The 72,089-nt window shown below is 37.0% G+C and overlaps 1 long non-coding RNA gene across 1 annotated transcript; it reads right to left on the bottom strand.

The window, feature by feature from the left end:
- Window positions 1-18,112: 18,112 nt before the first annotated feature.
- Window positions 18,113-48,317, bottom strand: LOC122230146. The gene is made up of 3 exons (XR_006207301.1): window positions 48,199-48,317; window positions 31,530-31,568; window positions 18,113-18,364 (listed from the first exon to the last, which is right to left on the bottom strand). It is a non-coding gene; the product is annotated as an uncharacterized LOC122230146 (long non-coding RNA).
- Window positions 48,318-72,089: the final 23,772 nt, after the last annotated feature.

The following is a 72,089-nucleotide window of genomic DNA, read 5'->3' as shown; positions in this document are numbered from 1 at the left end:
CCAATAGTTTATTTTTGCTTTTGTTTCCCTTGCCTCCAGAGACTTAACAACGGAGTCTACTGCCTGTCTAAGCTAGACATAGGCAAGCATATAATAGCATTCTATTTTTTGTAAAATTACATATATAATTGTATATGCATGTATGTAATTGTGTGTATATATAATATTAGAGACCAAAATTATGCACAACTTTGAAATGTTGGCTTTGAAGAATGGAGAGAGGTTGTGTTAGTAAAAATAGGAGACGATTGAGCAGAGAGAAGTAAGCCAAAAAAACCCAAAACAAGACAAAAAAACAAGAAACTACATTTAAACAGGGTATATATAATAAAAAGCAGCTAGTTTGATATGATCCTATCCATATAACATTCTATAGTAGAGTGTGAGGTGTCAGTATTTTTGTACGTATATATATACCCAAAAATATACCCAATATATGTACATCAACACAGAAATGCATGAAACAATCTTTACCAAAATAGTCATTTTAGTTGTAATAATTAGTTTTACTTTCCCCTTTATATTGTTTTCCAAAATGTTGCATAAGGAAGCTTTTTTGTGTTTTTAATAACAGGATTATTACTGTTAATAACTAGAGTTCAAAACAGCCCCACTCCTTAAATGTGGTCTATGCATAGTGATCTTCTTCTAATGAATACAGTGTAGGATGGGAGAAAAAATAATACCTGCCGGAAACCTGACACTTTCTGATAATCACACCTGGTGACCAAGTGTAATAGGAATAGTGATGAGTCCTATTAATATTATGTACCCTTCATATGATGTGGTGAGAAGCAAACTTTGGTCAGTCTTGTTTAAAACATAGCACTACAGCTTAATCAGGAGAAAGAAACACAAGACAACTCCCAATTGAGAGATATTATACAAAACACTGTATCAATCTGCCTCAAAATTAAGATCATCAAAACCAAAGAAAGTCTGAGAAATTATATAGCCAAAAGGATTCTAAAAAGAGATGACTACTAAATTTAATGCAGTATACATATGGGATTGTAGAAGAGAAAAAAAATTAGGAAAAATACTTAGAGAATCTGAATGAAATATAGACCTTAGGTAATAATAATGCATCGACATTCATTCATTACTTGTAACAAATGTATTATACTAATGTAAGATGTTAATAATAAGAAACTGGATGTGAGGTATACAGAAACCCTCTGTATTATCCTTTTCAAGAATTCTATAAGTCTATGCAACTATATATAATGGTTCTGTACAACTATCCAGAAAAGCAAATAAAACCACAAAGCAAAGCAAATACATGACAGGCATTCTTTTAGATGCTGTAGTTACCACAGGGTACAAACAGACCAATTCCTGCTAGGATCTTAAATACTAAAATAATAGATGATCAATGGCTCTATCCTTCATCTCAACAAAAAAAGAAACTTATTTTAGTTACAAGCCCACAAGCTCTGCTACGTCATCCACATTTTTGTTGAGCAATTTAGTTTAACCTTGTTTTGAAACCCAACAAAATTAGTTTTTTTCTTTTGTTTCTATCGTAGTCAATGCTTATTTATATTTACTAAACTAACTTATTTATTTGTTCACTGTTGCTTTTCTTATATAATTCCTTATTCAAGGCTCAATTTCCCTTTTGCTAAAATTAAACCTCTCAGTGATAGTTTATGAGTAGGTTATACTCTTATTCTTTGAAAATATTTTTATCTTGTACTCATGATTTTATGATATATTTTGTGGATATAGAATTCTAGATGGACAGTTATTTCCTTCAGAAATTTGAAGCTATTATTATATCAATGTCTGGATTCTAGAAAATTACATTTTCTCACATTCTTCAACAAGTTCTTTTTATCTTTGATATTCCACAGAGATCAAGAAAAAGAGTGTCATGAGACACACACAGTGAAATCAGCAGGTGCCAGATCTTGCAAGGTGTTATAGGTCAAACTAGGGATTTGGACAACTGTCTTAAAGGTACTGAAAAATTTTTACAAGATGTCATGTTCTAGATTCAAGTTTTAAATGAAGACACTTAACACTTGGCGAGGAATTCATTAAAGAATGGCAAGCTTTTGAGTTTTTCCTTAACACTCTCAGTATAAGATGTGCCAAATTAATTTTTCTAAATCAAATAAAATCTTGGGTATAAAATCACTTTCCAAGGTTGGTGATAAGTATAATGTTGGTTACCTTCTCTTACCTGAGATTGTATGTGGCCCCTGGGGTTCTGTGCCTGTAAAATAGCTCTAGCTTGTACCTGGATGTTTTGCAGAACATCTTCTCCCATGCTCCCCTTGCTACTATTTCACCAGAAGCAGGATCCAACTTCTGGACCTGAACTCCTACTTCTGTCGGCACAGGCCATTAAAATTTGTGTTGGCCCATTGGAAATTCCATTTCTTTGCCAATCTTGTCCTTAGGAGTTCTCTAACCAATGTCAAAGCTAGGACTAATCCTCAGAAGCATGTATGCAGCTCTCAGATTATCCAGCTAAATTTGGGGTCTTTTTTTGTTTTTGTTTTGTTTTTTGTTTTCATTTTTTCTTTTCAATTGAACTGGACCTTAGAAAACAAAGGTTTGTTTCAGATATGCCTTTAAGGAGCTCTTGGGTGGCTCAGTCCACAAGCATCCAACTCTTGATTTCAGCTCAGGTCATGATCTCACGGTTCATGAGATGGAGCCCCGTGTCAGGCGCTGTGCTGACTGTGTGGAGCCTGCTTGAGACTCTCTCTCTGCCTTTCTCTCCCACCCTCTCTATCTCAAAGATAAATTTTTAAACATTTTAAAAATTAAAAAAAATAAGATATGTCTTTAAGATATCACTTCTCAACTTTTCCTTTGGGACCTAAAATATTAAACAGTATTACCTTTCAGATACCAGTGTGAATGAAACAAGAACACACAGTTTATGTATTAAGGGCAAACTACTTTGTTGGAAAGAGTTGGGGAAAAGTACTTTCTAAGAACTACATAGGAAGGTTTTCGATGTGTATTCAGGTTGTGCTTATTGCAAATGTTTTCTTCCCAGCCTGTAACTTGTCTTTTAATTTGCCTAATGATGTCTTTCAAAGAGCAGACATTTTAAATTTTGATGAAGTCCAATTTATCATTTTTATTCTTTTATGGTTTACCATTTTGTGTGATCTATAAGAAATCTTTGTTTTCCCAAGGTTATGAAGGTGTTTAGTTACATTTTCTTTTACAGGTTTCATAGCTTTAGTTTTTGTATTTAGGACTATGATTCATTTCAAGTTACTTTTTGTGTAAGGTGTAAGGTAAACATCATGGTTTATTTTTTCCATACGCTAAGCAATTATTTCATTAACATTTGTTGAAAAAGCTGTCCTTTACAAAAGGTAGTATGGTACCTTTGTTAAAAAGCAATTGGTCATATAGGTGTGGGTTCATGTCAAGACTATCTCTTTTCCATTGATGTACATATTTATTTTTATGCTGATACTACACTTTCTTAATTACTGTGGTTTTATGGGAGTCTTATAAACAGGTAATATAAGTCCTTGAAATTGTTTTTTTCTGTTCAAAAATTATTTTGGCTATTCTAGGTCATTGTATTTCCTTTTTTTCCCCAAGATTTTATTTAAATTCAAGTTAGCTAACATATAATATAGTATTGGTTTCAGATATAGAATTTAGTGATTTATCACTTAATATAACACTCAGTGCTCAGGTTGATATATTTCCAAACAGCTATTAGAAATATTTGGTTAATTTCTTTAAAAAATGCTTTCTGGGAATTTATTGGAATTACAATAAATGTAGACATCAATTTGAAAAGAATTGATATCTTAACAATATTTAGTCTTCTGACCCACGGATGTGATAAATCTCTCCACCTCTTAAGGTCTTTAATTTCTTTCAGCAAGGCAGCTTATATTTACACGTCCTGAATGTATTTTACTAAATTTGTCCCAATGTACTTCATGTTTTGGATGTGATCACAAGTGGTCATTTTAAATTTAATTCGCTGATTATTTGTGGCTGTTATGTCGGAAACAGCTGATTTCTGTGAAATGACTTCATTTTTTGTAGTTTTGCCTCACTTAATAGTTAGTATTAACAGCTCTTTAAAAAAAAATCTTTCGTGTTTTCTACATGCATGATTATGTCACCTGTGAATAAAGACAATTTTATTTCTTTCTTCTCCAACTTTATGACTTGCATGTTTGTTTTCTTGTTTCATTTTACTGATGGGGAGCTCCAGTTTGATATTGAATAGAGATGGTGAGTAAGGTAATGATTGTGAAAATGCTATTCTATAAAAATGTTATTATTGTCTACTATTCCCTTTACATGTCAGCAGAAATGGTAGCAGTTAATAAATATAGGAGGGCTCCTCATGGTATAGCAGACATGCATTCCTGAAGACAACATACTTCAGTTATTATTTTAAAAATCATTTCTAATTTGCCCAAGCCACTCCTTAGTTTCATAGTTTTGAGCGACTTATTAATACTTCCAATTAAATGAAGAAAACTGTACTTGCCTCATAACTTGTTCTAGCCATGACTCTTTTGGAAGCAAGTTACAAAAAGTCCAACTCAGCTAGTTCAGGTTAAAAACAATAAATGAAATTTATTTGCTTTTGAAAAATTTGTGGCACATTTGGCTTCCAGCCATGTCTCAGATGTGCTCAGCAGATTCTCTACATGTGGTAGTCCCATGGACTCCAGGCTAACATATTCCTTAAAGAAAAAGAGAGCGCCTCTTTCCTGACAATTCTAGTAAAAGTTCCAAGAAGTGATTTCACGTATCCAGGAGATGTCATGTCATGGTCGACCATGTCTTCGTCATGGAACCAGAAGGCAAACTGAGTCCCACTTGAACTACTCTCTCTCTAAGAGAGAGAGAGGGTTGTTCACCAAGAGAAGATGAAGTTATTATTATCAAAAGAAAGGAGACAGGGTTGTAAGAAAGCAAGTAAACAAAATCAAGAAAAATAGATCACTACTAAACAAATTTAGTCAGTGGTAGCAGGGTATCACCAACTATCACCATAGCATATCTCTGATTCTTCGCATGTGTAGAAGGATTTGTAATACTTATTTATAATACCTCTATTTCTCTCATATGTTCCATGCAATGTGGCATAATGTATACTCTTCACAAGGACTATATTTAGCTTTTTGGAGAAGAACCTTGGGTTCAAAATTTCTTGTCTTTATCTTTCACATCTGCATCACATTCTGATGATCTCTAAATATTTGACATTTCTCTTGAATGCCCTCTGCCTCTAAGGAACACTTTTTCCATCTCTCCATAACCCAATCTATGTAGGCTTGCCACAAAAAAAACAGTGATGGGACCAAGCAATTCTTTGAGCTGCTACTACCATGGGGGTGACAAATGATGCTTATGATTATATATTGTGGCATAGTTTTAGATCACTGACTCTAAGAAGAGGGACTTTTCCTCCAAAACAGGTACAAAACATGAATTTTATCACCACAGATCGCAAAAAAATACCACATATGGCAAAAGAGAGCATAAATTCAAAATTTTCAATATTCATAGCAAAAGGGAGCATTTATCTCACATTCATTTTTTTGCAGAGCATGTTGAAGTAAAGCAAAGCCTTCTGTAAAATAATTTAATAAATAGTCCTCAAATTTTACTTACTTCTAAAGTTTATTTATTTATTTTAAGAGAGAGACAGTGTGAGTTGGGGAGAGGCAGAAAGAGAGGGGGAGAGAGAGAATCCCAAGCAGACTCCATGCTGCCAGCACAGAACCTGACATGCGGCTCAATACCACCACTGTGAGATCATGACCTGAGCCGAAATCAAGAGTCAGATGCTTAATCTACTGAGCCACCCAGGTGCCCCTCAAATTTTACTTTTTAAGGATTGAAGAGATAAGTGGTAATTGGGGATCAGGATTAAGGAATGGACTGCTGCAGGCTGTCACACTAGGGAGCGTTCTGGCTGGACCATGCTGTTTCCTCAACTACACCATTTAAGGGCCATTCTCAGTTTCTTAATGTAGGGAATGAAAACAATTTCAGAAAGCATTCTATACTCCTACCCTCCATGTATGTGAGGAATGTTATAGTTCTCATTTCAGATTATGGGGTTAGGCATTTTCAGCAAATCTCTTCTTGTCTCCAAATATCTGCGTTAAAAAAAAAGCACTCTTACTGTTTTTGTATATAAATATCGGGACCATATTTGATATTCAGAGAAGATATTCTAGTGTTATGAATAGGCAAAACCAGAAAAACTGCATTATTTTCAGCATTCCTTCATGTCTTATTTCTTCCAAGTTACTTTTGAGATTCCATCTATATTTCTCTACAGCAGCAATAGTGGATATGGTAGGATGTACTCTAGTGCTTTGTTTTCAGAATTTTCTTCACATTATGGTCAATTTTCCTTCTTTATGAGATATTGTATATGCAACAGAATGAAAAATAAAAAGTAAAAATAAGGGTGGCATGACAACTTATGCTCAGAAAAGTTGGGTCAATGCAAATCTGGAGTTCTTCTGTGGATAGATGATCTCATTACTAAGAGTTGTTTATATGAGCCATCAGTTTTAACCCTGAAGATGTGTCTTAATGTCGAAACCCAACTAAGACAGGTTAGTTATATATCACCTTCCGAACATCCCTACTTCCATGTCAGAGTTTGAAGAAGAAAAAGGAAGCAAACCTTTATCTAATTGCCTATGACCCTGATTGAGAAATAGTTTGAAGAAGAGTTGGTTGATTTTCATTAGAATTAACATGAGCATTTTTTCCTAGGGGCCTACAATTTCATGATCTCTTTTAAAATTATCTGGCCTATCAGGGTACCCCATGCTCTCTTCCCTCTTTTCTTTTACACTAACGTTCCAAAGGCTTGACTTTCTCATCAACATGAACAAGAGCTTCAGGGATTTAAATGTTCTCACCGTGAGGATATACTGAGTCATGGACTGTGAAATAATTTTCCTTCTTCAATAAGGCTTTAGGTCATTTATGGAACAAATTTTTTTCTTTTACCCCTTAATTTAATTTATTTCATTTTTACCCAGTCATTTCTACAAGCATTTTAAGATTGCATTTTTTTTTAATAGGTAATATTTAAAAAGTCTGAAGTCACTTGACAATTTTGAGTCTAAGTTTTCCTAGTATGTAAAATTAAGATACAGGAGCATCTGACTTACTAACAAGGTGGTATAGTAAATGCAAGGTAGACCATTTGCTTGGAGCTTGGGATGCCTTTTCTTTATGTCATAGCGGTGCTTACGTTCCAAAACAAGTATACAAAATTGTATTTAAGGGATGCCTGGGTGGCTCAGTTAGTTAAGCATCCAACTCTTGGTTTTGGCTCAGGTTATGATCTCACAGTTTGTGAGTTTGAGCCCTCCAGCGGTCTCCTTGCTGACAGTGCAGAGCCTGCTTGAGAGCCTCTCTCTTTCCCTCTCTCTGCCCCTCACCCACTTGTACATGCGCACTCTCTCTCTCTCAAAAAAAAATAACCTTAGAAAAATTATAAAAAGCAAAATCATATTTAACCTTTGATTTATCTGAAATATAACTATAGAACTAAACTTTATATATAAAATGTTTTCAGAGAAAAAAAACCCTGGGTTCTATTTTAAGATGGCAGGGACACTTCTCATCCATAAGGCAGTGGAAATGACTCACTTCTTTTTCCTAATCATCTATTTAATGGGTAGGATAATAAGAGTCCACCAAGAAGAAATTTTATGAGTTTGTGAGTTGTATTTATGATTGTAGTAAGTGAACAAACAGAATGAAAATCAACAACTTTCTCTGGGAAGCTCTGCAAGTTGCTTCCCAAAAACAGATTCACTTGAGTCTGGCTCTTTTTTATAAATGCCTCACTGGTGGGGGTGGGTGGGGCAAGGAGCTTTGTGCTTAGTCCACTGGTAGTATTTATAACCATAGTGTTTGTTTATTTATCTCTCCTAGTATGTTGAACGTTTTAGAGCAAGACTATATTTAGTTTACAATGGTATCTACAGTTCCAACAGAATCTGGCATGTAGAAATGCAAAGTAAGTGTTAGTTAATCAATGTACTGGAAATGGAGAGGAACATATAAGTAGGATGGTGAGCATGGGAGTTGAAGAATTTCAGTGACAAAAGCTCATGAAACTTAGGAACTATAAAGGCATGGGGGCTCATGGGAAACTTATTTATCCTTAACTATCTGCCTGATTGTCTCCTCTCCCTTCTGTGACCACCCTTGCTCATCTTTATAACATGTAAGTTTCCTTCCAGGCAGAATAGAGTGACACAGTTACCATTCAAGTTTCTATGCCTGAAGCTATCACAGACATTTTGAGAGAGCTTTTTTTGTATGTGTTTATTCTTTAGTATTTTTATTTAGATTATGAAGGGCAAAACCATTCTGTACCTCCAGGCTGAATCTCTCCATACACTAAAGATGGATAGAAGAATTATTTGCATTTCAGTGGGAAACTGAAGACCAGCCTTTCTGAGCATTTCTTGCAGAAACTAGACTAGGGATGGTGGTTCAAGAGTGAAAGAAAGTAGAATCTAGAGGAAAATAAGGAGTAAGGTTAGGACCCAGATACAAATAAAATAGTGTTCCCTAGTTCAAGTGGCTGTGTGTGTGTGTGTGTGTGTGTGTGTGTGTGTGTGTTTAGGCACAGACTGTGGAAGATGAGAGGAATGATTACATCATTAGAAAATATCCCAAGTAGAACCAATGTATAAAGAAGAGAAATAGCATGGCCGGTATAAGTAGAGCAGACTATTGCTACTGGAATATAATTTTGGAGGGAAGAACTCATGAGAAAAGAAATCACGATAGGCAGAGATCAGCTCATGGGGTGTCTTTTATGTCCCAATGAGTAGCTTGAATATTATATTGTAGGTATTTTAAGGAAGGGTAAATGGATCAGTTGGGTGGCAGATGGACCTGACGGGAAAATGAATAGCAGTCAGGAGAGGTGTTTAGTAATTAACGTTACAGCAGTGATAGCAAAGATGAAGATGGTAGGAGTTGGATTGGTGTGCTATTTAGAGATAAAATCTGTATACTTTAATGACTGGGTTTGGTGAGCCAAGGGAGGAGTTGTCTAAAGAGAACTTCATGCAGTAGTGACTGACAACGTATATTAGGAGAGAGGAGATAACTTCCTTTCAGATCCTTAGAAGGAATGTCATTGTTATCACCGATTGAGATTCAGGTCCTTTATTTATTTATTTTTTTTAATGGAGAAAAGTTAGCAACTGCCCTTGTTAAAATATGTTTTCAGTGGTGGTTTTTGGAGTCTGCCCAGAGCAAAATCGTGTACTTGATATATTGGCCAGTATTTAACATAGAATACATCAATATTTCCAATCACAATAAATATGCTATAAAGACAAGCTCAATGCTTATCTTAATTGGCTAACAGATAATCAGGTTCATGGTGCTGTTTAATCCATTAGCATTAACAAGGTAGAGGTAGGTTTTATCAATACTGGCACTTGTTCAGATCTGTAGGCCCAGGGAAATAAGAATTTACAATCACAACTAATACTTCTTCGCTAATAGCAGTGTTAACCCTAATTGTTTCAAACTCTAAAATTTTGTTGCATCATACTGTAAAATTTACTGCCCATACTTCACTATGTTAATTCCCTGTAAGATGTAATGTAAAGATTCTATGTAAATTCCCTGTAAGATGTCCTTTATCTGCATCCCACAAGTTTTTGTATGTTATAATTTCATTATTATTTAGTTGGGACTATTCTCTAATTTGGGCATAATTTATTCTTTGGGCCCTATATTATTTAGATGTGTGTCATTCAATTTCTGATGTGATTTCCCTAGACAGAATCTTACAGCTATTGATCTCTAATTTAATATTGTTATAGTACTGGAACATACTCTATATATTATTGGCTCATGTAAATTTATAGAGACTTGTGTTGTGGCTCAGGATATGATCTAGCTTGATAAATGTACCATGTTAACTTAAAAAGAATGTGTATTTTGGAGTTAATTACATTGTATAAATATAAATTCAATCAAAATGATTGATAGTATTTCTTTGATCTTCTATGTACTGACTGATATTTGTCTAGTATTCCATGAGTTGGTGAGATAAGATGCTAAAATCTTCACTTATGATTGTGGAATTAACTAGTCTTCTTTCAATTCTGTCACTTTTTGATTTATGTAATTTGAAGTTGTTATAAGGTGTATCTGTGTTCCTGATTATTGTCTTCCTGATGGGAATTAGTTCTTTAATAATTACTCTTTTCTGACTCTGGTAATAATTTTAAAGTCTATTTTATCTTACTCCAGCCTGCTTGTAATTGTAGTTTGTATACTATATATATTTCCCATTCCATTTTCTTTCAACCTATCTGTGCATTATTTTTAAAGTTTATCTCTTTAGACAGCATATAGTTAGGTTTGTTTCTTGTCAATTATAATCATTTCTGCCTTCTGATTAAAGTGTTTCGCCCAGTAACATTTAATGTGATTAATGATTTTTTGTGTGTGTGATACCGTTTTTTGTTTTTTTCATCATGGTAAGTATATTCTTTAATCCTCATCACCTGTTTCACCCATCCCCCCACACACCACCCCTCTGGTAACCATCAGTTTGTTCTCTATAGTTAAGAGTCTGTTTCTTGGTTTGTCTTTCTCTATCTCTTTTTCCTTTGCTCATTTGTTTTATTTCTTAAATTCCACATATGAGTGAAATCGTATGGTATGTGTCTTTCTTTGACTAACTTACTTTGCTACATTTTACTCATCAGCTCTATCCATGTTGTTGCAAATGGCAAGATTTCATTCTTTTTTATGGCTAAATAATATTCCATTGTGTGTATGTACCACATCTTCTTTGTTCATTTATCTATTGATGAACACTTGGGCTGCTTCCATAATTTGGCTATTGTAGATAATGCTGCTATATTCATCAAGGTGCATGTATCCCTTTGAATTAGTGTTTTTGAATTTGGGGGGTAAATACCCAACAGCGCAATTCCTGAATCATAGGGTAGTTCTATTTTTAAGTTTTTGAGGAACCTCCATACTGTTTTCCACAGTGGCTGCACTGGTTTGCATTCTCACCAACAAAGCGAGAAGTTTCCTTTTGCTCCACGTCCTCATCAACATTTGTTGTTTCTTGTGTTTTTGATTTGTCACCATTCTGACAGGTGTGAGGTGATAGCTCACTGTGGTTTTGATTTGCACTTCTCTGATGATGAGTGATGTTGAGCATCTTTTATGTGTCTGTTGGCCATCTGGATGTCTTCTTTGGAGAAATGTCTGTTTATGTCTTCTGCATATTTTTAATTGGATTATTTGTTTTTCAGATATTGAGTTGTATCAGTTCTTTATATTTCTTGGATACTAACCATTTATCAGATATGTCATTTGCAAATATCTTCTCCCAATGATTTTTGTTTATTTATTTTTTAGTTTGTTAGTTTTCATTTTTGAAAGACAGAGAGAGACAGAGCATGAGTGGGGGAACGGCAGAAAGAGAGGGAGACACAAAATTCCAAGCAGGCTTCAGTCTCTGAGCTGTCAGTACAGAGCCCAACATGGGTCTCGAACACATGAACCCTGAGATGATGACCTGAGCCGAAGTTGGATGTTTAACTGACTGAGCCACCCAGACACCCCTCTTTTAGATTATTTAAATAAATCTTTATAATTTCATTTTAATTTAGCTATTGGCTTTTTAGCTATACTTCTGAATATTTTCTAGCAGTTGCTCTGTGGATACATATTTAACTTTTGATAGTCTACTGTATATTATATTGCACTACTTCGTATAAAATGTAGACACCCTGGGACTCTTTATTTACCCCATCCCCCAACCCTTTCTGCCTATCATACATATTATATCTATGTACATTATAAAGTGTACAACAAAATCATAAGTTTTTCTCTAGTCATATGTGTTTTAAACAAATTAGGAGGAAAAAATTTTTTAATGTTTATACATAATTACCATTTTACCATTTCCAATGCTCTTCACCCCTTCTTGAATATCTGAGGTTTTTTTTGGAACCATTCTCATTCAGCTTGAACAATTTCGCAAAGCATTTTTTTGTAATGAGTGTTTGACAAATTCTCTTGTTTTTCCATTATTTGAAATTGTGGTACATTGATCTTTTTTCCAGCACGTTTAAAGACCTAATCCCGTTGTCTCTAGCCTCCCTAATTTCTGATAAGTTAACAGTTATGTAAATTGTTCTCCTACTGAATAAAATATGCCATATTCCCCTGCTGTTTTCAAAATGTTCTCTTTATCTTTGGTCTCAACAGGTTAGCTACATGCCTAAGTACAGTTTTTTATTCATATTTATCTGACTTGAAGCTTCATAAGCTTCTTCAAACTACAAATGTATATCTTGTATCAAATATTTTTTTTGCCTGTTATTCATTTCCTCTTACATTTTATTTAACCTATTTATTCAATTTATTGATCTATTTTCAACTTCAGTGACTTTTTCCTTTTAATTTTTAGTCTGTTCTTAAGTCCAACCAGTGACTTTTCCATTCAGAAACTGCATTTTTCAGTTCTGGAACTTCCTTTTTCATATTTTCCATTTGTCTCCAGGGGTTTCTCTTTTTTTTCATTCATTATGAGCATAGTCTCCTATCTCTCATTGAGTATAGTTATGAGAGCTGCTTTGAAGTCCTTGATTACTATCTGTAACATTTTGATTATTTTTTTTAATGTTTACTTATTTATTTGGAGAGAGAGACAGAGGACACAAGTGGGAGAGGGGCAGAGAGAGAGGGAGAGAAAATGCCACGGAGGCTCCTCAGGGTCAGCATGGAGCCTGATGTAGGGCTCACTCCATCCCACTAACCATGAGATCATGACCTGAACTGAAATCAAGAGTAAGACACTCAACAGACTAAGCCACCCAGGCGCCCCACATTTTGGTTATCTTAACATTGCCCTTTAGTGGTTATTTTTTCCATTTTAAAAGAGGTTGCTTTTTTTTTCCTTTTTTCTTTTTTCTTTTTTTTTTTTGGGGGGGGGGGCTTTGTTATATTTCAAGTAATTTTGGATTATATCCTGGATATTGTGAATGTCATATTATGGTGACTTGGATTCAGATATATAACTGAAAAGGGTATGCATATTTTTGTTTTTGCAGATAGTTAGCTTGGTTCACCTCATACTGATAACTCTGACTCTTAGATGGAAACTCAAATCTCAGTTTTTCTTTGTTGCTTTGTTTTCTGCATTAGCTGGGTTGCTTACAGCCTGTAGTGTCTCCTACACGTGTATAATTCAGCACTCAGCCAGAGATCTGCTAAGAGTTTATACACAAAATATGACCCCAGGATTCTCTGTTTTTTTGTGGCTCCTGCCTCCCCCCACATACCTCATGTTCCGGCAGCTGGTGTTGCCCCAGACTCTGTTCTCTCTTTCTTCAGGCCAGAAATGTTGTGGCTTAGATATTCCATAGCTGTTCTACATGAGGATGTGAGTATTGTCTGCACTGAGGCTAAAAGCCAAAATAAATAAAACTAACCCTGTGGTGATCCCTTCTGCCAAGTTTTAATTCCTCTCCAGAATCTGTGTCCTAATTTTTACTCTCCAAACCATTAGATAACTGTTTTTGTATTTTGTTCTGTGTTTGTAATTGTTTTCTCTGGGACAGTTAATATGGTTAGGAGTTTATTGGTCCTACCAGATATAGTATAGGAAACTGGTTTAGAGTTAGGTTCCTGAAATTCAGGCTCCCCCTAAGACCAATTAAATGAGAATCTTCATTTTAGCGTAATCCCTCCATGAGTTGCATATGTGTTTGTACCAGTTGTCCATTTATTGCCTTTTGGATAAAAATTCACCTTTATTTTTTTTTTTTCTCTTTTTTTTTTCCCCCTAAGTGCTTTTATTTTTTTATTTTATTTTTTTTTTAAATCATGTTTATTTTTTTTTTCTTTTTTTTTTATTTTTTAATATATGAAATTTACTGTCAAATTGGTTTCCATACAACACCCAGTGCTCATCCCAAAAGGTGCCCTCCTCAATACCCATCACCCACCCTGCCCTCCCTCCCACCCTGCCCTCCCTCCCACCCCCCATCAACCCTCAGTTTGTTCTCAGTTTTTAACAGTCTCTTATGCTTTGGCTCTCTCCCACTCTAACCTCTTTTTTTTTTTTTTTCCTTCCCCTCCCCCATGGGTTTCTGTTATGTTTCTCAGGTTCCACATAAGAGTGAAACCATATGGTATCTGTCTTTCTCTGTATGGCTTATTTCACTTAGCATCACACTCTCCAGTTCCATCCATGTTGCTACAAAAGGCCATATTTCATTTTTTCTCATTGCCACGTAGTATTCCATTGTGTATATAAACCACAATTTCTTTATCCATTCATCAGTTGATGGACATTTAGGCTCTTTCCATAATTTGGCTATTGTTGAGAGTGCCGCTACAAACATTGGGGTACAGGTGCCCCTATGCATCAGTACTCCTGTATCCCTTGGATAAATTCCTAGCAGTGCTATTGCTGGGTCATAGGGTAGGTCTATTTTTAATTTTCTGAGGAACCTCCACACTGCTTTCCAGAGCGGCTGCACCAATTTGCATTCCCACCAACAGTGCAAGAGGGTTCCTGTTTCTCCACATCCTCTCCAGCATCTATAGTCTCCTGATTTCTTCATTTTGGCCACTCTGACTGGCGTGAGGTGGTATCTGAGTGTGGTTTTGATTTGTATTTCCCTGATAAGGAGCGACGTTGAACATCTTTTCATGTGCCTGTTGGCCATCCGGATGTCTTCTTTAGAGAAGTGTCTATTCATGTTTTCTGCCCATTTCTTCACTGGGTTATTTGTTTTTCGGGTGTGGAGTTTGATGAGCTCTTTATAGATTTTGGATACTAGCCCTTTGTCCGATGTGTCATTTGCAAATATCTTTTCCCATTCCGTTGGTTGCCTTTTAGTTTTGTTGGTTGTTTCCTTTGCTGTGCAGAAGCTTTTTATCTTCATAAGGTCCCAGTAATTCACTTTTGCTTTTAATTCCCTTGCCTTTGGGGATGTGCCGAGTAAGAGATTGCTACGGCTGAGGTCAGAGAGGTCTTTTCCTGCTTTCTCCTCTAAGGTTTTGATGGATTCCTGTCTCACATTCAGGTCCTTTATCCATTTTGAGTTTATTTTTGTGAATGGTGTGAGAAAGTGGTCTAGTTTCAACCTTCTGCATGTTGCTGTCCAGTTCTCCCAGCACCATTTGTTAAAGAGACTGTCTTTTTTCCATTGGATGTTCTTTCCTGCTTTGTCAAAGATGAGTTGGCCATACGTTTGTGGGTCTAGTTCTGGGGTTTCTATTCTATTCCATTGGTCTATGTGTCTGTTTTTATGCCAATACCATGCTGTCTTGATGATGACAGCTTTGTAGTAGAGGCTAAAGTCTGGGATTGTGATGCCTCCTGCTTTGGTCTTCTTCTTCAAAATTACTTTGGCTATTCGGGGCCTTTTGTGGTTCCATATGAATTTTAGGATTGCTTGTTCTAGTTTTGAGAAGAATGCTGGTGCAATTTTGATTGGGATTGCATTGAATGTGTAGATAGCTTTGGGTAGTATTGACATTTTGACAATATTTATTCTTCCAATCCATGAGCAGGGAATGTCTTTCCATTTCTTTATATCTTCTTCAATTACCTGCATAAGCTTTCTATAGTTTTCAGCATACAGATCTTTTACATCTTTGGTTAGATTTATTCCTAGGTATTTTATGCTTCTTGGTGCAATTGTGAATGGGATCAGTTTCTTCATTTGTCTTTCTGTTGCTTCATTGTTAGTGTATAAGAATGCAACTGATTTCTGCACATTGATTTTGTATCCTGCAACTTTGCTGAATTCATGTATCAGTTCTAGCAGACTTTTGGTGGAGTCTATCGGAAAAAATTCACCTTTAATAATATGCTTTGTAATAATGGAGATTGATCCTCTACATGTATCTCCTATGAGGAGACCAAGATGTCAAACTTTGAGAGTAGTGGGTGCTAGAGGGACATTGCAAGAGAAAGAACATTATCTTTCTCATTCCAGGGTGTTTCTGTCTTTGTTTCTTCTTGCTCCTACTGAATTACTCCCAGGGTGCATGTAGGTAGGGACATCCAGTGCCACTCTGCCCAAATCATGTGCTCAGAGTACACAGTGCCTTGGGGAACTGGTAGCACTGACCCAGGCCTAGTGATCTTCTCACTGTGGCTTTCCTGAAAAAGACACTGTGTCTTAGGCCTTTTACTACTATCCTTGCAAGTGGGTTTCTATAGTCTTGACTCCCTCTGAGCATCTACCCACCAGCCTCACTGTACATGCAGCCCAGAAGAGTGTTTCCTACTTGCCTGGCAATGGTAGACCAGCTTGATGGAGGCAACCAAATAAAGTTCTCTACAATACAGTCAAATGCAATTTCACTTTCTGCAACCAGGTCTGAGTCGTAGCTGTGAGGGAGAGGCCTGGTTTCCAAATTTCTCTTTTGAACACTGTTGCCTCAAATATAGGCTATTCTATACAGTTCTCTTCATAGTTATTTTATGTTATGGTTAACAATTCTTTAATCTTCCTGTGTTCAGATTTCAGTGATATTTATGTGCTTGGATTACACCTTGAATGATAAAAGGTATATATCATGAGTGTTTCTAGAAAATAGACTTGCAAAGATGGGAGTGAGGATTGTTTGGTTGTGTCCTTGGGCTTGAGCAGTGCTGAACTTGTAGGAAATAGATGATAGTAATCCATGACAATAAAAGGAAGTCAATTCAATGAAAAAGACAGATATATAATGGAGAAAAACTTTTAAAGACAAAAGTTGAAATTAATAAAATTAATAATATCCAGTCAATACTAACTAAGTAAAAAATCTAGACAAAATACAAATTAGTTTTAATTACTTATATCTGTCTGGGATGTTTTCTGGTGCTAATCAATTCCCTGATCTTCTGTGGAAACCAACTCAATGTCCAAAATTCAATTCTGACTACCTAGATTTAGCATGAGACTCCATGGCATAGTCTCAAAAGACTCTCCTCATTCCAGATGCCAGTTGAAAATATTGGCTCTCCCATATTCCTGATTGACCACCCATAAATTAGGGGTTCCCATGACTTTCTCTTCAGGTGCAGTAATTTGCTAGAACAGGTCACAGAACTCAGAAAGCCACTTTACTATGTTTACCAGTATATTATAAAGAATACAAATGAATAGCCAGATGAAGAGGTACATTGGGAAAGATTTAGAAGGGTCCCTGGTACAGGAGCTTCTGTCACTGTGGAGTTGGGGTGTTCTACCCTCCTTTCATGTGGATATGTTCACTAAGTCAGAATCTCTCCACAGTTTCGCTTTTAAGAGTTTTTATAGAGCTCAGTCTCCAGCACCCCACCTCGTCTCCCTAGAAGTTGAGGCATGGAGCTAAAAGTTCCAACTCTCTGGGACACCTGGGTTGCTCAGTCAGTTAAGCATCTGACTTCAGCTCAGGTAAGCATATGACTTCAGCTCAGGTCATAATCTTGTGATTTGTGGGTTTGGGCCCTGCATCAGGCTCTTGCTGACAGCTGGGAGCCTGGAGCCTGCTTCAGATTCTGTGTCTCCCTCTCTCTCTCTGTCCCTCCTCCACTCATGCTCTCTGTCTCTCTCTAAATAAATAAATAAACATTTAAAAAAATGTCCCAACTGTCTAATCATTTGGTCTTTCTGAAGACCAGGCACACCCTAAAGCATTCTAGGGAATCCCACTCTAAGTCATGTCATTGACATAAACACAGGTTTGATGTAAGGGGCTCATAATGAATAACAAAAGACACTCAGGAAATTCCAAGACTTTTAAGAGCTCTGTGCCAGAAACTGGGGAAATAGACCAAATATATTTTTGTATTATATCACAATCTGAAATTAAAGAGGTTATACAAGTTGATATATATTAATTACCCACATATATAAATTTCCCACAAAAATTTAATGGAAATAAATAGGATATCTTTGTGGCAGAAGAAAAGTGATATCATGGTCAAAATCTGGATCTACAGAAAGGAATAAAAGCATCAGCAATGAGAAATGTTTGAATAAGTACAAAAGACTTCTTTTTTATTTTTTTTTCAATTTCTATAAAATATAATTAAGTATCTGAAGTATACAAATGACAGTGTATCATGGTGTGGTAGCAAATGTAAAAGTAAAATGATAGAAGAAGGAGTACAAAGGTCCAGAGATGTACAGAAGTATCCAGTTTTACGATGCCTAGATCCTCCCTCCCAAGACTCCCAGGTGTCTTATTTTATTGTCCAATCAGCTCTGAGTTCAGAATCTTGTCACTTAATTCAGGTCCAGATTTGGATACTGCTTCGTGGATATAGTTTCTTAACTGTTGTTCCTGGAATACTGTTCTTGTCAGTCTATGTAACGAAGACCTATGTAATGAAGACAAAAACTTGACTGCCTCACAAAAACCAGTATATATAGGGGAACAGGCATAGAATAACTGCTAAGCCATACCTGTTTAAAAATTAAAATACAGGAGGAAGGAAGTTATTTTGCTTGTGAGAGGAGAGTAAAAATTTTGGTTAGAGGTTGGACTGTGATTGTTTTAAAAATAGGTCCACAGAGTGTTTTATACTCCTCCCTTTAAGAGGCAGAGCCTTATTCCCTTGATAGTGAGCATGGGATAGACTTAGTGAATAGAATATAGTAGACTATGGTATGTCATGTCATGTATGAGATTAGATTGTGAAAAGATTGCAGCTTCCACCTGGCATGGACTTTCTCACTTTCAGATCACTTGCTCTGGGGAAAGCCAGAAGCCTTGTCATAAGTTCACTCATGCAGACTAGGGAGAGTATCACATGGTGAGGAGCAGACAGCCAGCAAAGAATTAAAGCCTGTCAATAACCACATGAGAGAGCTTGGAGATGTGTTCTCTCTGAGTTGAGCCTTCAAGTGAGACTACAGATCAAACTCTTTCATGGAAGACCTTGACACAAGGCCACCTAGAGAGAGCACTCATGTGTTCCTAACCCACAGATACTGAGATAATAAATGTTTGTTGTTTTCAAGCTACTGTGTTTTTTGGTAATTTGTTACACAGTATTAGAGATATAGTATAAATCTCATATTAGAAAAGTGGAAAAGTCTCAGATAAATAGTGTATGCCTCCATCTTTAGAAACTGGAAAGTGATGGAAAATTAACACAAAATAAGAAGAATACAGTAAATAATAAAGAGTATAAGTTAAAGTATATTCAGAAAGATAATAAAGAAATAAGTGGAGTCAAAAGTTGATTCTTTGATATCAAAGAATCTTTTCAATAAAAGCAAAGGAAAACTCTAGCAAGACTGATTATAAGATAAAAGGAAAGGAGACATTCCAATGACAAGAATGAAGGAGGTGACATTCTTGGCATATTGTTCATAGGTGACATTCTTGGCATATTGTACAATTGACCCTTAAACATCACAGGGGTTAAAAGTGCCTATCTTCTGTGCTGTTGAAATCCAGGATCAACATTTGACTCCCCAAAACCTTAACTACTAATAGTCTACTGTGACTGGAAGCCTCACAGATAATAAAGTCAATTGACACAGAGATTGCATATTATATGTATTATGTAATTTATTCATACAATAATCTATGTAAAATAAAATTTTATTAAGAAAATCTTAAAGATAAAACATTTATTTTATTTTTTTAATGTCTATTTATTTATTTTGAGAGAGAGAAAGAGAGAACATGTGCACATGAGCAAAGGAGGGACACAGAAAGAGGGAGAGAGAGAATTCCAAGCAGGCTTTATGCTCAGCATGGAGCCCGATGCAGGGCTCGATCCCATGACCATGAGGTCATGACCTGAGTTGAAATCAGGAGTTGGACACTTAACCAACTGAGCCAACCATGCGCCCTGAGAAAATACATTTATAGTACTTTACTGTATTTATCAGAAAGACAAATTTAAATATAAGTTAACTCCTGCATTTCAAAGCCATGCTGCTCAAAGGTCAACTGTAGTCCCTTTAAATCCTTTTTTTCTTTAAGTTTTTATTTAAATTCCATTTAGTAAGCATACAGTGTAATATTAGTTTCAGGTGTACAGTATAGTGATTCAACAATTTTGTACGTCACCCAGTGCTCATCACAAGTGCACTCCTTAATCCCCATCACTTAATTAACCCATCCCCCCATCCACCACCCTTCTGGTAATGATCAGTTTGTTCTCTATAGTTTATCATTTGTTTCTTGGTTTCTCTCTCTCTCTCTCTCTGTCTTTTTCCCTTTGCTCATTTGTTTCTTAAATTCTACATATGAGTGAAATCATATGGTATTTTTTCTTTCCCTATTTCACTTAGCTTAATACTCTAATTCCATCCACATCATTACAAATGACGCAATTTAGTTCTTTTTATGGCTGAGTAATATTCCATTGTATTTATACATATCACATCTCCTTTCTCCATTCATCAGTTGGTGGACACTTAGGCTATTTCCATATCCTTTTTAATTTCTGTAATGTTGGTAATGATTTCCACTGTTTTATTCTTGATTTTAATAATTTGAATATTCTATTTTCTGAAGTCTTGTCCTATTTGGAGTTTATAGAACATCTTGAATGTATAAATTAATGTTTTTCATCAAGTTTGGGAAGTTTTTAGATATTATTATTTTAAATATTATTTCTACCCCTTTCTTTTCTCTGAAACATTCATTCATTATGCATTTATTAGTACAACTTGATGGTATCTAAGTGGTACTATTAATTTTTCTTAGTTATTTTTTTGTTCTATATTCTAGATCATATCAATTATTATGATTCGCTCTTCAAGTTGGCTGATAATTTCTTCTGCCAATTTGCATCTACTCTAAAGGCCCTGTAGTGATTTTCTTCATTTTAGTTATTGTGTTTGTCAATTCCAGAACTTCTTATTTCATCCTATTTTACTAATTTCTCTTTATTGATGTTCTGTCTTATTGATGACGGGAATCATTGTCATACCTTTAATTCTTCAGACAAGCTTTCCTCTAGTTCTTTGAACACACTTTTACTACCTGATTTAAGTCTATGTCTAGTAATTCTAAAATCTGGGTTTCCTCATGGATAGTTTTTACTGATTTAACTTCTTCCTGTATATGGGCAATAATTTCATGTTTCTTATATTTTGTCATCGTCATTGCAAACTTAATTTTTGGGATAACACCATATGACAACTCCGGAAATTTTATTGTCCTTCTCCCTTAGGTTTGTTACTGTTGTTTTTGCTATTTTTCTAGTGACTTTTCTTGACTAATTCTCTGACGTCTATATTCCCTAGAGTGTGCTACCACTGAAATTACTGCTTGATTACCTTAGTGGTCAACATTGATTGGTCAGATATTTCTTTAAATGCCTTGAACCAGTGAATCTTTCATCTTTTACAAAGGGATTCTGTATGTGGGTTAGAACATGCCTTTAGTGTAGAGGCTGTTCACAACCCTGCCTTATCCTTCACTTCCTATTTGTATGGTATTTGAAATTCAGCCACATCTGAGGGATTGGAGCCCTCTCAGGTCTTTTTTGAACATGTTCATAGCCTTGCACATGCACACAGACTTCCACAGCTACAGAAGTATGTGAGATTTACAAAGCTTCCTCTGGACATTTGTTCCTCAAATCTCCCTTGTAACTATGTGTCAGGCTCTTATTTACCTCAATTGACTTAAGAGTATGAAATAATAAACCTCAATTGACTTAAGAGTATGAAATAATAAACAATTGCCATTCTTTTTCAACAAAGTCCATGAGGCTAGAGACTTTATAATGCAATGAGCTCTGAGCAGGTAATGACTATGTCTTATAAATCAGGCTTTTCTAGATAGCTGTGATACAAATCTAATGGTGACAATATCCTGGCAAAAGAACTTTTTGAAAAAATGAAATCCTTGTCTCCTCTTTCTGGTTGTTCTAAGACTCCTGGTTTTCATTGCTTTCGTGGTTATGAGGCTATTTGTTTTCAAAGTAGCCATGAAGTCTTTAAATTAGATTTATAATGAATATCTGTGGAGAGTGGGATGGGAATAGGCCAAGCATAAAAGTCAAAACCCTACTTTTTTACAAAGTTATAGCAGTTTTTATTTTGTTTTCTTATCAAGCACTCCTCTCATTGTCACCAAGCTGTGGTTAATTTTCAGAGTCCTGACAAAAATTTTTTCTAGAATTTTTATTGGTTTTATGCAGGAAAAGATTCACAAAGTTTCTCAGTGTGTCATTTGGGAAGCCCTCTTCCTCCATCTAAATTTTTAAAATAGAAATGAGAAAATTGATTTTAAAGTTCATTTAGAAATGCAAAGGACATTGACTAGCCAAAAAAATTGAGAAAGAACAACAGAACTAGAGGATTAACAATGCCTGAATGTGCAATTTATAATAAAACAATAGTGATGAAGGTTTTGTGGGATTGAAACAGACACATAGATTAATGAAACAGAATGGAGAGTTAAGAAATAAGCCCATACACATATGGACATCTGACTTTTGGCAAGGTTGCAAAGGCAGTTCAGTACAGAAAGGATAGTCTTTCAACATTGGCTATTCATGTGCGATACAAACAAACAACTTTGATCTATATCTCACCCCTTGTTTAAAAAAAAAAAACTAACACATAAAAGATCTTGAACTTAAATGTGAAATCTAAAACTTCTAAAAAAAAATCTGGGAAAAACTTTTGTGATTTGGGTTTAGAGAAGGATTTTGTGTGTGTGTGTGTGTGTGTGTGTGTGTGTGTGTGTGTTGATACCAAAAGCAAATGTATAAGAGATTGGAAAATTGAGCTTCATAACAATTAGGAACTTTGTTGTTGAACCATGCTGTTAAAGTAATGGAAAGATAAGACACAGACTGGAAGAAAATATTTGAAATCATATGTATGTATATATTTATATATAAACTTTTATATACATAAACGTGTGCATATGTTTATACATATATATAATACATACATATAATGTAATACCACCACATTATTTGAATGGCTTAAAAAAAAAAAGACCAACCATACCGTTTATTGGCAAGTATTTGGAGAAATGAAGAAATTGGAATGCTCACACACTGCTGGTCAGAATGTAAGAGTACCACTACTTTGGAAAATAGTTCAGCAGGTTTTGTTTTTGTTTTTTTTCATTTAAACATACACCTATCATATGATCTAGTCATTTCACTCCAAGATATTTAATCAAGGGTAATGGAAGAATATGTCTTTACATAGACTTGTACATGAATATTCATTGCAGCTTTATTTATAATAGCCTAAAATTGGAAATAATTAAGTTTCTATTAGCAGGTTAATGGATATAATGTAATAGCATCCAGTAATAAAAAGAAACTATTGATACATAGTACCAAATGTATGACTATCTAAAAAATTACATTTAATGAAAGAAGCTAGATCAAAAACAAGATTGCATACTATATGGTTCTATTAATACTAAATTCTAGAAAATTCAAACACATATATATGGAAGGAAAGCAGATCAATGCTTCTATAGGACAGTGTGGAGGAAAAGTCAGTGAGAGAAGCAGAAGGATGGATTACAAAAGGACATAAGAAAAATTGTGGGAGTGATGTATGGTGTCATTACCTTGACTGGGGTGACTATTACATTGGAGTACATGTCAACACTTCTCAATTTGTATACTTTAAATTTGTACAATTTGTTATGTGTCAATTACACTCCCAGTAAAGTTGTTAAAAAATAATTGCAGTCATTTTGATAAATGAAATTATATTTTTTTAGGTAACTAATAAAACAATATCTTTGGATTAAAAAAAAAAGTGGACAGTATCATTAGCCATCCTGAAAATGAAATTTTAAGCCACGATTATGGCGGGGGCGGGGGGCAAGTCCTGGGCTCTGGGAATTACAGCCTACAAGTTCTACAGATGCTCTCCTCAGTGAAGCTGAGGAGGAATTACGGTGAAAGAATAACTGGGAAATAGCTTTAAAAAATAACTTAAAGTCTCTAGGAATTGTTCTAAGGGCACAGAACAAATGAAGAAGTATTTATTCAAGAAAATCTACTAAATATCAGTAAGCAGAGCAAAACTCTGTGGCATTTAGATACAAACTGCTCCCCACACCACCACCACCACCACCACCACCACCCCCTGCCCCCGTCAGCTAAGCACCAGGAGAGCTCCACTTAAGAGGGTTTGGCCTGCAGTCAGAACGCCATCTTTCTCCAGCTCCCAGGCAAGGGCCATGGTATCTCCCCATGAAGGAAAGGTCATCAGCATTTCTCATCTATACCAGCTCTGTGTTGCAGAACTAAATTGTAGGCAAAAGTAACCTAGAAAGCAGCTATGAGCTCCCTTCCTCCACTCAGCCCCCATTCTTAGGACAGAGATTCTACTCCAGAGTACTGGGCCCTCAACAGCCTTTGACCAAGCTTGCTTCTCAGGTGGAGGTTTCATGACCAAAGAAGCAAGCCGTAAAGACCAGAGGCCTTTGCCCTCCTCCAACACCGTGTTTGTAAAATAGGAATGTTACTCAGAGAAATGGGCCAGCTGCACATCCCAGCTCTGGAGCAGTGGCCCAAAGATTTTACCTCGGGAGAGAGATCGTACCTAAGAGAGCTCTGAAAATCCTCCAATAGAAATATCTTTATGTGGAACAGAGTGCAGGGATGTTTAAGCATAAGGTACTCTCAAAAACAGTGAAGGTTTTTTTAGTAAACAATCTAGAGGAGGCTGGTAACTCCATGAGAGCCACAACTAAATGGTATGACAGCTGCTTTACTAGAGAGAATTATAGAAAGACACAGCTAAAAGTGTCCCTCCTAGGGTCAGAACTAACCTCAAAGAATTGCCTCAAAAATTATCCCCATAAAGGAGCTCAGATTTAATTGGGTCAGATGGTAGAGCATTTTATGCCCCAGGGCATTATTGAAAACAATAGCACAATCAGCTGGCAAGTAGTGGAGACTAACAGCTGGGCACCATACCATCAGAGGCAAACAGTTTAAGAGATCAGGAAAAAGACAGTCGAAGAGAACTCTGTCAAAACCCTGCCGTCATCCCAGGTTGTGCATATGTCCAAGCCTGCTTCCTCTCAAGAGTCACATCAGAGGCTCCACAGTACAGGACAAATAGACTTAAATCTAGCCAAGTCACTAAACATATAAAAATCAAACAACAAACCATGGGAGTTTGTTGTATCCAGAATTACCATAACATACTATTTAAAATGTCCAGTTTTCAACAAGAAATTCTGAGATATGGTAATAAAGAGGAAAAATGATAATCAAGAAAATAAAAATAGGTGAAAAATCTGCCTATGAAAGAGCCCAGATGTCGAACTTCTCAGGAAAAACTTTAAAGCAGCCATTTTAAATATGTTTAAAGAACTAAGGAAATTGTGTTTGAAGAAGTAAAAGAGAACGTATAATGGCAGTGTCTCATTAATAGTAGGTATCAATAAAGAGATAGAAACTACACACAAGAAAGTATTACAAATGAAAATTCTGGAGTTGAAAAGTATAATAAATCGTGATAGAAAGAATTCACTAGAGGAGATCCACAGACTTAAAATGGAAGAAGAAAGCAGGGAAGTTTGAAGATAGATCAGTAGAAATTACATAATCCAAGAAACAGAGAAGAAGTAGTGATCAAACATTAACAGAGCCTCAGAAAATTGTGGAACACCATTAAGTACACAGACATATGTGCAGATAGAGTACCAGAAGAGGAGAAAAGAAAAAAGAGCAGAAAAAAATATTTGAATAAATAATGTCTGAAAACTTCCTGAATTTGAAGATAAATATTAACTTACACATCCAAGAGGCTCAACAAACTCCGTGTAACATATAGATTAAAAAGATCCACATGGAGGTACTTTATAGCAAAAATGTTGAAAGACTAAGACAAAGAGAAAATGTTGTAAGAGGCAACCTGTCATATACACAAGCCTCTAATAAGGTTGACAGATTTCTTATCTGAAATGATGGAGAAGGGAGCAGGATGACATTTTCCCAGTACCGAAAGTGAAACAATGATAATGCCATCAGTGAACCCCGTCAACCAAAAATATTTATATCCAGAGCAATTCTCTTTCAAAAATAAAGGTGAAATTAAGACCTTACTAGATAAAGAAAAACAAAATGTGTTTCTAGAAGATTCAGATGCAAGAAACACTAAAAAGTTCTTCAGGCTGAAAGCAGGTGACCCCAGGCTTTAATTTGAATCTGCACGAAAAACAAAGAACATCAACAAAGGCAATTTATGTAATTATATGAGAGTATAAATGTTATTTTTCTCTTTTCTTAATTAGTTAAAAAAGAAATTGTGTAAGACTGTATATAATATATATATAAGTGAACAAATTATATAAATTATATTTTTGAACTTAAAACATTTAGAAATATTTTACAATAACAGCATAAAGGAGGTGAAGGGGGGAGGGAGCCAAGCTGTAATGGAGTAAGGAAATGCCACCAGATGGTAATTTGAATCCATAGGAACAAATAAAGCAAATCAGAAAAGGCAAATGAGAAGTTCAATATAATAAACACTATAAATACATACTTGCTTTTCTTTCTTCTCTCAGCTTTTTAAAAATACATAAAATTATATGAAGTAATAATTATAACAATGTAATGTGTTAGTAACATATAGATGTAATATGTATAACAATAATGGCACAAAAACGGGAGAATATAGCTATGTAGCATTCTTTTTACTGTAATGAAGTTAGTTCACATTTGAAAATTAGTAGAAAGAATTAACTTTAAATTATTACTTGTTATTTTTTTATATATAAATAAAGCCAAATCCTTCATTAGCTGTTAGTAAAGGCATTACATAAGAGAAGAAGAAATGTGTGCTAGTCTCTCCCTGACTGGAGGGCACCATACCATAATACTTTTTTCTGAGGAGAAATATTTTATACTTTCTTTGGTAGGTGATATCAAATTTCAAAAGTGAAGAGATAGGCCATGTTTCTTTTTTTTTTCTTTTTTTCTTCTTGCAGTTTATTTGTTCTACCAGCTGACTGAAATAGGATGAAACATAAAGAAAATGTTTTACACCAGGAGCAAAGCTGAAGAAACATTGACTCTGAGCTTGGCTGAAAATGGGATGGTTTAAAGCAAATTGCTGAAGGTGCTTTAGACTCAAAGTCAAATAGTTAAGTAAATAGGTCCTTGAATTTCAGTTTGAAGGGCAATATATGACTTCCTCAAAAAGGAAGAATGAGTATAGGTCAATAGATAGGAATTAGTTTATTAAAAAATGTATGATTTTTTTTCTTTAAATATTTATTTTGAGAGAGAGAGAGTGCTCATACTCATGTAAGTATACATGAGATGGGGAGGATCAGAGAGAGAGAGAGAGAGAGAGAGAGGGAGAGAGAGAATCCCAAATAGGCCACTGTGGGGCTCTCCAACCCCCAAATCCTGAGATTAGGACCTGAGCCAAAACTAAGAGTTGGACGCTTAACCAACTGAGCCACCTAGGTGCCCCTAAATATTTTTTTTTTATTGTGGTAGGAACACTTAAGATCTACCCCCTTGACAAAGTTTTAAATGCAGAATGTACTTAAATAATGATAGTATTTTTAACTATAGGCACAGTGTTACACAGCAGATCTCTAAGTACTTACTCATCTTGCACAACTGAAACTATATACCCATTAAACAGCGACTCCTCATTTATTGGTTCACTCTAAAATACTTCTCCAAAAGTGTTGTTTGCTTTGAGGTTTGTTAGATATCACTTGGGTTTGGCTATTTGAACAGAAGACAGTATATTTGAACCTTAAAGTAGTTGGCAGTCCATGCCCATACATACTTCAGTATTTGCAATAGCTGGAGAGAAGCTATATTCTTGAGGAAAACTGTGCACTACAGAGATGCTGCTACCAAGTAACATAATGTGAAAATAACAGGTAAGTTGTTAGAAAGTCGAATCACCACACTGACCCTGAATTTAAGAAACAATAGGCATAGACACTTGCGTTTCTTTTTCTAGACTTCATGATGAGGTATCATTTTTTTCATCTGTACCTGCAATTTGTTATTACCGTTTATCTAATTTTTTTCAAAGAGAGCTCCACTTTCCTATGTCATAGATTTCCATGCTTGTAATATTTAGATTTTCTGTATCTGGAACAACACCTAAATCCAGGTGAGAGTGAGGGTTAACTGCGTAAGAATGGTGATAATAGAAAATGGTGGGAAATTTGGCCTTTGCTGTCACACAATACCCTGGTTATTCTCTTCTTTTTGTTACAGAGTCTCATTCGTGAGAATATATATTCTCCTTTCTAGCTGTTAAAAATTTTAATCTAATATTCATTTATTAAATAATATAAAGGAATGAAACTAATTTGAATAGATTTGTTCAGTATCACTTTGTGATTACTTGGGTTGCATAAACTTTAGAGACTGATTTTTCCTTTTGACAAACACCATTTGAAAATTAGCTGACAATGTCAGTCTTAGAAATATTGAGTCATAAAGTTTTCAGGAAAGTGTTTTCTAGTTGGGGTTGGCTGAAATCCTTGGGTTTGTGTCATTAATATCATATTTCGAGCTTGTGTGTTGACTGGCCCACGTGTTTATAAGTAAATCAGATCCACAGGTAAAGAGTAACCACTGCAAATCTGATTTACACACTTGGAAGTGCTTTATTGTAAATCATGATACTTTTTCTTCTCCTAAAGCCAAAGGGCATTGAAGCTGGTATATTTCTCTCATTCTGGGCAGATGGGAGGGCGTCCTTCCTCACTGAGGCAGGTGTATGTTCCACTCATGTGCTTGGAGTAGAGATAGAGCTACAATATAATATTCCAGTTGATATCGTGCGGTGAGGCTTGGATTTGGGGGTAGGTATTCCCTTAAGAAACAATTACTATAGGTATAAAAATAGCTGGGTTTGATTCTTGACTGTATTATTTGTGAACTGAGTTTGAACAAGTTACGTGGCATTTTAAGTCTGTTTACTCATCCGTTAAAGTCGATAATACTTATCTCATAGGTTTGTTCTGAAGAATAAATAAGATAAATACATATGAAAATTTGACTACATGGGTGTTTAACAAAAGTTTGCTAATACTATATTTCGTTTTAAAAACGTATGTGCAACTTATTAGCATTATTACATTGGGGGATTACATCGACATGTCAGATGCTCAGTTTGCTTATATGCAAAATTGAGGTAGTGTTATTAAATCATTCTGAGAACTTTTAATTTAAAAATATTTCTGTAAATGAAAAAAAGCAACTTTTTTTATGGAGGAAATAAAAGAAAAATGTACAATATGAGTTAAAGTAATAGAAAAGAATGATCAAATAATAATGAAAGAAAAAGTTAAGTCAGAAAAATAAAAGCTAAGCCAAATTGGTGTAGCTGTAAAGAGTAATGAAATATACTACTGACTTCTGATCTAGCTGAAAAGACAAGATGAAAATATGAAATAATTAGAGACAGTATAAAATCATATTTAAGTACTAGATATGTATATGTGGGGGGAGAGTGAATAAGTTAAATATTTTTTAAAACTCCACTTGTAAGGATCTAAATGTAAATTTGCTATTGTACAAAAAGCTCTAAGACAAGGATTAAGATATAGCTTCTCACTGAAAATGAAGGTACTAGTAATTGGAGGAGAGGATCGAAATGCCTGGTGTTTCCTTGGACATCCCAAAATTTATCCCAGTGACAATATGCTCTGAACTGCAGAGCAGAGGAGCTGGAAGATTAAAGAAACCAAGTATGTGTAATGTACTGTTTAAGGACAAAATACTAATAATAGACCTCTTTCTCTAAAGCCTGAAAAAGATGAAAGAGGAAAACAATCTAATCCTTCCTCTTCCTGAAATCCTCCCCCATGTCATTTTTTTTTTAATTTTAATGTTTATTTATTTTTTGAGAGAGAGAGAGAGACAGAGTGTGAGCAGGGGAGGGGCAGACAGAGAGGGAGACTCAGAATCCAAAGCAGGTTCCAGGCTCTGAGCTGTCAGCACAGAGCCCAATGTGGGGCTTGAACTCATGAACCGTGAGATCATGACCTGAGCTGAAGCCAGGTATTTAACCAACTGAGCCACTCAGGTGCCCCCCCCCCCACCCATGTCATTTTTTAAACTCATACTTTAAATGCCAAATCCAATGCAAACCAGTTTAGTATCTAAGCACATCTATAGCAGTGTTTTCAATGTGGGATCTTCATAATATCATCATCAAAATCATGTAGAATGTTTATTAAAAATGAAATTCTTTTTCCAGATGGCCAACAGGTACATGAAAAGATGCTCAACATTAATAACCAGGGATACACAGATCAAAACCACAATGAGATATCACCTCACACTTGTTAGGATGACTGTTATCAAATGACAAATATTGGAGAGGATGTGGAGAAAAGAGAACTCTTGTGCCCTGTTGGTGGGGTACTAAATTGGTGCAGCCACTATGGAAAGTAATACAGAGGGAGCTCAAAAAATTTACAAATAAAACTGCCATATGATCTAGCAACCACACTTCTAGATATATCCCAAAGAAATAAAAACAGAATCTCAAAGGGATATCTGTACTGCCATGTTCATTGCAGAATTGTTCCCAACACCCGAGTCATGGGAACAACCTAAGTGATGAGTGGATAAAGAAAATAGGATATATATACACACACACAATGGAATAATATTCAGATCTGAGAAAGAAGAAACTTCTGCAATTTGTGACAACATGGATTGACCTTGAGGGCATTATGCTAAGGGAAATAAGTCAGAGTTAGACAAATACCGTACAATCTCACTTTTATGTGAAACCAAAACAACAACAACAACACTGAACTCACAGAAATAGAGAACAGAATGGTGGTTGCCAGGGACTCTGAGGGTGGAGGAAATAGAGAGATATTGGCCGGCAGATACACATTTCTAGTTATAAGATGAGTAAGTTCTGGGGATCTGATGTACAGCATGGTAGACACAACGGTATTGTAAGGTATACTTGAAAATTGCTAAAGGATGGGGCGCCTGGGTGGCTCAGTCGGTTAAGCGTCCGACTTCGGCTCAGGTCACGATCTCACGGTATGTGAGTTCGAGCCCCGCGTCGGGCTCTGTACTGACTGCTCAGAGCCTGGAGCCTGTTTCAGATTCTGTGTCTCCCTCTCTCTCTGACCCTCCCCCATTCATGCTCTGTCTCTCTCTGTCTCAAAAATAAATAAACGTTAAAAAAAAAAAAATTTAAAAAAAAAGAAAATTGCTAAAGGAGTAGATATTAAGTGTTCTTGTCACAATAAATGTTATTATGTAAAGTGATGGAGGTGTTAACTAACTACCACAGTAATCATTTCATAATATATAAATGCATCAAATCATCGTCTTGTACATCTTAAACATACACAAGTAAAGCTCGGGGTGGGGGGAATGTAGATTCCTGTTCACACTGTCAGGTCTCTTAAATCATCTCAATTTCTGACAGTGGCACCTGAGAATCAATATCATAATCACTTGGGATTCTTATTAGTAATAAACATAAGAACTCTGCTCTAGGTCTATGTGGAAGTCACATCCCTCAAATTTTCTTTAAATAAGTCAACTGAGATATACTTACCTATGGCTGTATATGGGTTAGTTGAACTATGGCCAAAGACTGGAAGAAAGAAAAGATTTCATTTATTCCATTTTAATCCATTTTACTCATAAGTAGCATCTGTTATGAGGGGTCAGGACAAGGAGCACATCGGGACTCTTGGCACTTCTGGTGGATGAAATGATTCTCAAGATTATGGACCCTATGGTTTTGGACTAAGTCATGAGCATCCATATGGCTATAGGTGGCATTTCTCTGATTCTCAACCCCCAGTGCTAGCAGCATGCCTGAGCTTCCCTCAGTTTCTTGATTTTGTGAAAGCATCCCTACCCTGAAGTATACACTGACTAAATTGGCTGAAGTCAAGAACCTATCCCCCCATTGATTCTTAGAGTGTGCCTGTCACCTCCTGTAGGAACCATGTAAAATTCTCCTATAATTAGCAATGTTATCATAAAAGTACTCAAAAAATGTAGGCATTAACAGTAACATATACTGGGTGCTAACCGTGTGTCATTCTAGGTACTCTCACACAGTCCTCTCAGCAACCATGTGGAGCTAATGTTACACCCATTATGTAGATGGGGAAACTAAGGCTAGAGAGGATAGGCGACTTGGCCCAAGTCACTTAACTGATTAGTGGCAGCAAAATCCAAGTAGTCTGGTTATCCAGCCAGCACTTGAATCAACATACCAGATTGCCTCTTCAATAAAGTATAAATAAATATAGTTTAAAATTACATAGGGATGCTTGGGGGCTCAGTCAGTTAAGCCTCTGACTCTTGATTTTGGCTCAGGTCATGATCTCATGGTTCACGAGTTTGAGCCCCATGTCAGGTTCTGCGCTGACAGTACGGAGCCTGCTTGGGATTCTCTCTCTCCCTCTCTCTCTGCTCTTCCCGTGTGTTCTCTCTCTCTCTCTCGAAACAAATAAACTTTTTTAAAAAACTTATAAAAATTACATAAAATTGCAACGAGGAAGGGCTCTCTGTGTGGCACCTAAGAAGAAATAATATGAGAATATATAGATAGTGTGGAAATAACAAAGATGACCCAAATGAAAAAAAAACAAAAGCTATTTACTCTAAGCTGGTTATAGAGCAGGAATCAGCCATTGTCACCTATGTTTTGTAGGAGATTCAAAGGCAGACAGAGGAGTGGAAAAGCTTTATGGCGGGGGCGGGGGGCGGGGGGGGAAGCTGCAGATGTGTCCTCATTGGAGGCTGTTGGCCTGGGGAAGCTGTGAGCAGGCCATCTGGATGGGGGACGTCCTAGATGATTGGTTAGGAGTGCATATTTGGTTTATGGTGGTTGGTCCTAAGTTGGAGCAAAAATTAGGGAAGCCGTCAGTTATTAATCAGATTGTGGGCATTTGGGGCGAATTGATACAGAAGTTACTGTTTGGTTTACTGGATTGCCACTAGAGATACCAATCTGGCTTCCTGGAAGTCTGATTTATAGCAAGCTGACTTCCTGGTTGTTTATTGTAGGTAAGGGTTAGTTTCCTGGTAAGGTTACTAGAGGCTTTGGATCAAAGTTTTATTTTTATATGTGTTCCGGCCATTGTTCGTTTTTATATTCAGTCTGTCAATTGATTTGAAAACAGAATGTAAAACCTCCCTATCTATGGGGAAAAAATAGAATAAACAAAGTTGAGATGAGGACTAAGCTAACTACAAAATATATGGGAAAAGGTAACTACAAAATATATGGGAAAATGTATGAACACATGTTAATATACTTATACAAAGAGTTTTAACAAATTATGAAGAAATTATTAAACATCTCAGTGGAAACAATAATCAGAGCTATAACAGGTATTTCACAAAAGAAGAAAATATGTTTAACTTAAAAGAAATGCAAATAAAATGAGATTTTAAATTTTAGCCTATTACATTGACAAATATTAAAATGACTGACAAAACTGAGTGACAGCAAGCGTTGGAATGAACAGACATTCTGATACATTACTAATGGTAGTCTAAATTGGTCCAACTTTCCTGAAAGGCAATTTGGCAAGTGTATCAAATGTCTTAAACATATGCCTTCCCTTTGGGTCAGCAATACTCTTCTAGGAATTCATCCTAAGAAATGAGGCAAATGCACAAATTTGAAGGGAGAAGGATGAATTCAAAACAACCTGTGATTCCAAAAGTAATGAATTCACTAAATAAATTATGACATATTACATGTAGTCCTTAAAAGTGGTAATACAGAAAAAAATTGTGATGTGATGCAGAAATATATAAAGAAATGTAGACAGTTATATATTAGTTGCTAAATTAGCATAATCTATTTGAGAAAATGATCTGGAAGAATAACCATCTAAAAGCTAATAGTTGTTGTCTTTGAACAGCCATGGTTTGTGAAAATGTTTTAGTATTATTATTTTTGTTTACCAGTGATTTCTAACTTTCAACAATGGATAAGTTTATGAGTATTGCTGAGGAATAGCATTCATGCTCTTAGTGTACAGAACTAAAACAAACAAAAAAAGCATATAGGGTTTATAATCTCTCTACCTGAAAAATACCTATTGACATTTTTAAAAACTAATCCATGTATATTATTAGAATATTCAAATAATTGTTTAAAAAGTTTATAATGAGGGGCGCCTGGATGGCTCAGTCAGTTGAGCTTCCAACTCTTGATTTCAGCTCAGGTCATGATGCCAGGGTCATGGGATCGAGACGCATGTAGGGCTCTGTACTGAGCATAGAGCTTGATTAAGATTCTCTGTGTGTGTGTGTGTGTCTCTCTCTCTCTCTCTCTCTCCCTCCCTCTCCCTCTCTCTCTCTGCCCCTCTCCCCTGCTCTCTCAAAGAAAAAAAAAGTTCATAATGAGAGTCAGGGCTTTCCTCTCTGTTCCCCTGTCCCTCTTCCCCAAATTATTATTTTTAACAAAATTTTATGTATTGTTTGATCACATTTTTAAGGAGGAGAAAACATCCATATATCAAAAAAGAGAGAGAAATTAACGAATGATTCTAGCCTGGTGTTAGTTGGCTCAGGAAATAAATCCTACCTTCTGTCTCTCTTTAGCTCTTATCTGAATTCCCAAGTTTCCAACTCATTGGCTTCATACGAGGATGAGCTAAATTATACCTTATAATCTGTTTCAGAATACATAGCTTTTTATAAGTCTTTGAGTTCAAATATCCGTCTTTTCTTTCTACTCAAATTAAAGGTGCATTTAAAGAGGCTCAGCATTTCCTGTACACTGACTGTATGTTCATTTTGTTGTAGTCCTGATGCACAGTTGCAACGTTCCACAGATTATCCACGATGCTAAAAATTCTTCCCACACTTGCATTTGACACAGGAATTGAAATAGAAAACTGAACCCATTTAAACAAATTTAGAGCTGTAGTTTCAGTGCTAAAAACAAGTTTTGATTTTTTTAGTGTTGTTTCCTCAAGAGAAATGATCATCTCATGTCCAAAGCACAGACTTTCTCATAAAGAGAATTTGGAGTGGGCTCTTATTTTCATGATGAAAACATTCAGATGTGAATTACTTCATCAAAAGAAGGAGATGGCTCATGATCAGGCAAACACAAAGCACCCGGAGCAGTACATGGTAGATTTTTAAAAAGAAATTTTCTCTCCCTATATGTGAGAGCTCTTGTATTCATATTTATTTCTTCACAGGTAAACTTACTGACTACACAAACTGATAAATAGTTATTTTGCAATGCGTATAAAGCTCCTGCCAAAAAACTTAATACTGAAATTATTTTCTCCAGGAATTTTAGAACTAAATTAAAGAAAAAAAAATTGTTTGACTGATGGAAGCTTTTGTTTAATAAAATTCCCTAATACTCTTTACCTTAAAAGACGGTTGCAAATATAAGAGCTAAACAGGGATCCAAGAACTGCAGGTTTATAGGAGAAAAGTTCTCCTATAACTTTGCAGGTTTATAGGAGAAAAGTTGCATATGGCCTCAGGGCCTGGGCGCAGACTGGGAGGTTTAGCCTCCTATGCTGCATTATAAAGAGGCACCATTGTATTAATCAAATGCTCAGAGACTCAAGGACAATCAGCACACTTATACAAAGTACCCTTGACTTTGACTAGAAAATCTGAACCTCAGCTCCACAATACTCTGTAACTCTTGCCATATACTGCCCTGTCTGTCACCGTTGTGCACTGGATTCTGGATACATATGCTGTCTAGAGTGAGTTGTTTTCAAGTGAGGAAGTGCTTTCCCTAGTTTACAAAGGACAGACATCTTGCACAATATACAGATAACACATTGAAATGGGACTTATTAGGACCTTTACTTCCACTACTAGGACTCCAGTTTCATTAGAAATAACCTCCACCAGGACTTTTTTAGCCTCAAATATGTCACCCCTATGACTGTTCCTCATTCTGATGGTCTTCTGAAACAGATCTGGAGTACTGAATTATGGAAACCAGTCTTTTGAAGCCTACAACCTCATGAATATATAAAAGATATTCCATCCACACCACCTTGTCTTCAACGGACTACTAAGTCACCATGATACCAGTTTATATCTTGATTTGACAGCACCACAAAAGCCTTTGCAATCCCCGTGTTCCATCTGTTATTCTCCTATTGATGGAGTAGCTATCCATCCAAAGCTGGAAGACTACTTTTCCTGTATTTCCTACTAATGAAACATCTCTCCATAATTTCAATCAGATTATCTTTCACTGTCTTCTGGCAAATTGGCCTTTTCAAAATAATCATGGCTGCCATTATAGTAGCTGAGTTGAATGGAGCATATACTGAACAATCCAGGGGACACCACTTGCATGGTAATATGAGTGTCGCCCTTGGGGTTGAGCAAAATGGTTCTCTCACTGAACACTAAGGAGTGTCACATCTAACCAAGACATAAAATAGTCACAGTTCCACTTAGATGTCTGTCATTTCCCTATTTGTGGAACTTCTCACTGTGGTATAATTGGTTATTTTACTTCTTTGCCTCCTCAACTATACCATGAACTTCATGAAGGTAGGGATTACTTATATTCTATCATCAAGTAGATAGCAAAGCACCTAGCACATTTTAAGACTGTTGAAAAAATATACTCAAAGACATTCAGCGATGCCAAATAGCAAGAAAAGGAGGTAACTCCGGGGGTGGGTGAGACTCAAATGGTAGGTGTCATGTAATTCTTGCCTTAGCAAAAGTCATGTGTTTATGTCAGTATCTATAGATATATATTTTAGAATTGTTACAGATGAAAGAGGCCATCAAAGCTTAAAATTTCAAATCCAGCCACCCCTTCCATGTGTGCTCACCACATTTTCCATAGCTCGTTTAGATGCTTAGCACCCTGAAGCTGCCATTCTATCTTTTACCCATCCATCTACCCCAGGGAGCCGGAAGTAGAGCAATACATAATGAATATCATAATGGGCACCAGTAACACCATGGCTAGCACTAGGACTTAGATCTGCTGTATGGGTATCTGGCAAAGGATCATGCATATGAACTTGATTTTCACGTAGAAATGCACCTGAGACTGAAAAGGTCATTGCTGGGGAAATCTAGAGACACTCCATTCTTTCCCTAAGAACTATGAATATACCCTAAGGAAGGTGAAAGAGGAGGGAATAAGGTACATATATTAGTGAAACCCAAACTATTCAAAGAAAAAAATTATACTCAAGCTATACTGTTAAGTCCTTAGGACCAATTTCATCTACAACTTTAAGAATAATAAAAGTCACTAAAGCTGCATATTAGTCAAGTTCAGAAATTAGCCCAAACTTTAAAAAAAATTAAGTTTATTTTTTTATTTTTGAGAGGGTGACAGAGTGAGCAGGGGAGGGGCAGAGAGAGAGGGAGAGAAAGAATCCCAATCAGACTCTGCATGGTCAGCATGGATCTAGATATGGGACTCAAACTTACAAACCATGAGATTATGACCTGAGCTGAAACCAAGAGCCAGATGCTTAACCAACTGAGCCACCCAGGTGCCCCCAAACTTTTTTTTAATGTTTATTCTTGACTCTCTGAGACAGAGTACGAGTGGGGGAGGAGTGGAGAGAGGGGAAAAACAGAATCTGAAGCAGGTTCCAGACTCCATGCTGTCAGCACAGAGCCTGACACTGAGCTGCAACCTATGAACTGTGAGATCATGACCAGAGCTGAAGTTGGATGCTTACCCAACTGAGCCACCCAAGCACCCCAGTAATTAGCCCAAACTTCGACATTAAAACCTCCTAGGTCCATGTTTTTTGTTTGTTTGTTTGTTAGTTTAATGATGGGAATCAGACAATCAGCCCTGAATTATCAGATCACCAATATTTTGTCTATTTTCAATAGACCTCTACCAGGATGTAAATACCACAAGTTCAGGGACTATGCTTATTAATTTATTCATTCTATTATTCATTCACTCAAAGCTATATTGTTTAACTTCCATATTCCAAGCCATTCTAGTAGATTTAAATATCCACTGATATGTAAAATGGGCATAGTTCCTACCCACATAGAACTTATGACCCTGTAACCCAATTGGAATACAGGTAATGAACAAGTAAATATACAGTTACAGATTTCAAGTGCTACAAAGAAAAATAATGTAGTGTCATGGATAACTGCAAGACTAGACTTCTATACCTGACAAAACGTCAATTAAAAAAAAAGGTGAAATAAAGACATGTTTACTAAAATAAATACTAGAAAAATTTATCACCAAAAGACTGTCAGTTATTGAAGAAAATCCAGAAAATAATCTTCAGGTCAAAGGAAAGTGAGCATCAGAGAAAATGGTAGATGAGTGGGCAATGTAAATGAACACCAAGTCTATAAATCAAGAGCAATAATGTCTGTTGTAGTAAATGCATAAACAGAAAAATGACTTTATAATTTCAGATAACAAAAAAATCATAGAACCATAATTTATAAGTTGGAATGAGTGGCATTAATGGGGGTGAAATTTCTGACATCCTAATATTTTCAAAGAAGAAAGTAAAATAATAAATAATTACAAACTCTAGTAGGTTAACTATGCATGTTATCATTTCAAATATTATGAGAGGGGAAACAGAAGATCTACATTTTATACCAATAATGAGTGAAAACATTATTAAAAGTATTCAATAATCTTAAATAACAAAGAAAAGATATAAAAACAGAGACCACAAACAAAAAGTATAAAATAATATGGTAGAAACAAATCCAGATGTATTAGTAATTATGCTGAGTACAAATGGACTAAATGCTCTAGTTAAAAAAAAATAAACTGGGAACAAAAAGTCTATACTGTTTATAAGAAATGTATCTAAAATACATGGCTATAGAAAATGTTGAAAGCAATTAGATGGAAGAAAAACATGCTATTAAATCCTGATAAAAGAAAAGCTGATATAAATCTATTAATAAGCAACAAAAGAGACTTAAGGCAAATACAATTAGTGGAATTAAAAAGAATTACTTCAAAATGATTAAAGATTCAATGAGCAGAATGATATAGCAATTTATATTAGCGAAGTCTCAAATTATTCAAAGCAAAATTTGACAGAAATACAATGAGAAATTGATAGATCTCCAAAGTCAGAAAGTTCAACCTGCCTCTCTTAGGAGCTGATAGAAAAGCATTTAAAAATATGAGGATATGAAAAATTTGAAAAACATAATTAACAAAGTTGACTCATCAACTGCAGAATGTACATTAACTTCAATCATGCACAGATCATTTATAAATATTTAACACATATCAAGCCATAAAACATGTCTAAACACAAATCCTTCCAGAAAATTAAAGAGACAACTTCCCAACACATTTTACAAGACCAGCATTATCCAGATAGCAAAATTAGACCAACACATTACAAGAAAACTACAGAAAAATATCCCTCATAAACATACATGTAAATATGTTCAACAAAATTTTAGCAAATCATATCTAACAGTATGCAAAAAAGAAAATATGACCAATTTGGAATATTCTCAAGAATGCAAAAGTGGTTTAACATTTAAAAATCTATGTAATTTACCTTATTAACAGACTACACACACACACACACACACACACACACAAACACACACAGTAACAACAACAATGAAATGAATAGATCCACAGATATAGAGAAGAGCATTTGACAAAACCCAACAGCCTTTACTAATAGAAGTTTCCCAGAAAACAAGAAATGGAAGAGATATCTTTAATCTGATAAATGTCGTCTGTGAAGAGCTTTCAGCTAACATCATTCTTCATGGTGAAAAGAAAATGAATATTGTCTCTTAAGATCATGAGCAATGTAAGGATATTCATTCCCACCACTGCTATTTAACATTGCACTGGAGGAGGTCCCAGTCAGTCCAGTAAGGTAAGAAAAAGACTAAATGACAACATTATTGGAAAAGAAGTAGTAAAATGATCTTCATTTACAAAACCACAATGGTTTGTGTAAAATATCTTCTGGAATTTAAAACAAATAAGCCAATAAATCTAATACAGGAGGTTAGCAAGTTTGTAGGATATGAGATGAACATACAAAATCAATTGGTTTTCTGTGTACTAGCAATCAGTAATTGAAATACTGAAAATACCATTTACACTAGCATCAAAAATATTATTTAGAGATAAGAGAAAATATGTACAAGGCCTTTACACTGAAAAATAGGTAATATTGAGAGAAATTAAAGAAGACTTAAAATAATGAAGATGCCATCTTTGTAGATTACATGACTCAATATTGCTACCCTGTCATTTATCTTTAAATTGATGTGTAGTTTCAATATAATACCAATCAAAATCCCAGGAATTTTTGTAGGTTTATATTTGAACAGACTGATATTACATTCATATTGAAATGTCAAGTTTCCAGAATAGACAAAGCAGCATTATAAACAAAAGAATAAAGTTGGAATACTTTATACTACCTTTTATTAAGAATATAAATTAGCACATTTTGCAAACTTGTATAATGTTATCTAGTACTTTTGTAGTTGGGGAAGAAAACTAGTAAACTTGAAAAAAAACCCGCATATTCTGTGACTCAGTCTTTCCATTTTTAAGAGTATTCCTTATAAATCTGTATGTTTATATCCAAAAGAAATAAAATGCAAGAATATTCAAAGCAGTATTTTTCACATTTTCCAAAAACCAAAAAGAGGCCTTTTGTAGTAAAATGGATGAACGAATCACCATATCAATAAACCATAGAATGTTATACAGCAGTGAAAATTAATGAGCTAGTTCTATGTGCAACAATATGGCTGAAACTTACAATCTTAATAGTGAATGGAAAATAGCAAGTTACAGAAAATACATGCAAGCATAATTGCATTTATATAGCATTCAAAACAGGCAAAACTGGAGCATTTTGCTTGGGGATACATAAACAGGAACTAAACCTAAAGGAAACAAGGACTTACTTATAATCAGTGTCAAGATAATGTTTACCCCAAAGGAGAGGGAATGGTAGGAGGAGACACAGGTGTGAGTTCTGGAATGTTGATAATACTCTTTCACCTGACTTATATTTCCATGAGTGTTGCTTACAGCTGTTTATTAAACAGCAAAACACACATTTTACACACTTGAATAGATGCATACATATATTTTTAATAACAGAGTTTAGAAAACAAAAACAAAAAAACCCCACAAGTCTTTGTAAAACCTAGCAAGAGGTGTTTGGGTTCCTTTCCTGAGCCAGAAATTGTGGTTCTAAAGCCTAAGTATTAGTCTCTTATGAGATGTCATAGAGCCTAACAGCAAAGGATTGGGTTGGGGGATAGCATATGCATTTTTAAGCTTATTCCAGCATTACTCACGTGTGAAAAGTTAGCTTTCTGAAAATCTTCATTCCTGCTTCTTACACTCACCCCTACAATCTAAAAACTAAGGTCTCTAGACTGTGACTCACAAGCGTTAAGAGAAAATGTAGTGCCTCTTCGAGCTGGAGGTAAAGACTCATAACTTGAGTGTAACCAGTCATGATGGAACATTTCACCTACTCAGTGGAGCCTGCAGATTGTCCCTTCATGTGAACCGACAGCACCTCAGAGCACTGGATTGGTTCAGCAGTGAAGCAGGGAAAACTGTGTCGAAGTGAAAATAATCTGATACACAAAAATTCTCTAAATCGTTATAATGGTAGAGAAATGTTCTGGTTGGTGAAAAAGTAAGTCATTACTGGAGGTAAATGACTGAACTAAAGAAATTTGATTTCCCCTGGATTTTAACTTCATGGGTGACTGCCTGCAAGAAAACTCAATATATCTTTCAGACTTCTGCCTCTTTGCCAATTTGACTGAAATCAGCGTGTAAAATCCAAATGATTTCATTCCACAAGAAACTAGGGAAAATATTGGAAGGGTCTATTTTTAATAAAAATTCAGAATTCCTTGAAGACTATGGTTTCTTTGTCAAATTAGTTAGTGGAATCATAAATATTTCAGTTTCTTATGCATGCGAAAAGGAATATTTGATCCCCAGCTAAAAGAGATAAGTTTGAGATAAAGTTTATATAGTGAAACATCACCAGATGATGACATATAAGAGAACTGTGTCTGGTGACTTGAAAAGTGCTAGCTTCTACAATTAGAAAAAGTGATATAAAGGGAAAAACTAAGGGAAGTTTCCAGTATCCATTCTGGTTTTAATTTCAGTTCCAGGCTGGCAAAGTCATGGGTTTGTTGGATCCAGTGAAAAGATTCCTGTCTAGAAAGGATCATGGATCATTGGTGTCTCCATTGGTGCGCTCTGACTCAACATTCTAAAGGCACAGTCAGGATATTAGGTGAGATCTAGGCATGACTCCCTGACCTTTCTTCCAATGGGAAAGCAGTCCACAATTGCAGACTGGAAATGAAATGTGTGGAGAACTGCTCAATTAAAGAGTAAACTCCTTGAGGCTGTGGACCATTCCTTTCTTTCTTTCTACTGTTTCCTAACCAGACTTACACTTTCTAATACAGTGTTCCTGTGAATTATCCACTCAACAGTTATCAATTTGCTAACAAATAGGCAACTTGCTTATTGTGGGAGAAAGCAACAATATGGGATATAAGGGCTCTTTCCTGCAGTTTTTTGTTTTTTGTTTTTGAATGAGAGAGGGTGCAAAATGAGCAAGGGGCAGAGAGAGAGTCCTACGATGGGCAGAGAGGGAGAGAAAGAGAGAGAGAGAGAGAGACAGAGAGAGAGAGAGAAACTGGGCTCACCTGAAGCGGGTCTCAGGCTCATCCCAAGTGGGACCCGAGTTCATCTGATGCAGGGCTCAAACTCATGAACCGTGAGGTCATTGCCTAAGCTGAAGTCAGATGCTTAACCGACTGAGCCACCAGGCTCCCCCTTTTTTCCTGCAGTTATTACATAGCTGACTCTATATAGATGTGAGAAGCTAGTCCTTCCATTTCAAACCATAAAAAAAGATATCTTGCATATATTAGGCTTTACCTTAATCTAGGCAGGTGATCATGAAAAAATTACTACCAAGACTGCTTTAGTCCCCTATAAATACTGAATGGTTTTTGCATCTTCCTATAACACTTGGCCCAGATTTAAGAGAGTCAAGAAGAAAAACAGCACGTGGGGGGAAATCTGTTAGAGTACTTTTGCTATATCCCAACTTCAGTCGACTTAAATAAAAAAGCCCTTTACTGCCTTATCTAACTGCAATCTCAGAAATAGAACGGGCTTGGGGATGACCATAAGCTCGTGACTCTGGCTCTGTTTCTCTGCAATTTCCCTGGCTGTGTCCCCTTCTAAGTAATGATTACATCTTTATGCTGCTTCTCTCATCGAGAAAAATGCCTGTAGTGGTTCCTGGCTTCACAACCACATGCCACAATGTCCTGAGGAAGAAAGAAAATGTTCTTATCAAATACTTCCAAGCAAGTGTTTCAAGATCCACCTTGACTGGGTTGTTTGTATTACTTGTTCATCTCTGGACCAGTGATTGTGGATGGAGGGATGGAGTGGATTAATTAACACAAGCCAAGAAGGCTTAGCCCTGAAGTTGGGCAGAGTTAGTTTTCATCACGATTTCCTAAATGGGTAAGAGCAGAAGCCTGAACCAAAATTTAGATGTAGGTATCTAGGAAAGAAAAACATTATTTTGGGCAGGCAACAACAACAACAAAAAAGATAGAATAAGAAAGAAAGAAAGAAAGAAAGAAAGAAAGAAAGAAAGAAAGAAAGAAAGACAGGAAAGAAAGGAAGAAAGGAAGAAAAGGAAGGAAAGAAAGAAAGAAAGAAAGAAAGAAAGAAAGAAAGAAAGAAAGAAAGAAAGAGAGGTGCCTGAGTGGCTCAGTTGGTTAAGCATCAGACTTGATTTCCACTAGGGTTGTGGTCTCACAGTTTGTGGGATCAAGCCTGGCATTGGGCTCTGCACCAACAGCGTGGAGCCTGTGTGGGCTTCTCTCTCTCCCTTTCTCTGTGTTCACTCTCTAAATAAATAAATAAACATTAAAAAAACAAAGAAGGAAACCTCATAGCAATAGTTATCCACTTTGGCTACACATTAGAATCACCTGGAGCATTAGCAAATCTTTATGTTCCGACCAAAACGCTGGGCCAAATAAGTCATAATCTCTGGAGAGAAGGGAGAGGGCAGTAGTTCTTAAGCCTCCACAGTAGATTCCAGTGTGACTCCAATGAGACCATTGCATTGCATGGGGAGAGTTTATTATAGGAAGACAGAACTAATATCTGTCAGCTTCTCTCCTCATGTGGGGATTTTGAAGAGAGATGAGTTGGTTTTATTCCCCAAGCTCTGGCAGCTTAAAGCCACCTGAGCTGACAGTTGTATTTCCCCTTACAAAGTGGCTTACATATAGTGGAATTGTGCTTCTCTATCCTCACAATGAAAACACAAAGGTTACAACAGCGGCTAAATCCCACGTGGGAAGCACAGAGAAGGCCATTGTAAGCACTGCTTTTCCAGAGTGACAGAAAATAGAGGGGGATTACAGATGGGTTTAAAATACCATTTCCTTCCCACCACCATTAACTGTATTTGTAGAGTGTGCAACCCTGCGTCCAGCACGGTCAGCTGCAACATGGCTTTGTTCTGTTTTGTTCTCTGATTCTCATCACTGTCCTTTCATCCATTCTCTACTCATTTTCTCACTAGCTTTGCTGCTCTGGGTTCTGTGGCTTCCCTGCTGAGAATTTAACAGAAGAATCAAGCTGAATTACAATGGAGAGAAACCAAAACCCCCTCAGACTTTCCTGCTTTTCTTTCTTCTTTTGGGGTGGGGAGAGTTGTTAAGTGGGATAAAAAAATGGAAAATAGATTTTTCGCTCTTGTTTGACTTATAAAACTGCGTGAGCTTCTTTTTGGAAAGTCTTCCTTCTCTTTCAATTCATTTTTAAAGAAAGAATACAACAAAAGAACAAAAGTTTGTGACAGAGGACACAATTTTTCAGAACGCAAGAGTCACTCAGACAGTAATTTTTAAAAGGCCCATACTAGAACATATTGTCATTAGAGCACTAGGAAAAGAGAAGACCCTCAAAACTTCCAGAGAGTTAAAATGTTAAGTCTCAAGCAAAATATAGGGAATCAATGTGGCAATGGACTTCTCAACAGCAACTTTGGTAGCAGGAGGGTAATGTTCCTCCAAGTACCAGAGTAAACACTTTTCAAAATTATCCGTAAGTGTGAGGTATATCATAAGCCAGTGTGGAAGAACGTAGAAAAAGTCAAATAGGGGCATCTGGGTGGCTCAGTTGTTTAAGTGGCTGACTCTTGATTTTGGCTCAGGTCATGATCCCAGGGTCATGGGATCAAGCCTCTCATTGGGCTCTGTGCTGAGCATGGAACCTGCTTAAGACTCTCTCTCTCTGTGTCTCTCTATCTCTCTCTCCCCTCTGCCCCCCCACTCTCTCATTCATGCTCTCTCCCTCTGTCAAAAAAAGAAAAGAAAGTCAAATAATTAGAAAGCAGAAAGAAGTTTAGTAGGTACAAAAGTTTAGTAAATTCACCTTGTTAATGGGTAAGGAAACCAGATCCCAGGAGCTCCAGGAATTTTCAGAAGTTTAAGGGTGTTTAGTGCTTTACCATTACCGAACTCAGCTGCTTCCTACTTATTGCTATGTTCTACTTTTCTGACTATCCAGTTACCTTTTCACTCCTCCTTTTATACCTGTTGATTTTTTAATGTGTTTTTTTCTTTTTTTTTTTAAACGTTTATTTATTTTTTGAGACAGAGAGAGACAGAGCATGAACGGGGGAGGGGCAGAGAGAGAGGGAGACACAGAATCGGAAACAGGCTCCAGGCTCTGAGCCATCAGCCCAGAGCCTGACGCGGGGCTCGAACTCACGGACCGCGAGATCGCGACCTGAGCCGAAGTCGGACGCTTAACCGACTGAGCCACCCAGGCGCCCCTGTGTTTTTTTCTTATATGAATTTCCTGTCTTGTAAACATGCACTCGTTCAAATTCTTGAGAGATCAAACTTGATTTCTTCTACTTGTCTTTTCATGCCAAGGCACATTGTAGGTTGCTGAATAGCTTGTGGATTGATCAGGCTATGACCCCTTATTGTCAACTGAAGATGGTTGGAGCATGTAATACATTTAAAAATGTGGCAGATATAAGGGCACCTGGGTGGTTCAATCAGGTGCTCAATCAGTTGAGCATCTGACTTTGGCTCAGGTTATGATCTTGCAATTCGTGAGTTTGAGCCCCACATCAGGGTCCATGCTGACAGCTCAGAGACTGGAGCCTGTTTCAGATTCTGTGTCTCCCTCTCTCTCTCTCTCTGCCCCTCCCCTACTCATGCTCTGTCTGTCTCTCTCTCTCTCATGTGCACTCTCAAAAATAAATAAACACTAAAAATATTTTTAATGTAGCAAATTTGTCTTGTGTTGCAAGGGCTATGAACAAGGCATTTTTACTTTGAGCAGTGATTCTTCATCAGTATCACCTGAGAGCTTATTAAACATCCAAGTCTACTCACTCAGATACTCTGAGGGTGAGTCTCAGCCATCTGTGTTTTCGCAAGCCCTGTGAGTGATTCTGATACACACTAGTGTTTGAAAACCACTGCCTTAGCAGGGGCAATTGCAATATTATTGAATATTTAGTTTACATAATCTCTCTGTATCTAAGATTTTCCAGTGGCAAGAGGCAATAACATTGCCTCTCTTTCTTTTTTTCCTGAAAATGTAATGGAATTTTGTATATTATCTTTTCTTAGCCATGGTTTGTGTGTGGATAGAAGGCAGGTTTATAAGTAGATTAATGCACATTCTCTGATAAGACAACACCAATATACACAAAACTTCCAGCATATTCTATAATCATTCTAGGTAGCAATAAAAGTTTCCTTGAATACTCCCAGCTATGAGAAACTCATTCCTTTTGTTTTAGCTTTACTGACTCTCCCAGGCATAGATTCATACTCTTCTCACTAGAGCCATGCAGAATGGATTTAGATTTGACTCTCATTTATTGAGAATCTAGTATATGCCTTGTTATCTCTTTAAGATCTCCCAATTACTCTGTGTATTAGGCATATTTACACCCTTGCTGTGTGTAAGCCCTTAAAACATTCGTAGATTCCCTTAACGCATCTCTTTCCAAACAAAACAACCCCATCGTTGTCAGTTGCTTCTTATATGATATGGTTTTAAAGGCTTTCAAAATTCTGGTTGCTTTCCCCAGATGCTCAGTTCCTCCTATTTCAGTATTTAAATACTACACATGTAAGCAATGGTCTGACACATGTAGCATATTACTTCCTTTATTCTGGACACAGTATTCCTATTAGAGAAGCGTAAAATTATCCTCAGTTCCCAGCCATGTAACTGTGGCTCATATAAACTGATGTCATCATAGGTCTCCCCTGACATGATTTTTTTTTTTCAACGTTTTTTTTATTTTTTTTTTATTTTTTTATTTTTGGGACAGAGAGAGACAGAGCATGAACGGGGGGAGGGGCAGAGAGAGAGGGAGACACAGAATCGGAAACAGGCTCCAGGCTCTGAGCCATCAGCCCAGAGCCTGACGCGGGGCTCGAACTCACGGACCGCGAGATCGTGACCTGGCTGAAGTCGGACGCTTAACCGACTGCGCCATCCAGGCGCCCCCTGACATGATTTTTTTTAACTGAAGTGTATTTTACATCTGTTCCTATTAAATATCATTTTGGTAGTTTTAGTCATCATTCCAATCTGTCATGATTTCTTTGAACTTTGATTCTATCCTCCTTTCTTTTTTATTAGCTATTCCTCCCATATGTCTATCATCTGCAGAGCTTATAATTGTGCTTTTATGTCTTTGTTCAAGTTGTTGGTAAAAATGTTGGGTAGAAAGATTCCCATAATAATGCACGTAATACTAATATTCTATATTTGCATGGTGCTAAAGCACTCACAAAGCATATTCATATACATGATCTCATTTGATACTATAATCCTGGATTGTAGGAAAAGCAACCTTTTTTGCTTTTCCTCTCATATTGTGAATAAAGAAATGATGCTAAGAGAACATAAGTCACGCCACTACCGGTAGAGAGTTAGTAGTATAACTTAAGTGTTTTAAAGGGGCTTTTGTGTAAGAAGGCAACAGTAATCCAAACTTGGGGGGGAGGCTTGAGGAGTCATGGACAACTAGGAGCCAAAACGAAGGTGAAGATGCTGAGCCAGAGCCCAGACAACTATATCTGCAAAACCATGCTGGGCTTGTGAAAAGTTCCAGGAAACTGTGATCCTACCTTACATCCTTATGAGGTCCCACAAAAATACTTACAAGTTTTAAATACTACCAAACTGGAACGTGTATTTGCAAAACCGTTCCTTGCTTCTCTGGATGGTCACTGAGATAGAGCCAATTGCTGGGAAAGCATCCAAAGAGCCTGGCTACTGTCCTTTCTGGGGTATGCGATGGAGAGGTTAGAATTTGGAACTTGACTAAATGAAGATGTATCCAGGCAACACAAGCACATGAGGGTTTTGTATGAGAAATACTTTTGTGGGACTTCTTTTTCTTTTTCTTCTTCTTCTTCTTTTTTTTTTTTTTTTTTTTTTTTTTTTTACTGTTGGTGATGACAAAACTGTGAAGCAGTGGAAAATGGATGGATCGGGCTATGGAGAGGAGGAACCATTGCATACAATATTGGGAAAGGCAGAGAAAAAGCAGCCAAAGATTATGACCAGAAAGTTGTACGAGAAATTTCAACATCATCCTCATATAAAACATATTGCTTGTCACTGACATCTACCAAAATCTATCTACAGCCAGATTCAGGAACAGCACGTCATAAAAGAAGCTCCTCAATGAAAGAAAGGAATTGTCTCAAACACAGCAAGCCTAGATCTGTGTCTCTTGTGTCAGAGAAGAAGAAACACATAGTGCCAGTTGTGAAATAATACTTGGTGTTCCTACCAATCCTGGTGTATAATTATTTGCTACATTTTGATTTATGGACTCTGCAAATAAAAGTACTGGCTCTAGAGTTATAACAAACAGTTCAGTTACATACGCAGATCATTACCCTGAAAAATTATCTCGAAAGGTGGCCTGGTTGGTAAGACTATCTAACATTTTATCCTTGATCTGCTTTCTTGTTTCATTGAAGAAGACAGCATTTGCAAACGAACTTATTTTTTACTGTTAGAAATTGCAGATGTCCTCCAACTCCGATCCATTAATTTAGATATACTATACATTTGAATTTACATGTAAGACCAAACATCTCTTTTGCTACCTTTAATATTACTTTGGATAATTATTGCAATGATTCTTCTTGTGATTACACATAACATGTGAAAGAATTATGTCAGAACCTTTCTCAATTTAGTTAATTTTCTGCACTTTATTTGTATTTGACTTTTTGAGACTTTAAAAGATGATCAGCCTGCATCTGTATAACTTTTATAAATAATTATAATTTATGGTCAAGTCAATATAATAAAACACCCTTTTTCTCAGCAAAAAAAAAAAAAAAAAGAGGCTTTTGTTCTAACCAGCTATGAATTTGAATCCCTCTAACTATATTACCATTAAGTCTTTATTCCTGCATCTATAATTAGTTTCATGAAGCAGGAAGAACTAACTCATTTTTCTGGAAGAAACAGAGTTAAAACAGGTGGGACACACCAAAGAGGAAAGCCCCTGTGCCAGCAGAAGTGATGGCAGAGGTAAATGGAAGCCAGATCGCCTCTGACTCTCCTGATGCAGCACAAGCAAGATGGGTCTGGAGAAGGGAAGTCAGGAAAGCTGATGAGGAGTCTGCTTCAGGGTGGGCAAAGAGACATGGTGCGTTTCTCCTCCAGTGAAATATCAGCTGCCATATATTCCTTGCTTGGAAGCTTCATCTGGAGATCTAAGAATGTATCTGACAAGGATTCTTGCTCATTGAATAAGTCATAGCTGCCCATAAACATAACAGACTGGGTCACATCCCCTCTGATGGGAGCCCTGACTTAGCCCGTTCCCAATCTTCTGAATCATCATTCTGATGCACGACAGTGAGGAGCACGTGTGCTTTAGCTACGCACAGCATAGCCACCTGCTTTCAAAAAATACGAATGGGGACAGGAAAGGGCCTGGGTATTGAAACATAATCCCATCCTTACCAGCTTAAAGTCATGGTGATAACCAAGGTACTGGAGAGACTAAGTGTATGTTGGGTGAAATTATAAAATATTATGAATATTTGACTCTTTTCAACCCCTGGGAATTTCGTATGGTTCACCCAATAACTTCTAGTTATATTGTGAAAAGTTTTAAAAGGACCTGAATGCAGAATTCTACCTGAAGTGTTCAATATAGCTTTCTTCCTCTTAAAGGTCTTTTGAAAAAGAAATAATTTTAGCATGATTTTATTATTTCAGATGAACAATGTATTTGTTCACAAATAGGTTACCAAATCTATCAGATCACTAATTAGTGGGAAAATATCAAAGTAAATCCAAACAAACAAATATATATTGAGGATTTTCTATGTTCTGGGCATTATAGTAGGTGCTAGGGATAGAGAGGTGAGGGATATAAAATTCTTAACTCCAGGAGTTCCTAACCAAATTGAGGGGTCAGACAAAAACAAATTATAATATAATAAAATTATTTCAAGACGAAAATATGGAAATAGAGAGGACACTTTGCTGAGCCAGTAAGGGTAATAGAGAAAAGATAAGATGGCAACTGATCTGAGTTTCAAGGATAGAATGAGTTAGCCAGATAGACAAGAGGGATGAAAGACATTCCAGACCAGAAGAGTAATTTTACAAAGGCCAGAGGTATGGGGAAGGGGGACTGTTGGAAGAGGATGGAAAATTAAACAGAGACACACAATTTAGAAATGTTTTCTTTTACTAATGATATTACCTACTTGTAATGTTAATTCACTGTGTCCTAATGAAAATTTTAACGATCTTTAATTTTTTTAAGAGGAAACATCAACACTTCAATTATTTCCTTTTGATTTTTTTGTATATAATTTGTCTTTTAGATTTAAGAAACTAAGATGGTAAATTAAGGAAAAAGAAAAGGAAAGTTGTGCCTTGATTGAGTTATCTAACTTTATTTGCATATCTATGTACATTTTAAAATAGAGCACAATATCAAAACAAACAATAATATCCCTGCCATATTATTCAGAGGTATGATTACACAATTTAAAACTCAATTTTATTGTGCATACATGACGACTGGTTTTTGATTGCTCAGGTTTTTTTTTCCCCAAACTCATAACAATTTCATCCTTCATCTTAAAGTTCTAAGGTTCAACTATATTTGAATTATCCATAAAAGAAATCATAAGTATTTTCTCTGTATGAAAATTTCCCCCACACTTCATAACCTGAAAATGACTAAAGCAATTTGTGCACCAAAAATGGAGGGGGGGACCTCTTTGTTCTCAGACAAGGGCAAAGGAGTTTGAGAATCAAAGGATAATTTCTTGAAAGAGAAGGTTGCACAGGTCAAAACAGAAGGTGATACTGAATGTTGTTTTGAAATGTTAACAATAGCATCCCTTCCTACTTGCCTTTCTGGTTACATGGTCTGAAATAAAACTGTCAGAGGCTAGCATCCCAGGGTCTCTCTGCAGACCCTCTTTAAGAGCCTTAAAGACCCAGTGTTCTCCATCGACTCGCTTCTTCTTTAGAGTGAGAGAAACACACACGATGAAAGGAAGGTTAAAATCTAAGGCAGACAACAAGGAGGCAGCTGAAAGGGCTTGTTCACCCTGCAGTGTAATGTAAGATGTTGGTTCTGAGCTGGAAGTTATACTTTATCAGAGACCTCTGGTTGCCTAGAAGTTTGCAATCAAAGAGGAGTCGGAGACTGATGTGGTTGCGAGTAAGTGGTGGTACCTCTGTTGCATCACTCCCCTGTGGTACAAGGCCGTACACAGGTGTATGTATTCAATTGGGAATCCCTGGGAAGTCCCCCAGCAGAAGGCTTCCAGTTGTGTTCTGTAGAGGCAGTCAAGTCCAAAGGGACCCAGGGTTCCTACTGTAAAGACAGTGTGACTGAGACTTGTGGCCTTTTATTGCCACTTCTGTTGTGTCCTTTGCCAGACAATACCTGGCAAGCCATGTCAGCATACACAGAGTGTTAACCAAAACACTATGTTGGAACAAAGGTGACTCCTTAAAAGGAAACCTGAGGTGTTACCTGGGTGACTCAATGATGTGTTGGCACAGTGGGCTGTTGGCACAGGAGGGCTCAGTGGGCTTAGGCCAGACTTCTGGTCCTGGTCTCCTCTCTGCTACTGACCTTGGGTGGACTCCTTCCACTGTGTTACCAGGTTCCCACTCATAAAGGGAGGGTTCCACATCAGACAGTCTCCAGGGGCCCTTGTGGCTCAAACTTCCATCTGTCCTATATTACCGTTCTCCTGGGTTTCCTCTGACCTAAGCACTTTTCACTCAAGCCAAGGTGCTCAACATCATCTGTTTTGCCAACCCAGGCAACTGTGATATCAGCTTCCATTTTCAGGATCTTTTATTCTCCCCATTTTATACATTAGAAAATAGATGCTCAGAGCAGTCACACAGTCACACAGCTCTAAGTGAAGAGCCACGATTCAACCACAGGCTTTGATTCAACTTCAGAACCCACATTCTTAATTATCACATACTGTGGCATGTTCCCAGGTGACTGCCTGGTGACTGTTTGCAATCAACATGATTGTCTTTGGTGCCTTAAATTGTTCTCCAAACTTTGGTAGAAAAAACACTCATTCTACTGAATGTTGATGGTTTTTCCTTGCAAAGGGGTTTCGTGATCAAATAAGTTTGACGTTGAGTAAAACAAATAGTTCCTTTTTAACTGCCAAAAAAAAAAGCCCATAAAACAAACAAACAAAAAAAAAACCCTTGAGGAAACCTCAAAGCCTAAACTGTTTATGAAATAGATTTGGTTAAAGGTCTGTAGACCTCCTAATCATAATATATGAAACAGTCTTATCTAGAAAAGGGGCCTGGATTTAAATGGGACCTTGCTTAGGTATTAATAACTGTGTATGTATTGAAAACCAGTTAACACATCTTGAAATGGGAGCTTGTGGTAAGAAAATGTAGCTAGCATTAGGAAGATATGGACACACTGTACTTTAGATACAATACACTGAAATATTAATAGACTCAAAACTAAGGTCGTAATAGATATCACAGTGAAGATGAATACAAGGACAGAAAAGGACCTGGTGAAGAAGAACCAAAGCTCATACATAGAATCACTGGTTCAAAGCTCGACATGACCTGGTGGGGAGAATTGCTACAGATTCAGCGTTAAGTACAGGGTCTAAGGTAATGAAACAGTACTTGAATAAGGCGGCTTATATTTTATAAATTTGACAATTTATTGCTAGTAAACTGATGGAACTAAATTAAATTGGAGCAGCTTTTCTTAAGTGAGAAACTCCTCTGTCTCATCACCCTTTGCTTACTTTTTGAATTGAGCCATTGAATGAAGAAGGCTAACACTTATCATAGATGAGGTCACAGTGCTGAGCAAAACTGAATAGTGACTCCCTGTCCACCAGGGGCCTCGATGCAAGAGTAAGAATAGTCAAACACCAAAGGGACACCAAAGAACACCCTTTACCTAGACCCCCCTTTTGGTAACAATATGCTGCATTTGCTCTATCTCTGAAGATATTTTGTGTAGAAGAAAATTCAGATGTCACTGGATGCTTGAATGACTTCACTAAAAATCCAAGAGATGCTGCTGTGCCCATTCCCATTTCTTCACTTCCTTACTTTACCCCAAACCCAGGGCAGCCTTCTTTCTCCCTGCTGCACTGACAAGCTCTTTCCTCTCTGGCCACATAATGGAAACTGCCCTCTCACGAGTCAGCATCCCATCTTTATCCAAGGTTATTTCCTGAGTTTGTCTCCCTCTTTTCAGGCCCACTGTCCCATTATTGAGCTCTCTGCAATCTGAGTCCTGCTTCCACATTGTCTGCCTCTTTAGTGCCTTTTTCTTTCCCTCAGATCTCCACATGCTTGCTCAGTGTTCACCCCCAGCCCCCACAAACCTCTCTCCACCGGCTGCCCCTCCCATCTGGAAGCAGTCCTCCCCCAGTTACATTAGTATTAAAAAATATCCTCATTCAGTCCATACTTCTGACCGAGTGCTGCATCGTGTTTTCTCCCACTGGAAGCTGCACATATGCATTTTCTCATACCCAACCTTGGCCCAGATGGGGTCACCCTTCAATTCCCAATATTTTTAGAGAAAGGGAGGATTTCACTACAGTTATTAATCTGATATTCATGGCTTTTCAGCTGAAAATGTGGCTTTCTGTTGTCAAGGAGAAAAAGTATTGCTCAGTATTCTGGAAGCCAATAGCCTCCTCTTTCCTTCTCTGTGTTGAAATGTCAGGTGGAGTGTGAATTTTGACGAACGTGGCTGAAAGGAAGTAATGCACTGGGAAAGAGGGAACTGGATGCAGTTTGGGTTAGACTTTAACAAAAGCTACTAGCATCTTCACCATTTAAAATTCTTGGGGGATTGTTGGTCTCAGAGTAAAGTCACTTTCTTTTCCAGGACATATTTAAGAGGTTACTTTTTTCCTTTCATCCTCGATACCTAAATGATGCAGTGAGAATATGACATGCTGTGAGATGTCCATGAAGTTGTTGTCTGTTCATCTGCTAGAATAGCTCTTTAAATTTAGGTTCTGATGGCCATCAGTTTACTTGCCTGCAAAATGGGGCCATTGAATCTGATTATTTCAGAGGTCTAATTCATTCATAAATGTGTGCATAACCATCCTGAGGCATGTTGGAGGATAGAGTCAGGAACTCTTTCTTGGAAGAGGAAATTGTCAAAATGAGAAGAGGAGTATTTAACAGTCCTTGTGTCTACCTGGAATTATCCTACTGTAACAAAAAGAAGGCAAGTTATTACTTCCCACCCAAAATGATGCTGGGTGCTTCTGCCTTCTAAAGGAAATGGGATAAAATTATTTCTGTACTGTTCCTTTCCTCTCATGGAGATTGGTTGAGATGACAAGAGAGTAAGGAAATCTCAAAGTTTCTTCCAGTTCATTTGTGTTCCTTTGCGGGGGGGCCTGGAAGAATCTGTCGCTTGGCACTGTCCCCTAATGAATCTTTGGGCGTGCAATAGCAGGATCTGAGCAGGAGAGGTGGTGGAAAGCTGGGTTGCTGTGCTGACTAAAGTGAAAGAAGGTGTCCCTTCTGGGAGGCTGCAGGAAGAACCCCCAGAAGATAGTGAAGCACGGAAATGTTAGACAGCTAGGTGGTAGACTAAAGTGGACACCTTCACATCGGCACTTGAGGAAAAGTCTGCTCCATGAAAATGCTTTAAGTGAGGAGGTTTCAGTGAAAAGAAAAAACCTGCTAGAGGAAGTGAGACCTGAATAAGATCGCAGTTCTCAGGGAGATAGGACTCAAAACTGGAAGGAGTTATTTGCAAACATGTGTAACGTGAGTTTTGGAAATTTGGGATAGTGGGTCAAGAAACATAAAGAACATGTCTTATTTACCTAATTGTCTCTGGTTTCTAAAACTTACCACCCATGGGGCACACCTTACACATATGTTTTGTTGTTAGGCCTGAAAGTTGTAGGAACCCCTGCATATGTGACGATGTTTGCATTTTAAATGTGTCCTAATCAACTGCAAGAGCTTCCCACTCCAGTTTGTAAATTATGAAGACTAATTCAACATAATCCGTGTAATATAGCACATTACAAAGGGAGACATTTAAATGTCATAACTTGTATCTGTAATGTAGACTTAGTCCCGTTTTACCGCCTTACTTTTTTCTAGCCATAAAGTTGGCGTCATTATAAATGTTCCAATCTAGCAGCACACCCTCATTTTTCTTTCCTTTTGAAACTTGGGAGCTGTTTCGGGTAAGAATCAATACTAGATGGGACTGTTGAATTACTTGATATCATAGCTTTTGAATGTAACACTTTTATTGAAAACATGTTCACAATGCTTTAGTACAGTACCTAGCACATAGTAATTGTGCAATAAGTATCAGGTATTGCCAATATTATTATCTTTGCACTTGTTACTGGATACCAAGGATGATCCTTTTTACAACTATTATCTTATTAGAACCAAACAGCACTTAATAGTGAATACTGTTATTCTGGTTTCATAGAAAGGGAGCCTGAGGTTCCAATAACCCAAGTATTACTTACTTTCCTATATTTTAATAAATAGAAAATGGCAAAGTGACTATTCAAGCCCTAAGCACCTGTTCCTTCCACGATACACATTTTTTTCAAAACTCAGGCTGCCTTTACTATAGGTGACATGATTATAGGTGGTACACAGAAAAACATTAAAAACAGTCAATAGGTTTAATTAATTTTAACATATCTAAGAAAGATATTGATGACCAGTAATAATAGATTTGGCAGTATAGCAGTGATTATAAAAATAGTCTTAAAATATTTTTGTCAGTGTAAAAATGCATGTTAAACTTAAAAAGATGTATTCGTAATAATACATCTCTGAAAAAAGTCACAAAAGAGGTATATTTGAATGGCTGAAATTTCGATATCACCACAGTGAATCACACTTCCTGGACTTGTCAAACTTCTCTCTTCAGGAGCTCACTGATGGCTTAGGGACTGGAACAATCCACCTACACACTCACACAACACATCTTATCTTAAAATATCACTAAAAATTTTGTCTAAGTTGCTATTGTAAAGAAAATATAATTTTAAAAGCAAGAAAAAGGTTCTTATATGCTTAACATTACCATTCTCTCTTTCCCCTCACTAGCTACTTCTTATACTCTTTGCTCAGCTACTGCCTCACTGTGATGGCTCCAGGCATCTGAGCAAGGTGGTTGTTTGAAACCTTAGGGACGTGATCCACTCCAAAAGTTAAATTTTGTTTAGGCCATCACTCTCCAGGAGGAACATCATGCCACAGTAGCATAGGTAAATACTTCCCCTGCCTTTATTTGTTTTCCTGCCTGTAGAAGGCACCTAGAGATCCCTACCTCCTGGCATTCATGGACTTCCCTTTCACGCAGGCTGGGCCCGGTGATTTGTTCTTATGGATGGAATCTGATTAAAGTGATAAGATGTCACTTCCATGATTAGATTACAAAAGATGTCCATCTTGCTGGACTCTCTCCCCTTTGACTTCTCCATTTGTACTCTGATGAAGCAAGCTGCCATGTTGGAGAGGTCCACGTGACAAGCAATTGAGGCCAGCCTCTAGGCAAAAGCCTTCAAGGAACTGGGGCCATCAGTCCAACACCCATGGTGAATGGTAGCCTGCCAGTAATCATAATAGTGATCCTGGGGTGGATTCTTCTAGATATAATAGGCAGAGCCTGGACCTGGATTGCAGCCCATGGGAGGCCCTGAAGGAAAAGACCCAGCTGAACTGTGCCTGGATTCCTGACCTACAGAAACTTTGAGAAAATAATTGTCATTATTTCAAGCTACAGAGCTTGGGAGTAGCAATAGATAACTAACATACTGCCTTACTAAATTAGATTTTATAAAGGTCATATTGTGGCCCTTCTCTGTACCCATGGCTGTATTTTACTTAGGGAGAATTTGTCATCAAATACATCTTACTGACCTTTAACTCCCTGCAAGATATTCCTCATCTCTAACCCCACCTCCAGTTATTTCTGGTGGAGAAATATCTGTTGGATATTTCTGGTGTGTTTTTTCTCTCACATTTTCTTATGAATAAGTCATATTAGCTACAGTGGGGTTTCTGTCTTTTCCTCCTATCTGTCCCAAGCCATCTGCTGCTGAGCTCTCTGTTACTTATAAAGCTGGGGAAGAATTTATCAGCCCTGCGTCCAGTAGGGAACAATTCAGCTGCTGCACTCCAGGAATTTCTATCCTCTCTGGGCAATGATATAGAGATTCTAGAGCCTTCTGATGTGTCAGGGCAGTACAGGAAAGGCTCTGGAGTCGATCAGCTGAAACAGTTCCAGTTTCTTGGCAGAAGGAAGAAACCCTATTTCTCCATTGTTTACTTTAAGCTTTTCTTCTTTTATTATATGAACATTTAAAGCTATAAATATTTTTTTAAATGTTTGTTTATTTTTGAAGGAGAGAGAGACAGAGCATGAGTGAGGGAGGGGCAGGGAGAGAAGGAAACACAGAATCTGAAGCAGACTCCAGGCTCTGAGTTGTCAGCACAGAGCCTGACGTGGGGCTTGAACTCACAAGCCGACCTGAGCCGAAGTCAGACGCTTAACCATCTGAGACACCCAGGCTCCCCAAAGCTATAAATATTCTTTTAAGACATATCAAAAGACATATCAAAAATTTTGAGGAGCTTTTTTCCTCTTTTTAGCTTCAGTTTCCTTTTTCTTTGTGATTCAGCTTAGTTTCTGTTACTATGTCTTCAAGTTCACTGTTTTCCTTATGTTGTGTCTAATTTCATGTTTAAGCCTATTTAGCGAATTTTTAATTTCAGGTATGGTGTTGTTTTAGCTTTGGGAAATTATTGATTTTCATATATCTTCCATTTCCATTTCTCTCTTCATTATGTTCATGTTTTCTTGCAAATCCTTGAACATATTTGTAATAGCTTTCTGAAAGTTCTTTTTTAATCCCAACACCTCTATTTTTTTCTGACTCTCTCCACTGACTGATTTTCTTCTGATTTATGGGTACATTTCATTGCTTCTTTCATACTAGTAATTTTTGAATGCCTACTAGCTAATATAGAAATTAAATTGCCAAGTTTCTGGATTCTGGTGACTTCTTTTAAAGAATGTTGGCATTTGTTTAGGCAGGCAGTTAAAATTATTTGCAAATCAGCTTGATCATTTTAAAGCTTACTTTAAACTTAAGCCTTGTTTATTAGCTTAGACCTAGAGTATCCTTTAAGGCATATCTACCTCTACTATGAAAGCAGGACATTCTGGTATCTCTACTGAATGCTCCAACAAGGACTCTCTCTGCTTGTTTGGAAATCAAATGTGTCCCAAACAGGTGTAATCTTTGGGAATTATTTAGATTATAACCCTTCAGTAGCTGTTCTTTTCTAGTGATTGTTCTTTGCCCAGTCATAGGAAGACCCTTTTATTTTTTTTTTTAAGTAAAAAATCTTTTTAATGTTTATTTTTGAGAGAGGGAGAGCTTGAGCAGGGGAAGGGCAGAGAGGGAGACACAGAATCCAAAGCAGGTTCCAGGGTCCAGGCTGTCAGCACAGAGCCTGATGCAGGGCTCGAACTCATGAATCATGAGATCATAACCTGAACTGAAGTCAGATGCTCACCCTATTGAGCCACCCAGGTGCCCCAAGACTCTTTTAAAGTTATTGTCTACTAAGTCCAACACCTCTGGTTTTTTCTGACTCTATCTTCACTGACTGATTTTCTTCTTTTTTTTTTTTTTTTCAACGTTTTTAATTTATTTTTGGGACAGAGAGAGACAGAGCATGAACGGGGGAGGGGCAGAGAGAGAGGGAGACACAGAATCGGAAACAGGCTCCAGGCTCCGAGCCATCAGCTCAGAGCCTGACGCGGGGCTCGAACTCACGGACCGCGAGATCGTGACCTGGCTGAAGTCGGATGCTTAACCGACTGCGCCACCCAGGCGCCCCATTTTTTTTTTTTTTTTTTTTTTTTGACTGATTTTCTTCTGATTATGGGTACATTTTCTTGCTTCTTTCATCGTTAATTGAGATCCTTCCCTTCAGGGTATGAAATGATTCTAAGGGTCTTACTCAAAATATACCTTTTATGGAGCTAGCTCTGATTTGGGGAATATATATGTTTTTCATTTTCTAAGCCTGATCATGGTATCGGAAGAGAAGTGGCCCGGTGGCTTTTGTGTCACATTAGGACAGAAGGATTGAAAGGGCGGGCCTACGCCGGCTGACTCCATCTTGTTCTGTGTTCTCCACCTTGAGTGACTATGTCCCCGACATGACCCCTTTTCCAGGAAAACCACAGAAACCTCAGACCGCGCTTCCTCCCCTTGAGTAACTTCCCGCTCACCCGTTCAAACTTCCTGATCAAAACACGCCCAGAGACCTGCGTAACAGGACTCTGACCCTTCCCCAGCCAATCGGCCGAGGCCACGACCCTTCCCCAGCCAATCGGCTGAGGCCACAGCCATTACCTCACCAACTGCCCCTAGACCCCTATAAAACCTTTGTGCTTTTGAAACTCCCTCTCTCTCCCTGGTATCTCACCGCTGCATCGGTGCAGGTAGGGGATTGAGCTCGAGCTAGCTCGAATAAAGGTTCTTTTGCTTTTGCATCGGACTCGGCTCCCTAGTGGTCTTTGGGGATCACGAATTCTGGGCATAACAGGATCTCTGTCAAGTGTGGTTTTGATGCCTTGGTTTAAACTGCTTGATGCTAGCACAGAATCATTCACATTTACCTAGTAGTTTAAAGCCTTTTTTCTGGCATGGTTTAGAAGGGCAAATTGCTCTTTTCCATTCATACTTCCATTAACTTATACTTTTCTCCATTAGTAGAAAATTTTGTAGGAAAACAAGTAAACATGACCATGTAAATGGATAGAAACTGACTTATAGAAAGATCCATGTACGGGCGCCTGGGTGGCTCAGTCGATTAAGCATCTGACTCTTAGTTTTGGCTCAGGTGATAACCTCACAATTCTTGAGTTTTAGCCCTGTGTTGGGCTCTGTACTGGTACATTGAAGCCTGGTTGGGATTCTCTGTCTCCCTCTTGCTCTGCCCCTCCCCTGCTCGCTCTCTATCTCTCTTTCTCAAAATAAATAAACTTTAATATTTTTTTTCACATTTTTAAAATTTTTTATTTTTGAGACAGAGACAGAGCATGAGTGGGGGAGGGGCAGAGAGAGGGAGACACAGAATCCAAAGGCAGACTCCAGGCTCTGAGCCATTAGCACAGAGCCCGATGCATAGCTCAAACTCATCGACCTCAACATCATGACCTGAACTAAAGTCGGATGCTCAACTGACTGGGCCACCCTGGCGCCCCAAATAAATAAACCTTAAAAAAAAGAAAGATAAGACACAGAACAGATGAACATAAGGGAAGGGAAGCAAAAATAATATAAAAACAAGGAGGGGACAAAACATAAGAGACTCTTAAATATGGAGAACAGAGGGTTACTGGAGGGGTTATGGGAGGGGGGATGGGCTAAATGGGTAAGGGGCATTAAGGAATCTACTCCTGAAATCATTGTTGCACTATATGCTAACTAATTTGGATGAAAATTAAGAAAAAATAAATTGAAAAATTCAACTTAAAAAAAAAAAGGAAATGTCCATGTAAAGGGAGACATGCAAATATGTTAGCATGCTTCAATCTGCCAAGCACAGTGGTCTGAGAGGTAGGGGTCAGTAAATAATACTCCCCTTTTTCCACCCAAGTTCAAAAACATTGAGAGATGAAATAGGAGTCAGGTATGTGGATTAAAAAAAAAAAAACATATCGCCTTTATTGCTTATACATTACTAGGATGATATGGGTAAGTGGGAAAGCATACTGGACTTACAAGTACTTTTGCTTCCCCTACTCCTGGTCCAGTCCTGGCATCCAAGGGGAACATGAATCCATAGGCGAGTCGCCATTACCCAAATTTCTGCTTCAAGAAATTAACACCTGCCTCCTCGCTACAAAGAGATGTATTGAAGATTTATGTTGATAGAAGGATTGAACTCTTTTGAGCTAGCTGCCACCAATAGAAATGTTTATTACATCCAGTTTATATGTGGAATAAGGAGAATAGACTGATTGTGTGATTTGTTCAAGGTTATAGTTATCAAAACAAGAAAGAAGGGATGAGTGCACAGAAACTGTCTCCCAACCAAACAGGGGTTTTCACTTTTTTAAAAAGAAGTCTTTAAAAAAAATCCCATATAAAGAAATTGTGGTTTATATACACAATGGACTACTACATGGCAATGAGAAAGAATGAAATATGGCTTTTTGTAGCAACGTGGATGGAACTGGAGAGTGTTATGCTAAGTGAAATAAGCCATACAGAAAGACAGATACCATATGTTTTCACTCTTATGTGGATCCTGAGAAACTTAACAGAAACCCATGGGGGAAGGGAAGGAAAAAAAAAAAGAGGTTAGAGTGGGAGAGAGCCAGAGCATAAGAGACTCTTAAAAACTGAGAACAAACTGAGGGTTGATGGGGGGTGGGAGGGAGTGGGGGGGTGGGTGATGGGTATTGAGGAAGGCACCTTTTGGGATGAGCACGGGGTGTTGTATAGAAACCAACTGGACAATAAATTTTTTAAAAAATCCCATCTTGTGTGGAGGATTTCTGTTTTTGTTTGTTTGGTTTAAGATTATCAGCACACCTGGAACATTCTCTTCATTTCTGTCTGCCATTGCACATAATTTTACTTCCCATAAAGTCCTGTTCTAAATTCCTACTTCTCAGATTAATCTCACCTCCTCACATTCTGAAGAGAGAATATTGTGAAAGAAAGAACAAGGGCTCAGAGCCCCAGTGTGGCCATGGTAGTGACAAACTCTAAGTCCCAGTTTCTTCATCAAGATAGGGATAGTAAAAACTTAGTCTTTTATTTGAAAGAGCTATAGCAAGTGAGATAAGGCAAGAGAGGTATTTGTAAATTAGAAAAGACTAATTCTAGTTATTATTTTTATTATCCTTCCTTTGCTTTGTAGATTTTGCCTGGCCTTAATATAATACTCTGCACTATATTAATATGTCTATTTGAAAATTACTTTCTAAGCCTTCCCAAGCCCTTTTTGTGACTTATAAATTCTCCAAGGACAGGACAATCTCTTCTGTTTCTTTTATATCCAGCACCTCCTGCTTTCACATTGGTGCACTGTCAATCGATATCATCTTGAACATAAAGTTCCATGAGAAGCAAGTGATGAAAAATGACTTTGGATCATCCACAGACTATGACACCAGCAATATAGACCATATGCTTCTGTCAGAAGAATGAGAGAAGGAACCGGACGATAGGGTTGTAAACTACAGCAGCCTTGACATGAAGCACGGAGCAAATAGTTACTAGCATTAGCAACAGACTTTGGGGGGTAGAAGGTAAGAGAGGTAAAAAAAATTACTGCCTTATGGATAAAAGTAGTGTTCCCTTATTAAATCAAAGCATGTGAAATTCATGGCTTAGCAAGTGGAGACCTGAGGCCCCCTTGGGAGCCCCCATATCTCTTTTCTATGAGGTTTATCTTTCTCTTGGGCACTTTACTAGGAATCCATTGCCAGTGGTTCTTCCCTAAGGACACTGCTCTCCCTCAAAAGCTGAGGCCCAAATGCAAACACAATCCCTTTAGTACAGTTAAAAATAGTGGGAAATGTCAAAAAGTTTCCTAAAAGCAACAAAAGACAAATGAAAAAAAAAATGCAAGAAATCTCAAACCAGTACATTTTACAAAGCATAGGTTCATAGCCTGTGAGAAATACTAGCTTGTTTCAAGGTTCACAGCTTGGTCCAGTGCTAAACAAATACTTTTACTTCTTCCATCAAGAGCTGCTACAACTTTAAAAGCATCTTACCCTGCTTTCCTGCTTCCAGAATACCTATCTAATGAAATATGGGGTTGCCATCATACCTCCCTGTTTGTCTCTGCTACTCGGTTGCAAACCGTGGGATAAAGACTAAAGGAGAAGCTTCTGCCTCCCCACTTACCCCCAGGACCCTTTTACTTAGTTTTTAATTTCATGAAAGCAAAATTCTACCCTGACCATTGCCATAGTTTACGATGGAAATTCCACACATTTTACAAATAAGAAATGGTTTGCTCTTTTTCATAAGGGTGTCCCATTTTTGCAGTAAAACTTATAGTCATGCCACATGAATTATGCACATGAAAAATAAGGGCTCCTTTCTTTATACTGGAAAAAACTGATTCTTATCTTTTGAAGATTTCTACATTAGTTTTCAGGAAACCCATGGATTTGAGGGCTTGGGTATCCATGTTTTCAATTTCAATTCCTAAAGCCAATAAGCTAATTACTAGTTATTGCTTGATTGTTGCTCTAACTGGGACCTGCCCATGTGCAATTGCTGGTATATTAAATGAGAAATCATTTGCTTTCTTTCCTGAAGTCTGTCAGAAATTTTAATGTGTAGAAGTGAGTCCCTAATTGAAACTGCAGTGTATCTAAAGACTGGAAAAAACAAACAAACAGAGTTCAAGGAAAGCTGTTGAAAATCCTGGGGCATTTTCTCCCAATGATCACAGTTTTCAAAATTATAATAATATCACAACCATGATATAATCACCTTAGTCAGATTTCCCTAATTTTATCTGGAATCTGTGTGTGTGTGTGTGTGTGTGTGTGTGTGTGTTAAGTACAGTACACTTTTGCCATCTCTGAGGGCTTGTGTATGCACAGAGTTAAGATGTTGAACTATTGCAATAGCACAAGGGTCTCTCATACTATCCTTTTATAACCACACCTATCTCCATTTATGTCCTTTCCTGTCCCTGAACGCTGGCAACGAGTTATCTGTTCTCCATTTCTAAAATTTTGTCATTTCAAAAATTTTATAATATGGAATCATACAATCTTTTTAACTTTTTGAGATGGCTGTGTTTCACACAACCTAATTTCCTAGAAATCCATCCAACCTGTTGTTTTCAATAATTCACTTATTTTTATTGATGAGTAGTATGCCATTGTATGTATATCCCAGATTGATTAAACATTCACTTGTTGGAGAAATGGGCTAGTTACAGTTCTTGGCTATTTTAAATAAAGCTGTTATGAATATTTGTTTTGTGGGTTTTTAAGAGTATGAAAAGAAAGTTTTCAGTTCTGGGATAGATGCTCAACAGTGCAGTTGCAGGGTCATATGGTAATTTCGCGTTTAGCTTTGTAAGAAACTGTCAGACTATTTTCCAGAACACCATTAAATTCCCATCAGTAAAGTAAGAGTGATTCAGTTTCTCTGAATCCTCACCTGCATTTGGAGTTGTCAATACTTTTTAATTTAGCTGTCTTGATAGGTAGGTGTGTGGTGATATCTCACTGTGGCTTTGTGTTTCTGTGATGGCTAATGATGTTGAACGTCTTTTCATGTGCTTATTTCCCATCTGTATACCCTCTTCAGAGAAATGTCTGTTCATGTCTTTTGCCCATTTTCCAATTGGATGTATACTTTTTACTTATTTGATTATTTTCATTATTCAATATCAAGAGTTATTTATGTATGTCAGATACAAGTTCTTTGTCAGATATGTATTTTGCAAGTATTTTCTCCTACTCTGGATCTTGTATTTTCATTCTGGTCACATGGGATTTCACAGAGCAAAAGTTTTAAATTTCAATGAGGTCCAATTTATAAATTTTTCCTCTTATGGATCCTGATTTTGTGTCAAGTATAACAACCTTTGTTTAGATCTATATTCTAAAGAGTTGTGTCCTATTTTTCTTAAAGTTTTGTTGCTTTATGTTTTACATGTAAGTCACATGATTCATTTTCATTATTTTTTGTGTAAGTTGTGAAGTTTAAGGTTTTGGTAGAGGTTCTTCCCCCTGCCCCACCTATGGATATTCCATTGCTTTAGCCCTTTTAATTGAAAAGGCTGTCCTTCTTCCACTGAATTACTTTCACCTTAAAAAATAATTTGAGCATATTTCTGTGGGTCTATTTCTGGGTTTGCTTTGTGTTCAGTTGGTCTATGTGTCTATTCCTCCATGAATACCATACTGTCTTGAATATAATAGCTATATAATAAGCCTTAAATTGGCTAGGGTTATTTCTATTCCTAATTATTCTTTTACAAGCTTGTTTAAGCAATTCTATGATTTGTATCTTAAAGCAAGCTTGCTTATGTCTACAAAAATAACTTGCTGGTATTTTGATAAAAATCACATTAAACTTATAACTCATTTTCACCATGTAGAGACTTCTAATCCATGAACATGGCATATTTCTACATTTGTTTAGGTCCTCTTTATTTCTTTCATCAACATTTCATAATTTTCAGCATACAAATCCTATGCATATTTTGTTAAGTGTATCCCTAAGTATTTAATTTTCTTTGGAAAAGTTACAGTTGGTTTTGTGTTTTTACTTAGTTCCTATATATGTTGAACTTGTATCCTATGACCTTACTAAACTCATTTATTAGTTCTAAGAGTTTTTGTGTACTCTTTGGGATTTTCTATGTAGACAGTCCTATCATCTGCAAATAGAGATAGTTTTATTCCTTCCTTTCCTATCTGTATACCTGGTTAGAACTTCCAATTCTATGTTGAATAATATGGGTGACAAAGGACATTGCAACTAACTAATGTATTTTAAAAGTATACTGAAAAAAATGGGATATATTCAGAGGAATAGAACTTGTCTTGGTCCAGCTCATCGGAGGAGCCTGTATTGTTTTCATGTGTACAACCATAACAAATATTAAAGCCTATCTCCTAATATTTGCAAACTTAGTTTTGGAGAAAAACAGGTGTAGCAGTTTTATGTTGCCACATGACCCTGGGCTGGATTTGAAAAAGCCTGCAAAGGAGAAGATTTGGGCTTAGGAAAAGAAAGAGCATTATAGTAGAAATAACTCTCAGGCATCCATGAAGGATACCTCATGAAGGTTTTGTTCTCATTTCTAAAGGTTTTCAGAGATAAGATCATCTTCTGTGAAGAAGGACTATGTAGAAATTGTTTCTCCTTGAGTCCCAGGTGGCCTCTGAGGACCTGTGCCATTCTCCATCTGGAACACTAGGAGTTTATGACTGTTCTCCCTCTAAAAACACATTCAGTTAGTTGCATTTTCCTTTTATGTGGTTACTGAATCATATTTTTTTATGCAGTCATGACTGTGGGCACATAAAAAGTTCTCAGTTCATAAAGCTAATTAAGAATGGATGGTCATGGTGATGATAACACAAGAATCACATAGCATGGAGAAAACACAACCCTAAATAGGCTTGATGTGTAATAAGTACAGCAAGTCAACCTCAGCCACTTTTTGAATAAACTGCTTTTTTTCTCTTAATCACATGCCTGTTATTTTTCTCTATTCAGTCTTTGTATTTTCTCCCCAAAGCAATGTGAGTGATCTTTTGCACTATACACAGAGGATGCTGCCTTGGACTTGTATCTCATACTTTTAATTGCCTGCCTTGTATGATTTGGTTATGGAATTAACCAAAGTGGAATAAAAAGGAGGAAAAATAGAAATGAAGTGTGAAGTCAGGACTAGAGGGAGCAAAGAAGTCACCCTGGGGTGCAAATGTAAGAAGGCACCCACTCACAAGCTCTTGCAAGTATTGTGCCAGCACATGAGAGTGAGTGCCTCTTTAAATGCTGAGCCCTGGGCACCTCGCTTGTCTCACCCGGGTCCAGGTCACAGACCTCTGATTTATCCTTAAGTAGAATAAGCAAACAGATATCAGTTCAGCAAGGAATATCCCATCACTAGTTGATAGGACATTTTATTTCTAGTTTTATAAAACTGCACTGCACTCAAAGAAAAGGATTAATTTATGGGTGCCTGGGTAGCTCAGTTAGTTAAGTGTCTGACTTCAGCTCGGGTTATGATCTCACAGTTCGTGAGTTTAAGTCCCACGTCAGGCTCTGTGCTGACAGCTCAGAGCTGGAAACTGCTTCAGATTCTGTGTCTCCCTCTCTCTCTGCACCTTCCCCACTCATGCTCTGTCTCTCTCTCAAAGATAAATAAACATTAAAAAAAAGAAAAGGATTAATTTGTAAAACATAATGTTCATATAACTTTATTTCCTCACAGTCATTCAATATATTGTACTTTGTCTTCTTTCGTGACTGAATTTACTACATTAGATGCTATAAATTCATAATTTTTGGGGTTAAAAAATTGAATATGGGCGATTTCATGTGGTCAGTTCAACTTTTTACTATATGGTGTAGTGGAAAGAACATGAGCTAGAGGGTTATATCTATCTTTAAATTCTAGGTATATCATTTAGCAGCTATGGTTGCTGGAAAATTATTCACCTTTTTGTTTTTTTCATCTTTAAAATGAAATCATAATTATCCTTTAGGATTGTTTTGATTATTGAATGAGATTATTCTCTACTACATCTGAGTACCAAAGAAACTCCAGCGTCAGTCCAAAACAGTTATCGTTGTACAAGTATTAAGGCAAAATTATGGTGAGTATTCTGTGATAGTCAAGTTTGGAGATTGCAAAAGTTGTCTGACTATCAGATTCAGACACAGTTAGTCTAAGGTGGAGCTTGATTAACTATATTAAAAAAAAATTTTTAATGTTTATTTATTTTGAGAGAGAAAGAGCGAGAAAGGCAGAGCGTGAGTAAGGGAGGGGCAGAGAGAGAGAGGGAGACACAGGATGTGAAGCACACTCCAGGCTCCCAGCTGTCAGCACAGAGCCCAACACTGGGCTCGAACTCAGAAACCATGAGATCATGACCTGAGCCTAAGTCGGATGCTTAACTGACTGAGCCACCCAGGCACCCTGATTAACTGTATTTTTAATGAGCTCCCCTGGTGATTGAGATATGCCACCACATTTGAGACGGTGCGCTAGATAGCAATAGAGTTCCCTTCTTTGTCTTATAATTGTATATCAGACCCTGATTTAAGCATTTTTTTCTTTTCTAATATAAACTCACGATTCCTTTACTCTATACAATTTCTTCCCAGAGAAGGCCCCAGGCTAACTTGATGTATGCTTTCCTCGTGTGCACAAGGGAAACCTTTTGTTCTAGGATAGTTCTTTGAATCTGCCAGTTCTGCTGTGCATTTCTAGGAGAACAATTTTTTAATTAAAAAAAAGTCAAATGAGATTACTTACTTTTCTTCTTTAAAAGGCATTGTTGTCAGTTTCCATTAAAGCCTTTTTTTCTTTGCCTCTCTTTCTTTAAGATATTTGAGTTTAGCAACATCCTCTGTGTCAATTTCTGGATAAAAAAGATGTTTCTTGGCCTGCTCCTATTGTCTGTGACTGTCATGGTAAAACAATCCATGCCAATAGCCCAGCCTGCTGGGCTGCCACTGATAAGAACCCCCCCCCCCCCCCCCCCCCACCTTTTCTTGGTCTGGCATCTTGTTCAGATACTATAGCAAAAGCTGTATTACTCTCTGGGGAGCAACTTGAGTGTCATGTCAGTGGCTAACAGCCAGCATTCTGCCCTGTGGAAGGGGGATCCTTGGGCACAATCCAGAATGTACTTAGTACAGTATTGTCCAGAGGATCTTTCCCCTGTATAGTTAAAACCTATATTTTTGACCTTCAATTCTGACAGCCTGAATTTTATTCCAGCAGATATATCCATCTGGATTGAATCTAGTTCATTCTAGAAAAAGAATCTCTCAAGAAAGTTGTTGGTACTTTAGACCAAACATTAAAGATGAATTGGAGCTTCTACATGGGCTATTGCAGAAATATAACTTTCAAATAATTGAGGTTATTACAGTATTCCTATAATGTTGTCATTCAAACAATAGATGCTCAGCCACAGGGACATAGTGGAACCTCCCAAGTCATTCTAACATCCATCCGATTGGGAATCCTTTGCTCAGATTACCTGATAGATTGTCATCAAAGCCTGTGATGGAAAACTTCTATTGATTGGAAGCTCACTGCAACCCCTTCAGCTTTGAAGTTCTCTATTTTTCACAAAGTATTTCTAAATATTAAACAGCCTCTCTAATATCCAACTGTTCATTTTATTTATGCCCTAGAAAAGCACAGAGAATAAATTTGATTTTTCTTCTTTATGGAAGCTCTTCAAATATTTGGCAGTACTTATATGTCCTGGTGTCTCCCCTTCTCCAATTAAAATGACCCCAATTTTCTTTTATATGTCATAGCGTTAAAATCCATGTAATTCTGGTCACTTTATCTATAACTTATTTGACCCTTTCGGGTACTCAAATACATGAGTATGGTCTGATCAGGACAGACTACAGTGGGGTTACAATCTTTCTTATATTAGATGCTATACTTTGTTCATACATCCTCTTATCACATTAGTATTTTTGATAGTATTATTACCCTTTGCATCATAATAAATTTTCAGTTAACTGAAACCCTCTATAGTTTTTATATCTTTAGTTTTTCACATAAACTGATATTAATGCAATAATTTAAAGAAGTATGAAGGGAAAGGAAATTAAACTGTATTATACTTTACTCCTAGCTTTGTTACTACTTTATTTTGGGATCTTAGGCAAGTGTCTGGTTCTGTTTCTTCAACTGTAAAATGGAAATTTAGGATTAAATGATTTCTAGTTCTAATTTTGTATTATTCTAAGAAATTTTGTGTTTCTCGGGGCGCCTGGGTGGCTCAGTCGGTTGGGCAGCTGACTTCGGCTGAGGTCATGATCTCGCGGTCTGTGAGTTCGAGCCCCGCGTCAGGCTCTGTGCTGACAGCTCAGAGCCTGGAGCCTGTTTCAGATTCTGTGTCTCCCTCTCTCTGACCCTCCCCCATTCATGCTCTGTCTCCCTCTGTCTCAAAAATAAATAAACGTTAAAAAAAAACTAAAAAAAAAAAAAAGAAATTCTGTGTTTCTCATATAATTGGTTGTTTTTTTTTACCTAAAATGTAAGATTTTTCTCAAATTTTCAGTATTGCAGTAGTGTTTACATTTATTATTATTTCTGTTGACATTACCTTTTAAAATGTAGATCCATAGATACACATTTATGGAATTCATTTATTCTCTGAGAGGTTCCTAAATGTGGAAGGGAACAAAATATCTTTCACCCAAAATGGAGTAAAGAGAAAACACTTGTGCTAGATAGGGTTTAATCAAGGAAGCATATTACTATTCTGAGCGGTATCAAATAAAGGATATGAATGGACATGATTGTGGGTATTTCTGAAGGTGTTTATGGATGCCTATTTATGGGAGACTTCTTCATCAGAGACCCGATGGAAAACAAAAGCTAAACATGAAGTGGGGAAGAATGAGGGAAGACTAGAATTTGTGAAGATAAATTGGAACCCATGTAGACAAAATGGAATCCACATCTGTGTATCATCACCTCTAGCCTTGACGATGTGGATGACCAACAGAAGGAACTGGAACCCTCTCCAAGGAACTATACCTGCAACTGGCCTTGCCCTTGGAGAGACTGAGGAGAGGATGTGATGGAAGATAGAAGAACTGCAGGCCCAGCTGCTACCTCACACCAAGAAAGGGAACTAGCATATTTGCAACAAATGGACACATGTTATAATGGTAACTGAGCCCTACCCAGTGTTCACATCACTGCCTTCTAAATCTCATGCAAGCTTCCTTGTGGTCAGTCCTAATTTAGAAGCATACAAGGAAGGGAATCCTGAGAAATGTGCTTCCAGATTAGCCATGTTAACATGGAGAAAAATGCAGCAACAATACCATTTTCTGACTACTTTCCATAGTGTTTGAAGATCTAGAAAAAAATACACGTGGGCAACCCATAAAACACATGAAAACCAAAAGAACTGGCATCAGTTGCTTTGAATACATAATGAAATATAATCGTGTAATAACTAAAAAGTTATAAAATAATATTTTTAATGTTGAGGCACATAAGGAAATAAGCTCTCCGTTCAGTATAATAAAATGCAAAATGAATCAATAAATATAAAGAACTGTATTTTAGGATAAGTGTGACCCATGCACTAAATACATTTGAAGTGTGTGTGTGTCTGTGTGTAGATAGGCGTGGTTGGTTTGGTTGTCTGATGACCTTATCCTGTGTCAAGAATTAACTTTATATAAGGAAGGGCCCTAGCAGTCTTCCTTCTTCTGAAGTTTCTGATTACCCTTCCCTTCTTTCTCCGAGTGATTCTCTTTTCCCAGTTCCAGCCTTAACTTGAACACCTCCCCACTAGTGTTCATCCCAACAAAACTCTTGATTCATAGTTCACAATTTATTTGGTAAATGGCATTATTTTAATTTGTATTCATTATGATTTTTTTATGATAGAAAGTAGGGTTTGGTCTGCTGTGGTCTGTCATTGTGGTTTCAAACAAAGAGGTGTACAATTGCAAGGCAACTTCGTCCTGAATAGATATAATTACATGTAATGTTAAAAACAACACTCGTATTTTGAATACTCAGAGAATTCTGTGGTTTATGAATGGTTCTAAATGCTTTGATTATATCTCTAAAAACACAGAAACTCAAGATGTTCTGTTTCATTAAAGGTCAAGGTGGGGTTTAAAATAGTTTCTTCTAAATTTGATATGTTTCTCAGTCTTAGTTATTCTTCAGTTGCCTTCAAACAGCCCAATCAACCAAAACAAAAGAATTCTT

The sequence above is a fragment of the Panthera leo genome, chromosome C2 (assembly GCF_018350215.1).
Source record: "Panthera leo isolate Ple1 chromosome C2, P.leo_Ple1_pat1.1, whole genome shotgun sequence".
Taxonomy (NCBI): Eukaryota; Metazoa; Chordata; class Mammalia; order Carnivora; family Felidae; genus Panthera; species Panthera leo.
This window is presented reverse-complemented; position numbering and strand designations above follow the sequence as displayed.